At 42.5% G+C, this 72,089-nt stretch overlaps 1 protein-coding gene across 2 annotated transcripts; it reads right to left on the bottom strand.

Moving 5' to 3' along the window:
* Positions 1–16,614: 16,614 nt before the first annotated feature.
* On the bottom strand, positions 16,615–52,927 carry PIK3CG (phosphatidylinositol-4,5-bisphosphate 3-kinase catalytic subunit gamma). Of its 2 annotated transcripts, none has more exons than XM_086610170.1 (11): positions 52,863–52,927; positions 44,381–46,396; positions 40,013–40,078; positions 39,683–39,908; positions 35,594–35,697; positions 33,143–33,289; positions 30,607–30,697; positions 26,318–26,448; positions 25,590–25,701; positions 23,767–23,924; positions 16,615–18,561 (listed from the first exon to the last, which is right to left on the bottom strand). In XM_086610170.1, the coding sequence occupies exons 2-11, from the start codon at positions 46,382–46,384 to the stop codon at positions 18,280–18,282; spliced, it is 3,321 nt and encodes a 1,106-aa protein (XP_086466296.1). In that variant the 5' UTR covers positions 46,385–46,396; positions 52,863–52,927; the 3' UTR covers positions 16,615–18,279. The 2 variants fall into 2 exon arrangements, with proteins under 2 accessions (XP_086466296.1, XP_086466297.1); XM_086610171.1 differs by lacking the exon at positions 52,863–52,927 and adding an exon at positions 52,177–52,187.
* Positions 52,928–72,089: the final 19,162 nt, after the last annotated feature.

Here is a 72,089-nt window from a genome sequence, read left to right as displayed (position 1 = left end):
TGGAAACTCAATGGGACTACTTGGGTGAGGAGGAATTACTCACCCAGCAGAAATTACAAAATGAGGCTGAGCTCCTCTACTAAAATGGTAATAACTCAAACATGGAAAATATTATTCACTCTCTGATGAAACGGGACAAGCAGGAGTGTACAAATCTGTGATTTTTAAGAAGTGACCACAGCTGAAACCCCTGGAAATCTGTTTTGAAAACAGACGAGAACCTCCTGCTAAGTGGTTAGACTGGAGTGATGTCTTAATGATTGGGGTTTTTTTTAGAGTTCTTATATTTAACATAGATGAGCTACAGTGATTGCAGGCCTATTTGGAAGCCAAGTAAGTATTCATGTCAATATTAACAATGCCTTGGGCTAGACAGAAAGTTTGTATTAGATGACAGAAAACTATGTATTAACATAAATAAAAATCAGTGCATTTTTGGAGTTTGTTCTGTGGCCTTATAAAGAGTTTCCTTGGCACCGTAAGATGACCTTATCCTTGGAAAAAAAAAAAAGAATTATATGTCAGAAATATCTTTATTTCCTGACACAGTAGGACAGAAAAAAACTTTTATTCAAAGCAATCCAGCTTGTACATTTGAAACCTAAAGAGAATGGACATATCACGACACCACAATACTGATTGTCTGCCTCTTGAGATAAGGATGAGTGCCTAATAGCTGTTTTCCAGACAGAGAGCACTCAGCTAAGGATCAGGGTATGTGTCAAGGAGGTTTCAAAGGAGAACATTACTCACAGCTCAACAGTGATTAAAGAATATTGAAATAAGCCACAGAACTCTATCTCTTCTTTCACTACTGCAAGTGAGGGGGGGAGAAAAATCCCCCAAACCCATCAATCTTCTCTTCTCTGGCTCTTTTCTACCTGGAACACCACCTTTTCTGATTGTGAGCACCTGTATGCTGATATTCAACTTAAGTTTGCTAGAAGAGGCAGCACTCAATTTCCAGCATTCAAGGACAGTTCTGTTGGTGTGACCAGACTCTGCACAAGGACTCTGCCACACCTGGCCAGTTTCAAAGCCGTTTGTAGCAAAAGGTGTTTAACACAGAGGAGAGTCCATAATTCTGAATCCTTCAAGACATCACAGCTAATGTAATTGCATCTAGTAGTTCTCAGACTGCAAAAGGGCATCTAAACTTTTGAATTTCTGGTCCCATTGCCCTTTGCTCCTTTTGTGACATTTCTGATTTTCCTTCTGAAAGACCATGATTCCATGAATAATTAACTCACTTCCTAACTTGCTCCTTATCTATTGTTCGTGGCAGATACTCCCTAGATGTAGTTTGGAAATGAAAAAAATTCTCCAGCGCAAAGCTCTTTGCTTAGCACATCTTGGTGGTTCCCTCATGGAGAAGTTAATGGGCAATACAAAATCCTTTCTGTTATTCCAGTGCACTTGATTCTCCTTCTCATCAACCTTTTCAACTGGAGAAAATGGTTCTTTGAACATATCTAGTACAGCTCCTTACATGGGCAACTCCAGAGAGTCTTCCCCTTAAGCATGTATAGACCTACTTTTAATCACTGCTGATTTCCTCCCTTGCTTCTGGTTATCTCTGAGTGTATTTGTTGTATTTGGAATAACAGAGCAGTTGCCTCCTCCAGATCTCAGTGGTTTCCTTTGTTGTTCTAGGTCATGATCTTGGACGTAGATGTGTGCCTCTGGACCTTTGTGCCTGACCAGCTTTCACTGTTGGATGAAAGTCTAACATTTTATTTCTCTGAAGTATTTTTGTAAATAATCCGTTTCCAGTGTAAGACTGCAACTGATTAGTTTTCCTGGGAGAAAGATCACGGGTCTTGAAAAAATGGAAATGTCATGTTTTTGTGTTAGTTTAAAATTTGTTCTTGGACCTTGTTGATGACTAAACTACTAAAAACTGGACCAGTCTGAGTTTACAAAGATATAATCCATCAGAAGAGATTCACAAAGAGGTTGTTTGGTTTGGTTTGGTTTGGTTTGGTTTGGTTTGGTTTGGTTTGGTTTGGTTTTCCCCAGGATTAGCTCATTTTCTGAGCAAAGTAAACTCATATATTACATTAAATAGGTTTTCCACATTTTACTCTTTATTTACAGGCCTGTTCTTTAAAGGATAAGCCAATTTCCCCTCAAATGCAGTTCATTTCTCTGTGACCCACTCTGACTGCTGTGACAATCTGTTTGTCACAGAGCTTAGGACATACCAATTTATATATTAAAAGTATCTGGAGGTAGAGCAGTCTCATTTGTGGGTTTAGGACCTTAAAACATGGTGCAAAGATTCACCAGGTTACTCCCTGTTTTTTTAAAGGATGACATTGCTTTTTAACTTTGCACTTCAGCGAGTTCTCTTACAAGAGTGACTCTTACCTGAAAAAAAAATATGGCCCTGAAATGTCCTAATTATCCTCAACGTTACATGTATTATAACATGGTTGTGTGGGAATATATCAGGCTGGAGCTGGTAGTGGGCTGTTTGCCATTCTGGGGCGAATCGTTTCTGGCTCGGTACCATATGCCTGATGGTGGCATGTGTCTTCTCAGGAAGGACAAATTGCTCTCCTTCACGTTTGGCAAGCTCCTGCTGGCATGCTAAAGAGGCCTATATTTAGTACTGGCACTGTTTAGCCAACAAGCTGGGAAAATTGTCGTGATGATGCGACTAGAGGTTTACCGAGGCTGTTTTCCAAGGTCTGAAGAAGACATGCTTGGACTGGGCTTTGAATTTCTAGCTCTCAGTCTTGCTCTTCATATTTTCCCTGAGTACAGTACATCCTGCTCCCAAGCCCAGGCCTGCAGTGTTGAAGCTTGAACTAGAGCTCGTTTACTGTGATTTGGCATGGGTGGGATTCCTACAAAGCTGGCTATTTTGATATACAGCTTGGTACCCAAAACTTTGCTCTCCTTGCTCTGTTGAGCTCTGGCTGCAGCTGCCTCCTTTCCTGCTGCCCTGGTAACACGTGCAGTCCTGGCTACTTAAAGCACATATGCTCCCAGATGTGCTGAGAGCAGAGATCCAGAGAGCAGCAGCAATTGTTCTCATCAAAACCCTCTTTGCCTGCCATCTGCCATGGGCACGTGCTCTACATGCAATTCAAAAAGCTCCTGAGATCGAAGGCAGTGTGAGCCCGGATGCTCACTGTGGGAATTTCACCTCCTCTGTTCTTTCACCTTGTGAAAAAGCAACATCAGGAACTCCCAAAGAAGTGGAGCTATACCATGGGGTTATCTTATTTCTTGTTTATCTTATTTCCACCCCAAATTGGCCACAGGGACAACCACTGTTCAACAAGAGCATGCAAGGTTCCTTCTCCCAGAAGGCCATGTCTATGGGAATGGTGGTCTTGGATATCGACTGTATTTAAGTTACATTTTCAACTGGAAATTTAGTCTATATTTAACCTTTGCATATGTAGCAATATTAGCAAGAGCATGAAGGAAATCACCTCTTGAGGAAAAAAAAAGGCAAATATCCCAATGTAAACATGACTTTGTTGCCTTTTTTTATGCTGTGTGAAGGAATGGAGATCCATATGGAGCTGAACTAAACAGGCTTTTTCTTAACAAAACTTTTCAAATACGTGCCTTGCTCACAACTCAGCTCAAGCTGCATGAAAAAAAAAACACATTAAGGAGGACTCTGATTTCCTCTTCCTTGCTTAAAAAATCCATATAACTATTTGCCTGTGTCTTGCCACACATGCTCATACGCAAAGGAATTTTGGAGGTATTCTTAAAAACATTGTCAAAATGTACCATAATTCTTCGCTTGGGCATTTACGTCTTCTCTTCCATCTGAAGCAAGTATTGATTTTGGTTCTTGTAGCTATAGCCAAAACACGAATTAAATCGACTGTGCTTGGGTTGGCTGTATTGAAGTTTGCTCTTCTGTATGCTAAGCAGGAGGTTCCTGGGGCTTGATAATGTTGCTTGATAATGTTTAGGCAGGAAGTACCAACCGATTAATACCTGGCTCCGAGCCTGGTGTGTCCAGCAGGGGTTTGGGTTTTTTGACAGCGGCTGAATCTGCAAGAGGCCAGGTCTGTTAGAAAGGCATGGTAATAGCCTGTCCCACAGAGGGAGAAGGGTTTTGGGAAGGGAGTTGGCAGGGCTCATAGACAGAGCTTTAAACTAGGTATGAAAGAGGGTGGGGGTAAAATCAGGATCACTGAAAGGGAGCCAGAATGCAGTATGCCAGGGCTTGTGGGGGAGGAATGCACTAGCAAGATCACGCAGTCTTGTGAAGTAGCAAGGGATCAAGGTGTCATGCCAGGTTGAAGACAGAGCACAGGGGTTGTTGAGGGGTTGGTTACTGTAGAAACATCTGAGCATCATCAGGGGACTCCAGGTACCTCATCAGGGACCCAACTCAAATGCCTCTATATGAATGCCCACAGCTTGGACAATAAACAGGAGGAGCTGGAGATGCTTGTGAGCCTGCAGTGCTATGACCTGATCGGCATCACAGAGACATGGTGGAATGACTCCTGCGATTGGTGTGTTGGACTAGAGGGGTATAAACTGTTCAGGAAGGACAGGCAGGGGAGACGAGGAGGGGGTGTTGCCCTCTATGTCAATGAACGGCTAGAATGCATGGAGCTCCACCTGGCAAGCGATGACGAAAGAACCAAGTGCCTGTGGGCCAGGGCGAAAGGAAGGGTAGGAGACTTTACAGTGGGAGTGTGCTACAGACCACCCAATCAGGAGGACCAAGTGGATGAGGCCCTACATAGGCAGATAGGAGCTGCTGCTCATTCACAAGCCCTGGTCCTCATGAGGGATTTTAACCACCCTGATATCAGTTGGAAAAACAACATGGCGGGGAACAAGCAATCCAGGGGATTCCTGGAAGGCACTAACGATAACTTCCTTATCCAAGTGATAGAGGAACCAACGAGGAGAGGTGCCATGTTAGACCTCGTTCTTGTCAATAGGGAAGGGCTGATAGGTAATGTTGAACTCGTGGGTAGCCTTGGCTGCAGTGACCATGAGATGGTGGAGTTTGAGATCCTAAGGGCAACTAAGAGGGGGAAGCTCAGCAAGCTTGAAACCCTCGATTTCAGAAGAGCTGACTTTCGCCGCTTCAGGAACCTCCTTGGTAGTGTGCCATGGGATAAAGCCCTGGAAGGACTGGGAGCCCAAGATTGCTGGTTGACTTTCAAGGATCATCTCCTCCAAGTTCAAAGGCATTGCATCCCTAAAAGGAAGAAATCAGGCAAAAACACCAGGAGACCTATATGGATAAACAAAGAACTCCTGGCTAAAATCAATTACACAAAGTATGGAAGCAGGGACCGGTAACCTGGGATGAGTACAAGGAAGTTGCTCGTGTACTCAGAGACCAGGTTAGAAAAACTAAGGCCCTGACAGAGTCAAATCTGGCCATCGATATTAGAAATAACAGAAAAGGATTTTATAGGTATGTGAGAGAAAAAAGAAAAATGAGAGAGAATGTGGGGCCCCTCCAGAAAGATACGGGTGACCTGGTTGCTGAGGACATGGAGAAGGCTGAAATTTTCAACAACTTTTTTGCCTCAGTCTTCACTGGCAACCACTTGAACCACACCACCCAAATCACAGAGGATGTTGGCTGGGTCTGGGAGAGTGAAGAACCACCCAGGGTAGGAGTAGATCAAGTCCGGGAACACCTAGAGAACCTGAAGGTGTACAAGTCCATGGGACCTGATGAGATATATCCACGGGTCCTGAAGGAACTGGCGGCTGAAGTTGCTAGGCCACTAGCCATCATATTTGAGAGGTCCTGGCAGTCTGGTGAGGTTCCTACAGATTGGAAAAGGGCAAATGTAACCCCCATCCTTAAAAAAGGGACCAAGGACAACCCGGGAAACTACAGACCAGTCAGCCTTACCTCTGTGCCAGGTAAAATCATGGAACAGATTTTCCTGGTAGCTGTACTAAGGCACATAAAAAATAACCAAGTGGTTGGTGACGGACAACATGGCTTCACTAGGGGCAAGTCGTGCCTGACTAATTTAGTGGCCTTCTACGACAAAGCTACAGCGCTGGTTGACGTGGGTAAAGCAATGGATGTCGTTTTCCTGGACTTGTGCAAGGCGTTTGACACTGTCCCACATGACATCCTTGTGTCTAAAATGGACAGACACGGATTTGACAGATGGACCACTCGGTGGATAAAGAATTGGCTGGATGGTCGTACTCAAAGAGTTGTGGTCAATGGCACGATGTCTACATGGAGACCAGTGTCAAGCGGTGTCCCTCAGGGGTCTGTTCTGGGCCCAGTGCTGTTCAACATCTTTGTCAGCGACATGGATGATGACATTGAGTGTACCCTCAGTAAGTTTGCCGATGACACCAAGTTGTGTGATGCCATGGACTCACTTGAGGGAAGAGATGCCATACAGAGGGACCTTGATAAGCTTGAAAATTGGGCCAGTGCAAACTGCATGAGCTTCAACAAGTCAAAATGCAAGGTCCTTCACCTGGGTCGGGCCAATCCTAGGCACAAATACAAACTGGGCACAGAGTGGGTTGAGAGTAGCCCTGAAGAGAAGGATTTGGGGGTGTTTATAGATGAGAAACTCAACATGAGCCGGCAGTGTGCTCATGCGGCCCAGAAGGCCAACTGCATCCTGGAATGTATCAAGAGAAATGTGGTCAGCAGGTCAAGAGAGGTGATTCTCCCCCTCTACTCTGCTCTTGTGAGAACCCACCTCGAATACTGCGTCCAGTTCTGGTATCCCCACCGTAAGAGAGACATAGATTTGTTGGAGTGTGTTCAGAGGAGGGCCACAAAGATGATCCAGGGGCTGGAGCACCTCTGCTACGAGGACAGGTTGCGGGAGCTGGGATTGTTCAGCCTTGAAAAGAGAAGACTTCGGGGGGACCCAATAGCTGCCTTCCAATACCTGAAGGGACCCTACAGGAAGGCTGGGGAGGGACTTTTTACAAGAGTGTCCACTGATAGGACAAGGGGAAATGGGTTTAAGCTGAAGGAGAACAGATTTAGATTAGATTTTAGGAAGAAATTCTTCAGTACGAGGGTGGTAAGATTTTGGAATAAATTGCCCAGAGAAGTTGTGGATGCCCCCTCCCTGGAGGTGTTCAAGGCCAGGATGGGCAGAGCCTTGAGTAGCCTGGTCTAGTTGAGAGGCGTCCCTGCCCATGACAGGGAGGTTGGATTAGATGATCTCTGAGGTCCCTTCCAGCCTATGCCATTCTATGATTCTATGATAATGTTGCATGCATTTTCTCTTCATTTGCTTTTTCAGTATTGCTGGCAGCATATTGCACAACTACGAGCAAGTTTCCTTTTTCCCTGTATATCCCTTCTGTGTGCATAAAATCTATGCTATTCTACTGATTTAATTACTGTGAGGACAGATCATCTTCGGCTTCTTGTCCCAATACTGACATTTCTTGGGGAAGTTTTAAGTGATTTGACACTTTTTATCATAGTACAATTTCTAGCTTCTCTTCCAGTGAACAAATGTTGATTAATAACTCTTGGCATTAGGAACAACTCACAGCTTTTGCTTATTTTCAGTAGTTCAGTAAACGAGGGAAGGTCTTGACAACCTTCATTTGCTTTGATTAGTAGCTGATTGACTATTTTTGTATCTTTCTCAGCTTTCTGTCCATTGGGCCAAGAATAATATGGATAGCGGATTGTGCATGTCTGAAACGTCCACCCTGTACAGGTTTGTTAAATCCCTCAGATGATTGTTGTTGACTATTACTTGAATAAATTCACTGCAGATCCTTTATCTAGCAAACACTGCCACATGGTGACTCTTGAGTATGAACATTCTCCAAGTCATACACCATCTCTAGTCCACTTATCTGCCAGGAAGGTATTTGCTTTCATCTTCCAATGGAGCCCTTTTTCCGTGAGTAAAGTAGCATTAAGAAAAGTGCAAGCCAAAACCAATTGTTGGAGGGTCAGCACTGAAGAGTAAGCTAATGCACACTCCTGCGTTTACAGGAACAGTTCTGATCTTTTCCTTACAGGCTTCTTGGTCAGCATTAAGGAAAAGATGCTTCTATTAGGGTAAAACTGTCAACAAACTAAGTTACAGCAAGGGATTTTCAGCCCAACTCAGCCTTCAGGCCTTGCTGTCGTTTGGACTGGAAGTGGACTCTAGCCAAAAACTTGTCCTTTGGCATCTCTACTGCCAGCTGTCCTGTTTTTACAGGCCTTTTTAATGAAGAAAACCATTGAGCACAGACGAATTCCTGAACTAGATCCTGCTGCAAAATTTTGAGGCTAGTGGCAGATAGCACCTTCCTTTCATTTCTTACACTTACTCATATTCAGTTCAACGAGTCACTATGTGTTACAGTTAGGTGTTGGTAAAAGTGCCAGAAAAACATTTTGCAGGTTGGTTTCTTGATCAGGAAGCCAGGGCTTGAGTGGCACCAATACAGCCCGTGTGCAGGCACTGGATTCTTCCGCTGGGCTTGGTACTAGCATTAGTTGTCCTACACGCGCCCGTTCTGCACCAGATGGTCACTTCAGCATGGTATAAGGCTTTGTAAACCATAGATTTTAGGAAAAAGTACATAGCAAATCCACAAGAAACAACTTGCTCCCAGAGATTTATAGTGATGAAATGGGATACATAGATGTGAAAATGTATTGAAGATCAAAGTTTCTTGCATTGTACATCTCTTGTCTCACAGGCCAGGAGCTTCGTAGGGCTCTGTCACAGCCTGATTTGCTGTATTGTCAGCTCCCATGTTGTTCGATTGTGTTTGGAAAATTACCATAGCAATCAACTATCAGCAGGTAATGGTTTCCTCTGAGTTAAGAAAGAGCAGCCAGCAACTCCTGCTGGGCTCTGTTGGGTGCGTCAGGCATTGCAATCCAGCTCCTTCAGTTCTGGTTCTGATGTTTTGAACAAAGGAAACAGTCTCTAACTGTATTTGATCATTCTTGCTGGGGAAGTGCACAGCCCATCTTTCCCTGTCCGTACCATTCCGAGAGGTCTCCTGAGTATCTTTTTCAGAGCCATTGAGGTATCTTAGTTGTAATGACTAGGCATTCTGTTCCTGCAGTCCATATCTAGAGTTAACTTTGTTTCTTCCTTCCAAAAGTCTTTGGTAGCCAAGAATACTTTGTCATTCTGCAAGTTAACCAGATTTCCTAAATTCTCCTAAAGGACTGATTTTCCTAAAAGATTTATTGTCTTATTGGTCTAATTTTATCTTCGTTTCTAGTAGGCACTGAGCAGTTTGGGGGAATTACCTGTTTGTGTTTCTCCACGTTGCTTTTTTTTTTTTTTTTCCAGCCTTCTACCGTGGTATTTTTTGTTATGGACTTCTGTATGTTTTCATGCCATACTTCTATGTCTTTTAAATCATGATCTCTGTGGATTTGTGAAATTTCTGACATCTACAAATATTTTATTTCCCTGTTTGAACGGAAACGTTGCTATTTGGATGTTTCTGTCCTCCTCTGCACTCATGGAGCTTCTCTGTATAACAGTGCTATTCTCACTGGTGCCAGCAAGTTGTCTATTTCTTGTCATGTTTAAATTGTGTTTCAATGGTTGTGGTATCTTTTAAGTTTTCAGGAGGTCTTGTTGTGAACTATGTGATATCATAGAATCATAGAATGGTTTGGGTTGGAAGGGACCACAAAGATCATCTAGTTCCAACCTCCCTGCCATGGTCCTTGAACACTTCCAGGAATGGGGCATCCACAACTTCTGAATTTGAACAAATCCTGGCAGGTTGTTACCATCTGTGTTGTGGTTTCCATGTCTTTTTGACAGAATGTTGCTTTTAGTTGCTTTGCTGTAAATTGTTGTAAATAACACTCAGCTATTTATTGTACTTGCCTTCAATTCTGTTGTAAATTAGGACATTGCAGTTATGATAGAGACTCTTCCATGTACCTTTTTCATTGGCCTATCTCTTGTGAAGGTGATATAGTAAAGGGTGCTTTCTGAAGTATTGCTTTACGAGAAATACTCTAAGTGGCTAACTTGCTTCTCAGTGGATCCAGTTGCTGATGCCACTAGCTAGATTGATCACAGTTTTGGACAGGATACATACATGATACCAGCTGGGATAACTAGACTGTGGTGGCCCCACACTTGATCATCCTGGAGAAGGGCTGCATTTCTGTCACTACTGCACTAACTGCCTTAAGATTTTTCCACATTTCCAGTCAAATGTGTATTCACTATAAAGTTCCTTTTCCACTTTGAGCCCATTGGTAACAGCAGTCAGGAGGGTGAATATAGAGCATTAAACTTGGAACTCTTGGTCTTTCAGTGCTTTGCACCTTGAAGCATATGCGCACAGCTTTTCCTGATTTCTTTTGCTGTTATATTCCTTTTCTAAAGCAATTCACAGTCAGGAGAATTTTTAGCAAGTTTCTCCCAGTGCAGGTGTTGACAGCGTCTCTGCTTGCCTGTATTTTTGACACTTTGCTCTTTTGCTAACATTCAGCTGTGCATTTCCTGGCTTTGACAAGTGGACAGTCTGTTCCAGTTTTAGATTTTGAGGTCCAAGCAAGTGCAACAAGAGAATAGAAGTGAGGAATTGGGTTGAAGAACCTGAGCAGCAGCAGGGAATAATCATTCATATTATGGCTTTACCTACTGTTAAAAAAAAAAAAAAAAGAGCAAGTTTATATTTTATAAACTGTATTTATTCTCATTGAATAGTCCTGATAACACCAGTATTTAAGGACTGCGAGGATAAGTTTTGCATTAACTAAAGACCCCTCTGCATAGGTTGGGTTTTTCCCAGCATTTATGTGGGTGGCTGATGTCATAAAAATACTCCTCCACATAGAGATGTCTGCAGCTCATGCAAATCTTTATTGGGAAACACGAGGTAGAAGAAGAATGCTTTCTTTTCTTGGATGTTCATTGTTCTTTTTCCAGATGCACTTTGTAGGCCTGGTATAGAAAAGAATCATAGAATCATAGAATCATAGAATGGTTAGGGCTGGAAGGGACCTTCAAAAGTCATCTAGTCCAACCCCCCTGCAAGGAACAGGGATATCTCCAACTAGATCAGATTGCTCAGGGCCTTGTCCAACCTGGCCTTGAACGTCTCCAGGGATGGAGCATCCACCACCTCTCTGGGCAACCTGTTCCAGTGTTCTACCACTCTCATAGTAAAAATTTTTTCCTAATATCCAACCTGAACCTACCTCCCTCTATTTTAAAACCATTACCCCTTGTCCTATCATAACTGGCCCTCCTGAACAGCCTCTCCCCATCTTTCCTGTAGGCCCCCTTGAGGTACTGGAAGACCGCTATAAGGTCACCCCGGAGCCTCCTCTTCTCCAGGCTGAACAGCCCCAACTCTTTCAGCCTGTCCTCATAGGAAAGGTGCTCCAGCCCTCTTATCATCTTCGTGGCCCTCCTCTGGACCCTCTCCAACTGGTCCATGTCCTTCTTATGTTGGGGGCTCCAGAACTGGACGCAGTACTCCAAGTGAGGTCTCACAAGGGCAGAGTAGAGGGGGAGAATCACCTCCCTCGACCTGCTGGCCATGCTCCTCTTGATGCAGCCCAGGACGCGGTTGGCCTTCTGGGCCGCAAGAGCACATTGCCGGCTCATATTGAGCTTCTCGTCCACCAGTACTCCCAAGTCCTTCTCCTCAGGGCTGCTCTCAATCCAATCACCACCCAGTCTGTATTTATGCCTGGGATTGCCACGACCCAGATGTAGGACCTTGCATTTGGCCTGGTTAAACTTCATGAGGTTGGTACGGGCCCACCTCTCCAGCCTGTCAAGGTCCCTCTGGATGGCATCCCTCCCTTCCAGCGTGTCAACGGCACCACACAGCTTGGTGTCATCGGCGAACTGAAAAGAAGTATGGGGCCCTGTGGGAAAGAAGTATGGGGCCCTGTGGGAAAGCAGTCCAACAGAGAATTAAAAGGGAGCAGAGAATGAAGAGTGGTCAGCTTCTTGGCAGGGTGATGAAGGGTTAGCGGAGACACCATCGGAGCAGCCATGGAGAGGCGTGTATTTATGTGTGCATCCACAGCTGGCTTTTCAGAATAAGACAATTGTGTGAACACATGGGTACAGAGGAAGAGAAGGTAGTTTAATAAGTCAACACTCTAAAAATATACTTGATGAGTGAGGATTTTTTTTTAATCTCCAATTTGGGGTGAGAGTCTTGTGTTTCAGCCCCCCTGAAGACAGTTGGTTCCTTTCTTCTGGTGCTAACAACATTGTGAAAACAGTCCTCTTGCTCTTTTGTTTTTAAATCTTAATGCCATGCAATGTTGTCTATGTTTAGATGGCTTGTTGGAATACAGAACTCCAGAGGACAGAGTAAACTAAACAAGCTTTTATATAAGGATAAATAAGGATTTTTAAGCATACACTGAGCTCTGAAGAGCTCATGTTAGCATTTACAGAAGCAAGCAAGGGGAGTGTAAGAAAAAGAGAATGGTGGCAAAAAATGAGATTTTAGGAAAAAGTCTTCCAAGAGATGCATTCCTCAAATCCTTGAGAGGGACACTTAACTAAGATTGAGTTAAGGAACTACAGCTGTGCACAGCAGTTGCATGAAACCCGGGAAAGGGTCCCTCCAGCACCGTACCTTGTCTGCTGAGGTCAGGCCCTGCTGGTGGTGCTGGCTGTGCACTCAGAGCCCTCAGGGGGGTCAGCCGCCCCATTCCCTCCCCACACACAGGGTCGGGGCTCTGCAGTTCCTTTTTCAGAAAAGCTGAGAGATGGGGGCAGAATCTGTCATCAAATGGGTTTTGGTCTGGCCTTCAGCGCAATGTGCTTACCCTTGCCTCGAAGCCCCAGAGCACGCAGCTCATCCTGGCACTTAGACCCTGACTTCCACACCTGTATTTGCCAGGGCTGCTGCCACTGGGTCCTCGTTGCCCTGAGAAAGATGCAGCTGCACCCAATGGCCACCTACTCCCCATGAGGCTGGTGTCAGTCTTTGGTCTTGTTAGAAGCCACTCTTCACCCTTGCTTTGGTGTGTCGTTGCAAAGACAGATTCCCACAGATGGTCCTCTGAAGAATTAACATGTTTAGCTAATTAGCATCTCCCTAGAATGCAAAGTCTGTGGTGGCTGAAGAATAATTGCCTGCCTTTGATGAGGCACCACCTTGAATCGAAAGGTCCCTGCCTAGAGCGTTTCGGTTTCACACTGCTTTAAAGTTACTGAGATCTCTGGGTGTTTTTCTCTCTAGGCAGGCAGAATTACTGTCTTATAAGGTTTGGAAAATGTGTCACATTCTGTGGGAAAGAAGCAGGTTTGTAAAACAGAGATGCTGTCATGAACTTCATCAAAATGAAGGATAACTTGGGCTGGGGGGTGAGAATTTCCTGAGGAGACCTGTTTATCTCACTGAGATTCTTTTGTGCAGAGACATTTGACAGCTGAGCAGAAGAGCTGCCATCCTGCATCAGAGCCAGCGTCTGTCCAGGCTGATGTCCTGTCCCTGACAGGGGCCAGCTCCAAATGCTTCAGAGAAAATGCATTTCCATCACTATGGGAAATAATTTCCCCATGTGATGAGTTTAATGCCAACCCCAGACACCTGCTGATGGATTTGGGGAAGAAGCACAAGACCAATTGTTTCTTTGCTTTTGTTTTTTTTTTTAAATCTTGGGTGATAAACTCTGACCACACTGGAGCTTTGAAAGTGTGACCAACACTTGCAAACCGTCACTCCTAATGCTGAACACCAGAGAGATTGCACCAAAGTGTGGGATGTGCTCCTACTTACTAGATACAGCACTCCTGCCATGTGCAGGTCTCTTTTGTTAGCTAAAATTAACTGGTGTGTTTCTGGCACCGTGCTGCTGCTGTTTCCAAAGTGACAGCATCTTCTTTTGCATTCCCAGGATATCACCTGAGATATGGTACATCTTTTTCTAAGCACTGCCTTCCCCAGCCTCTGGAGGGTTCTTGCCATGTCAGGGGCTGCCTGCACCCTCCGAAATGACAAACCTCCATCCCTAGGGGTACAAAGGAAATAATTTTTCCTGTCGAGTGTCCACTTGCTCATTATCAACAGGCAGGACACCAGCCTCTCTCTTGCTGGGTATGAGAGACCCACTGATGCTCAAAAAGCCAGGAAAAGCCATGTCCTTCCAACCGTCTTCCTGCATCATACTAGCACCAGTCACCAATGCCTTTTTCCTAATGACGTCGTGATGTACGAACCTCACATGGTTATAACCATGTCATTTCTATCTTTGATTAGTTCTTATTATTAACGGCATACTGCAGATAAACTGCTTTCTCTTCTCCGGCATGAATCGTATTTTCTGTAAACGTGCCACAAAGTTTAAAAACATATTAGTACTCTCTCTGGCCAATTCTACCTCCAAAATGCAGAGTGGGGTGAGCATGGCAGGAACCTCGTCCTGCAGACTTCTGTCGAGGAGAACAGGCCATTTCAGGAGTGCTGTTTCCAACATACATTGTGTAAATCGGAATTAGAAGATTCGTGAAAGCACGTCAGTGTTCTTCAGACACTTCAGGGTTACTGGGATGCTCAAAGGGCACACCAGACCCTGCAGATGGTTTGGTATCCCAGATTTTAGTTTTAATAACTTATTATTTTCAGGATTACTTTACACAAACTGCATTAGAAAGTCACTGGCACAGTTTGTAATCTAGTAGTCCTTGGGACTACTCTCGCGGATTTGCAGAATGCTGCTAGTAAACAGTAAAAAAGGTTTATAATCAAAAACACCCTAAAAGAGTTATAATTTCCATCGATATTTCTCTCAAGTCAGTTCTTCTTATCCGTATTTCTGTATCATTGGTCACATTTTAGAGGAAATTCAGCTGATTAAGTGTTAAATAACGCTAAATATTCTGTTAATGATAAATACCTCTAACAAGTGCAACCACTGTATTCAATGAAGATCTAAATGTAATCACACTGTACACTGTAGCTCCCTTTCAACTTCTCTTCCTGTCCTGGAATGTAATTAGGCTGGAGCCTTGGGGACACACTCATGGCTAACCAACAGCTCGATGATCTTGCTGGAGCCAAAGTAGTCACAACCGAGTCTGAGGCACTGACTCTGTAAGAATAGATTCAAATTTTCACTGTTAGGTGCAGTAGTAACATGAATTTAGACTATCAAGAAAATATAATATACCTGAGCTGTCAAGAGAGGGCAGGGGGAGTCGGACCCAAGGGTCTCGCCTGACTTGGGAGCTGATAGACTGGTCTTTTGACCTCAAAACGTGACAACCTTAAAGTAAAAGTAGCCCTTAAAAATACTTTTGAAAAAATAGTCTCAAGGCTGAGAGGAGACAAGGATGATAATTGAGACCTAATCAGAAAATTTAATTTTCTCTCCCCACATGCTGTGTTAGAGCCTGTGAAAAACATGGTTAGTGACTAATTTACATCTCCTGGTTTACAGCCCTTATAAACCAGCTATTCTGAAGGGTTGGTGTGTTTACACACAGGAAGACATTAGGCACCAACTCGGGAAGTTGTGGTTCAGCCTCCTGCTGCAGCAGCGGCGACTGCGCGGAAGCTCCAGCTTTCAGGGAGGGCCACGTGTATGCAGCCGCTGCTCCAGAAAGGGGCGGCCGTACTCCGCACTGGGACGGGCCGACACGTACTGGTGCCCACCTCCTCACCTGAAAAGCAATTCCGCTCCACCTTGAAGCTGGACTGCCTCAAACCACATCTCTGCGTTGTTTTCCCTTGTGTCAGGGCTTGCCAGAAAACCAAGTCAGGTGTGGGCGGAGGTTTCCAGAGGCACACGAAAGCCAACAGATAGCCAGCCGTATGAATGCACAGCTATTTATAAATAAAGTGCCAGTAAGATGCCCAATAGCTCGTTCTGTAGGTAAAAAAGACATTTGGCAGCGACTTTTGATCTTCCAGAAGTCAGGCTGGCAAACACCCCACGCCTGGCGCAGAGGGAGGTGTTCAAAGGAAGACACAAGGCAGCGCAGCGCTGCCCAGGCAGCCCCGCCGTAGGCTTCCCGGGCAAGGAAAGCCGTGAAAAATTCTGCTAATTAGCTCAGCACCGAGGTGTTTCAGATGTCAGTAACAAACATTGTCTACAGTTCAATACAGCACATTGTAAATTGCTGACAAAAATGATCCATCTAAGTGCAGTGAAGGACTGAACAGCTTTCCTCTGGGTGCAGATCTCTTGTAGACCTTTTTCTGCCTATGGAGGCTCCTTCAGGAGTGCCATTTCCCTTGGAGCTGCAATTAGCGTTTATTTCCCCATGCTGGAGTTAAATTTAGCAGTAGATTTACTTATCTTTTAAAACTAGGAACTTAATAAAATCTTCAGATTTTTCTTTACAGAACAAGCCAGGAATGAATAAAGTGATCTTAGAAAGTCGCAATATTCGATTCACGTTTTATAATAATTGCAATTCTAATACTACAGACTATTAAAATTTAAGGTATCTGACATCATACAGAGTTATTAATATGGAACTAAACCAGCTCCTCTGAGTGGGACTTTGAATATGATTTCTTACTGAGATTACACAGTCTTTAAGTAACCGGGTAAAAATATTTATGTGTATTTTGGGCAAAAGAGCTTATTCATGAATGACAAATCAAGTGAATAGAACATGTCCATTTATTTCAGATCTCCAAAATACAAATCTAAAAATATTGTTTTACAGGCAATATTCACCATTAACTTTATATTTTAGTATGGTCTTAAGCCTATCTTGTACAGAATAATAATGTAACAGAACAACAAAATATTCTACATTTTAACTTTTAGATTTCCTTAACTAGAGTCTGCCATATACATCAAAAATAGTTGTGCACAGTAACCGATTAAACATCTACATTTCAATAATAGATTGGCTCTATCTCATAACTGAGACACCAATTACAGTACATTTATTAAAAATCCTTCAATACACTCAGTAGTAACACTGGTAGCAGTAGTTAAAAACAGTTCTGTGAAATGATCAAAGCAAATGATAACAGAATTTAAAAATTCAGTTAATCATTTATATGTAATGTAAAACCCATGTAAAACTACAATGAAAGAAGAAATTACACAGGCACAAGTGCAAAAAAGCAATATTGTAAGTCATTCTCTCTCTTTGGTAAAAATCAATTAGCAGGAAGTATACCATAATAATTCAAGTCAAAGACTAATTCATGCTAAATATTTTTTCCTTTTCTACCATAGGCAGACCTGATGATTTGTAGGCATCTCACAGTAGAGAAGTTAAAATTCTACTTAACACTGCCTATTTTCCTCTTTTAAGTTTAAATACTGAAATTAAAGATACAGGTTTTTTTTCTTTCATAAATAGCTTTTCAGTAGTATAATCTCTTAAGGAATTTAAAAATAAATAGCAAAATATACACAATTTCAAAGATTTAATTCCTTCTAGGTATATCCTGAAAATACATCACCAAAGAATAAATAACTTTGGGTTTCTCAAATATTTGGTAAAATGTCAATTACTCTTACATAAGGAGTTTTCTCTGAGGAATAAGGTAGTACCATTGCTTTTTCTACAAAGCTTTTACTATACAGGCGGAATTTTAGTAACTTTACAGTAAGAATATAATCTATAATATAATACGGACGTTCCCCATTAAAAAGTACAGTAGAAAACCTTTCAAAATTAAACCTTCAAAATTTCAGGTTCAAACCTGAGGAACTTCCAGGTAACTATGAAGTTCTCCTGGCAGGACAGTCAAGCTCAGTTGCGTATGTCAGAAGGCTACAAGAACGGTAAAGTAATCTCCTCTGGCAGTAGAGTCAAAGCTGGTTTTTACTGACAACATATTAAAAATCCTAAAAGGACTAAGTGTTGACAAAGGGATAAAAGAGAGGGACGTAGGTGAAGAACACTTGAGTGTAAGCCATCCTGAGAGAGAAGTGAATTGCCTACAGAGATTTCAGTATAACCATAGGTTTTAAATAGATTCTTCTGCTTTTGAAGAGCTTGACCCTCATGAACAAGGAAGGTCATGTCATAAGGGATTTCTATCTGAATATGCAGGTTATCATCTTACTCAAGCTCTTCCTTCATATTTATCTGAAATTATTAGTAAAGAAAACAAGAAAATGCAGACCACATCAGCAAAGCAACTAGTTAAAAGAATCCAGCAACTTGAAGTTTCATTAGACATTAAAAAAAGAAGAAAAAAATCTTCACTGCAGGAAGATCTTCTGGAGGGGCAGAGCAAAAGTCCTTGCCTTTTTAGAAGCTCCATTTAAGCTGCCAGCAAAGTAAAGGCAATTTTGACTGCTCATTTATTCAGAATGCATAAATAACATGTAGATTCACTAACCTCCTATTCATACCCACAGTTAATTTACACAAAACGTTAAGCAGAATGCTTTTCTACTCCTTGTTTGATTCCAAGCACAAGATGTAAAAACCAGTTAAATTGCACAGTCCAGCCCTTATCTCTGCAAACCTCTATCTGATCAAGAAAATGCTTTTTGGCATCTTCTTCACTTTTCCCTACTGTCAGTGCATCCCGGATATATTCAATATCCTCTTTGCTGGTTAATTGAGGCATTCCAGTCATTAGCATCATGGAGAATAGGATGATCAGCAGGTTTGTGTGATGTCGAAGAGCTAAATAAGCCTTCACACATACGTCCTACAAGAGAGAAGAATTTTTTGTTAATTGAGGAGGTGAGCTGAGAGGGAGGGTGCAGGAATTTCACAGGACTCTCATTAATCAACGCTGTTCAACCACTTGCGTACATCAGAGAGAGGAGACCAACAGAGCCGTTCACCTGAGCAGAAACGTGAAGTGAACTTCTGCATCCACCACTCGGTACCACTTCATTCATCACCACGCCTCGGAGCAACAAGTGCTGTTTTGGTGTACAAACTAAAGGCTCCTTTTAATAATATTATATTAATTACTAAAGCATAAATCCTTAGCTTCACCAAAATTTCAAATTAATTTTCCTGTCGTATAATCTCTTTCTGTGGCCGTTAAGAGACAGCAATAATTCATCGTCTGTCTTTCCAATTGAGATGTTCCTATTTAAAGACCATGGCTGGCAAGTGGTACTGCATAAGGCAGCACCTCCAGGGAACTGTTCCTCATTTTCTATATATGTCTATTAACTTTGCAGAGGACATGGCTTATGTAATGGAGAAAATTTTTCAGGCTTGGTGTTCTCAGAGATTTTTCCATTTGACAGCTCTAGTTGTCAGGCACACTGCCCTGCTGTAGGACTTCTATGTTTATGTACTGTCATATTGGATTCCATAGATTTTTTTTTTTTAATAGCTTTTGCACTTCCACGTATCAGTAATTTGTGCTTAACAACACAACCTTTAGAAGAATGAAATTTCTGCAGCTTGGAAAAACACACAATGCTTTTTAAAAGAATATTTAACGATAAGTGACTAATACATAAACTGAAATGATTATTTCTTATATTAAATTTATTACCAATTTACTCTTAGAAATAACATGTTAAGGAAGACAACACAATGAGGAAATCAATCATATATTAGAGAGTTAAATTGGGTCTGCAGTGCAGTAATATAAAAGATGAAAATATTTCCAAGAAGGTTGTTGCAATTAAAACCAAAGCTGAAGTAATGCTAAATTTTATCCAATTAAATATTCAATACTTTTCTACAGGTGTATATGAATTTATTAAAGAATTCTTAAGAAATCCAAATACTTTCTTGTAAAGTTCCACCAAACTTCATCAGCCCTCTAGAACAGTTTATTTTTGACAAAGTATATGGTTTTTTTCCTCTTTAGAAACACTAAGAAGTGCACAAATAATCTTAACATCTGTCACGGTTCACATCAGAAACACCAGGACAACCAACCAGACAGGTTAGGAAGATACTAAGGAAACAAGATGGTATGCTGAAGATCTGTCTGTAGGGTTTCTTTTTTCCTATTGCCTTGGCCATTAAATCTTTCACTCTGTTTCCAAATAAATTCCATCCTGAAATAAGATCAGACTTATCAACTCTAACATTGGTTTAGCCCTAGCGAAGCAGAAGATAAACTGCCATGGTCAAAGCACAATTTACAACAGAAAACAGCATCATCTTATCACAGGGATTAGTTTCTCTCCATGACACCAGAGGAAAAAAATTTAAAAAAAAAGAAATTCTACTTATGTATTATCAACTTCAAACAGGGAAATCTTGTCACAAGAGTTAGTGTGTGTTTTGTTCCCCTTGAAAGAGATGAAAGCTTTTCACAGTGCTATCACAGAAGGTTTCACATTTCTCGATGGATGATGCATCTCACTACTGCGGGTGTTTGAGATGGAAAAATAATTATGCAGTCAAGAACCTGGCATCCCTGCATCTCAAAGGCAGACCTTCCAGGAATTCAACACAGTTAAAAAAATCTGTATCTGCCTGTTACAGTTATTTATTCAGACAGGAACTGAATGGAGTTTTGAATAAACATCATCCCAGAAAACTAATTTTTACACTTCTGAGAGAGGCAGAAAGAACCAAAAATAACACATACGTACGTGTCAAGGATATATAGACTTTTAACCACGGGATTAAGAAGAAAGCTGCTAACTAATCTAAAGCCATAGGCAAAATCAGAGGAGCTGAGGAGAAACCAACATCCTGGTGACCAACAAACAACAAAGAATAATTATTTTGAGAGCTTGAAACTCTCCTAGATAGCAGCATCCTAAAGGTCAGGCATTTTCATAACCTAGTGTCCAAGCTCTGTTATATAGGCCATCCCTTCCCTGTACAGTATACCACAAATAATTATTCTTTAATGATGTACACTCTTCTGCTTTCTGTTGCCTTTATTTGACAATCAAACACATGAGATTTTGTAAACAAATGGTACAGAAGAATTTGATTAGTACTGAAAATACAGATCTCTATTATCAAGTCAGCAGAGTAATGAAAAAATAATGAATTAGATAAATTAAATATAATGACTAAAAATACATTCAAAATTTAATGCGAAAACTAGCAAAGACAATTTCAGGCAAAATAATAATAGGTAGGTGAACAAAGCTGAAAAGACTACAAAGATCTCAGATGAGTCTCTCCCAAGGGTTTCTACAACTAAGAAGTGATAAAGTTGCATGTACACAGGAGTGAGAGAGTTGCATGGGTTTCAGCCAAAGGCTGGAAAGGAAATGCCACTACATATGACACTTAGAGCAAAAGATACCTGGCCAGTACTAAAGCAGGTGAAAAATTCATCGATGGAACAGAAAAATACCTGTCTTCTCACATTAAGTCATGTTTCAACACATTTTTGTGATTAGGGCGAAAGACCATCAAGTACTGCTTCCTACTAAGCATTTCTGTGATGTCATCAACAACCTCTGGCCTCTAATTTTCATTAAGCCATCATAAGAAACGCAAACAAAAAGGGAAGCGAAACTTAGATTAAGAGCTAATAGGAATGAGCTTTATTGCTAGTTCCAGAAAAGCTGCCAGGCCACTGACAGCTTTAGAAGTTCACTAACAACGAACTATGCTACTTTGCAGTGAACTTCAGTTAAAATTATTTCTCTAATTAACCTCCTCTGACACCTGCAATATGAGCTACGGCTAACACATCTGTATGGACTGTATCCAACAGGTGACAGAAAACAAAATAACAATTTTTTTTTAAAAGTAGGTATTTTAAAATATTAAAAACACCAAAGACTGTAAAAAACAAAGGATTCTTCTGAAGTACAACTTATTTTAATGTAGTTGAAGCACAAGTTAATGAGAGATATTCTTAAAAATTAATGAGGGATAAATGCTGAGACTTTCCATTAATACACGAATGAGTCAGCAGGCACACTGAATGAATCCCTCAGTATTAGGGAACACGATGAAACCTGGCAGTTGAAAAGTAAAGCTGTAATTTTGTTTATTTTTGTACTCTGACCATATATCTAAAATATGTATTTTTTACAGCAAAATGTGTGATGCAGATCTTGCTCTGTGTTACTATTTTACTTGTATGGAAGTATTTTAACTTTCTTGTTACTGGTCTTTGAGACAGAAAAGCCTTTTAATGTACTACCAGAATAGCAGTCTATAAACAGTCCCTAACGCAGCAGAACTGTACATGAACTCACATTTTTTGGGTCAGTATTATTGTTATCTGTACCTAAATCACCCCACATAAAATGACCAGGTCACCTATCACAGTCACAGTTCACAACAGTAGAGCACATTAATCGCTTCTCATCTGGCTAGTTAATGACACTGGCAGAAATGACACTGGCTCTATCACGGCATTCCTAAAGTGTCTGTGTTAGAGGGATGGCAGCAGTATTTAGAAATTCGTACCAGAGTAACAAGACGTGTATTCAGGCAAACCCAGGAGCGTATGATGAAGGCATAGCTTACCAAAGAGAGGCTAAAACTACCATCACCTTCCATCGCTTTCGGTATTTAGGCTGCTGAAGTAAAGGTCAGATATTCTCTCAAAAGCTGGATGATCCATATATACGATCACGTTACCTCACTGCAGACACTAACAGGTTGCTAGTCTTCCTCTCCTCCAATAGCACAATTTCATGTTTCACATGTTTTCGACTATTTTCTGCTTCCATGACAGAGATCTTCTACGAAATTAGACAACTGAGAGTGGCGTTTCAGCCCCACGCTTGCACATGGCTTACAGCTGCAGGAACAGCATCTTTCCAGCAGGCAGCACAGCTCACAGCCTTCTCTGAGAGCGTGGGCTCAGCATCCCCCTCCCATAGCAAAACTCACTCTGCTCTTACACCTTTTGGGCTACAAGCCCCCTTCAAAACACCTGCGCTGTGACAAAGCTAGTCCTTGTGCAAAATAAAGACTCAAAAATCACACCTGGGTCTTTAGTTATTTTCAGAACTCTGGGCTCAAGGATAACAACTGCCCCGGTATTTGCTGTATAATCATGTGTATGTTCCAAGGGACATACCCACTATCCAACGATAAGAACCTTAATTAGGTACTCAGCTTAGAAATCCAGACTCCTTACCAGGACAGAGAGACTTGTTCATCCACAAAGAATCCAGAACATAAGTTAGGCTTTTGCTTTGACTGACACTCTGGAGGAGACTTTTTCTTTTGATATTATAGAGAATCTGCTTTCTAAATCAGGTACTTATTTAAAGTCCCTAAAGATGACCACAGGAATGACATCCCAGACATCCATTTACTTCTGCTCAGCCACACTATCAGCCATTTCATTAACCATACTAAACAGCACTTTGCTTCGCTCCCTCCTCATCCAGCTCCTACACAAGCTTGGAAAAATCACAACTGCTTTGGAGAGGCTCAATTTCAAATAGAAGCTGCAATAAGAAGAGATTTTTAACACCATTTTTTTCTTTCAGAGCGCCAAGTCCATCCACTTCACAAAACCAGAGGCTGACATAGCAGGTTTCTATTCGGATGCAGTAGTCCGAGCCCCGGAACACGAGGGCAGCATCAGGAGGGAACAGCACTGGCAAAGCCAGCCAAGGAATGCCTCGCACCTGCTCCTACTACGCAGAAAGTTCTACTTAGCGCCACGAGTCTCCTCTCATTGCACAAACACTGAAGCCCTCTACAAAGTATTTTCTATCAAGACAAGAAGCAAAACCAAAGACAGCCTATCTGGTCTACTGCTATCTGAAGCTTTTCAGTGTGGCTTTGTGGCTGTTTGAATTCTAGTTCCCATAATCCTACAGATAATTTCTGCTCTTAGTTGGGCCTAAAATATCCCGGAATGGTATTATGATTCAGTAAATTTTATTAACGTAATACCCAGGAGCCTAGACCTTTGAAAACTAAGGCACTAATGTTCATTTCAGAGGGCAAAACCCCATTGCTTAATTCATTTGCAGCTAGATATTCACTCTACCTGAAATTTATGGAAATGGAGACTCGTCTTCTTTCCAGAAGTCCCCATGACAAACAGAAAATCCGGAGTCAGCACAAAAGGAACTCTTTCTTTATTAATTCCAAGGAAGCTTTTATAATTCCCAAGAATATGGCCAAAGTCAATATGGAAAAGGTTACCTTCATAAAGAGAAGAAGAAGTCACAGTTAGGCTCAAATACAATAAACTGCCAACACTTACTTGTATTCACGATAATTCCCAAACCTCTTTTTTGGGGTATATATGATCACTCCTTAGTTCAGCAGAAAAAACTATCTACTCTCTTTTTTTTCTGAAATATATAATTCTGTTCTCTTGGCAAAGTTACTTTTATTTTATCTTTGGCAGTTGTTAAAAACCTGGCAGAACGGCTGTATTTTCTAAACGTACACTCACAGCTTTTCGAAAATCAACCAGGGAAAGTTTGTGCCTCAGATCCATGATAATCAGCTCCCAGCACATCGCTACATGGAAAAGGCTTTTGGATTATGTTTCAAATACCCATGGGATTCTGGCACTACCCAGCTCCTTGGGTAATGATATTGACTAGAACATGTGTCTTCCTCACAGACCTGCGTTACCCATTTCTAAACCACCCTGTACTGTGCAGAGTAAGTTTGCATTGTCACCCTTTGGATGACTTTGAGATTGTAGTAGGGTATCAGGTCCCAGAAAAGTGATTAAAAACTCCCCTTTTAAGGATTGCTACACCTACAGGACTGAACTGCACCACTGCTCTTCAGATGACTTTATGACTTTCACTGGCAGACAAGATGTAAGGATGGAAGAGTATGGTTACTTAAAAACATAGATTTGTTATAGCGGTACATTTTCTGCCAAGGGGCACTAACATTGCATTATCTTATATATAATGTTGAAATTAAAGCGTTTCTTTGTCTTCTTTTCCTCAAGGACTTCTGGTGAACTTTTTTACCGTAGTCTTCAATTAGCTTCAATTTCTGCCTTCAGGGTACTTCTCTCTAGCCTTCCAACTGGTAAAACTTTAACTATAATATGATTAATATTAAATATAGAGCCTTCTAACTAAGCCCAACAGTATTTTTTGTCTCTTAGCATTATGTAAAGACTAATTATGAAGCAAAAGGATCATGAAACTGGAATTGAGTTTCTTAGGCCAAATAAAACTCTTCCATATGTCCTGCTCATTCTGGGGTCCTTTCTGGGGCTTCCATAGGTAAATAAAATTAGGGATGAACCAATGTGCAGCTACAGAAATAACTTCCAAAGTTTGTAATATATATAAATTGTGGTTCTTTCAGGAGGATTGCCACCATTCCACAGACTTCAGTAGCAAAACCAATACACTCAATGTACACTTATTTTCTACAAAAGTATATAAATGAATTATATTTCTCAGAAGTTAAAATAGTGCAGTAACATCTGAATTCTGACACAGATGCAGTTCCACTGAATACTGTCAGAACCACATCCACACTCCGGACAGGTGAACAGCTGTCTGCTTTTTAAAGTTTTTTTGATTTTAGATCTTAGATCTAAACAAAAATAAAATTAGTTTTTCATTCCTCATTGTTTAGCTTGTAACAAACTTGTCCTTGGAAAGAATGGCATTATTAAATGATAAATATCTAGAGCATATATGAAGGTCAAAAAGGGTGACAATACATTTCAATGTCATAGGAGGACCTGAACTTGTAAGCAATACTGTCAGAACTGGATGTGCCTCTTCATTCATTGTTAAATGCATTCTGTACTGAAACAAAAGATAAAGCTAGAAGTATAGACAGTTTCAACTTCTTCCATGAAATTCTCAAAAAATAACTCACCTGTTTCTGTAATCATAATGTTGTCATTGTGCCTGTCTCCTATTCCAAGTACAAAGGTTGCCACACAGTATCCAGCACAAGAATAAACAAATCTTTCCACAGCTGCCTGAAACTAAAAATAGATCTTAGAGATATTAAATGCTTCAATGCTAGAAACTAAATTCAGTCATTTTCAAAGTCATATGCCTTTCGGTCGACATGTACCTATCAACAGTTAGACAAACTGTCTTATGAAATACACTGTTGCACAGCAGAGATTGAGATCACAGCCCTGCATTGCACTCACTGTACTGTGCGAGCAGGCTCTATCCCTTAGCACAAATGAAATCAGCATACAGCTGTTCATGCTTTCTGAAAAGCTGGCAGAAAGGTCTAGCAGATCAGTGGACCTACCTAAGCAAAGGAGTTCTGAGTACCCAAACCTGTATTTAAATCCTCTAAAAATCACACTGCCTTTCAGTGTTCTTAGATGTCCTTTCAGTCTGCTCCTCATGCATCACTTCTAAATACCACTGACAAAGGAGTCATTTCTAAAGTATCTTTTTCCTCAGGAGCTCAGCTGCCAGCTGGATGCTAAAGGCTCTTTCACAGACACCTGTGGCTGAGTACGGGGAAAATGAATGGATTTTTCAAACTCACCTAAGCAACACAAACAATCGTATGAGCTCTGTGCTTCTAAATTAGTAAGGTGTATTTGAAAAACCTGCTTAAAAATTCAAAAAACTCACCTTCTCTTCAATCATGCATCTCTCCTTGAGCCACTGGTTTAGTATTTCATCCTTAAATGCACCGGTGTTGCCCACTGTACTCTGTTGAATTTTGGCAATTGTTGTGGCATCTTTCACAATTTCGATCATTCCTACAGAAAAAAACGATGATGTTAGAAGAAGTTATTACAGTTATATCAAAGCATATTAAAAATATGCAAAATTAAATTTAAAACTGTGTTTTTAAATCAACTGCAGAACTTCATACGTTGTGAGCAGAAATTTGTTTTACAAGCAACAGTGGTTCTTGTTCATTCCCAGCTGAAACCAGCCAGAGCTCATAACTAGCCTGGCATCCTAAACTCCTCCACGAGAATGTGAAACCTTTTAAAATCTAAAGGATCACACGATGAGAGAGGACCCTCTGCATAAGGCTTTTCCTAAGAAAACGACCCACCTCCTGTCCTGATCCTCTGCAGAAGTCCAGGTACCATTCACCCTCCCACCAGCTTCTTTACAACTTCACAAATTTGAGGAGCTGAAGAGAAGCTGCAGCGCTGCAGCAGCCTGGGGATGCAAGCGTTGCCAGAGCTGTGGCAGAGGAACAGAGCTGGTCCTCCTGCAGTAAATCCAACTTAAGCTTATGTGTCATATGCACAGAACGGTTCAGAAATACCAGTACACAACGAGGTACAGCGGTGGGCTTGCTGGTGGAAAGCTCTGGCTGTTGGGGCCCAGAGGTCGGTCCCTAAACTGCACAGAACCTCACAAAGGCAAATCCGTACATGACAGCAACATGGTACAGAAACAAGGACTCGTACTGTTCACACTAACATGGCATGGGGCGAAGGGGAAGCTAGAGAGAAAAGCAGAAACCAAGGCTGCAACACAACTCTGCGCTGTAGCCAAGACAAGCAAACGCAGCCTGCCCTTGAACTGGGCATGCCTGTAGCAGGGAAGGTCAGATTTTTGTGGAACTTATTTGGTAACTGGAAATACTGTATTTTCTTCCTCTGGTTCAAGTTCAACAGCACCTTCGGTAAAAGCCTGGCTTTGGCTCCAGCTCAAAGACAACCAAGTAAAAAAAATATCCCTTTCTCCCAAAAGCGATTCAAAGCAGTTTCTGATTTGGTTTCAATTAGACCCTCTCTCTGAAGCGGACTAATTTCTACCTATGCACAGTCCTACCCTTTTGCAATTACTGAATTACGTGCAAATTTTTCAGTAACAGAGTAACAATGCAGTAATCTCTTCCTGCCCCTGCCTTCCACGCATGGCTGGATTCATGGCTGAATACCCCCTGGAGGTATTTCTTCTGTCTTGCCAGTGGCCTGGATTTGTTTGTAATAAAACTATTGTGGAGATATGACCTCCAAAATTCATTACCAACACTACTAAATTAAAGACCTCTGCATTTTGGTCTGTGCTTGTCAAGCTGTTGTTTTCCTCCTGGGAGTGAGCTCCAGATCACATTCCAGCTGTTGGAAAGGCTTCCCCTGCCTGTGCTCACAAACCTCTCTCTACCGGCCAACAGCTCCTTGGTTCCAGGGGAGCAGAGCTGTTGCAGGAGGCATCTTTTGCTTCCCCTCGCATTGAAAATTTCTCCCAGCACAGCTATGTCAATTAGCAGTGTGAAAAGTCCTCAGCTTTTTAAGCAGCTGCTAATGAAAACCCTTCGCTGATCATTCTCCGCTGCGCTGCCAAAGAGCGGTCTAAAACCTACAGAGAATGTTGCGCAGCTTATTCTGCCCAAGTAAATACTTTAAACATACTGTGGTAAAAAAAAGTTATCTGCTGGAGTAGCACAGCTCTACTAGCAAATCCTTCTAAATACAGACATGCCTTTGGGTAGGTATGGTTAGTCCTAGAGAGGGCTTCAGTAACCGGGACAGAGGATCTCCACTGGGCTGTATTCACCTGGGAGGAAGCACAGCAGTAAATGCACTACGCTCCGTGTTTCTGTGGATCCAAGGTATTAAAGCAGCTGACTTTGATATTAAGTGCCAGCTTGAACTTCTTAAATTTGGCAGCGATGCAGCATAGTAAGTAGTGATAATTGCCTCGCAGAGCCAGGAACATACGGTCATGTCAAAAGGAGAGAGAATAGGGTATGACCTTTTACCAGTGATACGTGGAAGAGAAAGTTCTTTCTATGGAGGTCTATTTGGCAGCAGCAGCACTGGAGAGGATGAACGTTTCCAAAATTGCCAACTGCATTGAATGCAGATGTCTTTTGATGATCCTTTTTGATCATCCTTTGAGGTCCCTTCCAATCCCTAACATTCTGTGATTCTTTGTATCTTCCACAGACTGAGAAAGCTCTACACAGGAGGCGATGCCAGCCCCAGGTGTAAGACACCTGGCTCTGTCCCTGTGCTCAGTGCAGGACGGGGTACTGTCCTTGTGTCAACTCACAGATACCGCCCCAAGTTCCACAGAAATATTAAGAGAGAGGGAAGAAGCAACTTGGAAGAACATCACAAATGAATGTTGTGAAACAACATTTGCACGCCGCTACTCTCTGGTTTTGTTCCAAACAAGCATAAGCTCTACATCAAAGTGTCCCACATTGGGTATTACTAATTTAGGCTGCAGGTATTCTCAGCAAACAGAGTCTTTATGTGATTAACCATGCCCTACTGTGGTGCTGAAAGGATGCTAAATGCTTACATCTCCCCCATGCGTGCAGGAAAATAAACAATTATCTCCTTGAGATAGAAGACTGGAGCATCGAGTCTTCAGGAAAGAATAATGAAGCCTGTAACCTGAATATGAGAATGCTACGATGACTGGCAGAATTCCTCCACCTCCCTCCATTATTTCAATATATTATATGGTCTTAAGAATATTTTAAACAAAATTAAATTAAATCTTAAAAATCTCTCTAAAAAATTAGGTTTGTTATACCTAAAGGAGAGGCAAAAACTCAACCCTTCTTGTATTTACAGTTAGTTAGTATTTTGATACAGACCGTTCCATTTCCTTTATTATGAGAATCCTATCAATACAATTTATTTAATTTTAAACCACTTATATTAAGAGAAAATAAACTACTTTGTGTCACACTACCAAGTATTTTATCAGTGAGTTTGGGTTTTCTGCATTGCTTGAAGCCAAAAGAAAGGATGACAAAAATTTTATGTGGCAATGTATTTTAGAGATATATATTAAAAAGAGTTCTTAATTTTACTAGGACTCAGTTCATTATTCCTCAATCTATAAAGCAAAATATATTGCTGAAAAAGAAGAGAACCAAAAAGCTGGAGATCATGGGAGACACATAGCAATGTTTATAATATCATTATTTTAGCAATCCATGCAGTTACTATCATACTGCCAGATACATCGATGACGGGAATTAACAAACTTGGTAATTTTTACACATTGTCAAGCTTTAAATAAATGACAGAGCTGCACTTGCTAATCTGTCTCACTGATGCACTGTTTATATCAGCCAAAGCATTTTTTTCAGCACAACAGCTTCACTTGGGCATGGCCAATTTTTCTGTACTGAGGAGGCTTTTCTCCAGCCAATCGTTCAAGAACTACTCAGCAAAATTGACTCTACAGTCAATTCTATATTATCTGGGTACTAGGAAACTGGGCAATGTGGATGTGCTCAGGTACATAATATATGCAAATCCAACCACAAAGAGTCAGTTTGGATCCATGAGGATGTATAAATTATACATCAGTTTGACATTTCTGGATGTAATTGGACTCCTGCAGAGCTGATCAGGTTGCTCTACACATCACCACACAGTTCTCCAGAAGCTTTGTAAGCAACTACTTGCTTTCTCCCATCACGAATTCTGGAAAATAGATCATCTGAGCCGCAGGATTAATGCCCTCTGAGAAATATTGCCTGAGCATTGTGTTGAGTAAAGCTGTTGCTTCTATGTAGTATAGGGTATGAAGCTTTAGGTCAGGAAAAAAACATAAATGTTTTGCTATTTTAACTCTTTTCTCTATTCGATCTTATCAACACATTAAAACACACCTTGAGTAAGTCACTCACTTTCATCGCTCTCTCATACCAAATATTATTATTACAGAGAAACTTGCAGCAGGACTCAAACAGTTGGACTTGCACAGGAATCACAAGGAGCTAAGCTAGTGCAGCAGTGGAAGTGCACCTACCAGAAGGGCAGAAACCATTGCTAAGATGCAACAGAAGGCTGCTCATAGAAAGTGTAATAAGTTGCTATTTATCTCAGGATCACAGTGCATACTAGAATAGTTCTCCTATACACAACTTCTGTAACTATGGTATTTTGAATTTCTTATCACAGGCAAGCGTGATGCCATACCTATTTTGTTCCCTGTAGAAATACAACCATACGGTAACAAACAGAGGTCCAAGGATTCTGCTTCCCAAATGGATTCCATAATTCGAAGAATCTAGTAAAAATAAATGTACATGCTAAGTTATTTCAAATTGTTTGGATGTTACTTATTACTCACACAAGTAACACTTTGCACGTTTCTGAGACGAGGCTAAGTCTACTTCTCTGTTTTACAGATTAAGAAATAAGTACAGAAAGTGTGCAGCCATTTAAAATTATCAGTTACAGAACCAGAGTTCATATTTCCCCTCTGTTCTATGCCCAAACAAGCTCTATTTACAAAATATTAATAAATATATTGTATGATTCGTGTATGAGCTGAGATTGAATACATTAGCAAGTATATCCATTTTTTCCCATAAATATCCCCAAAAGTGCTAACAAACCCATTTGTCAGAACAATCACTGAAATATTACTAGAGCAATGCTACCTACCAATTTCTTTTTCATTTGTAACCTCATCCATTGCATAAATAAATGATAAAAATGCTTCATGAGTAAAACAGGCCAACTTGTGCTGAATAAGATTCCTCCTCTAGAACATCGAAATGTGAAGTATGTATGGCACACGGCAGGAGGAAACAGGGTAACATGATGTACTGGGTCTGGCTGGGATGAAGCTCATTTTTCCCAAAGCAGCTCGTGCTGTGGTTTAGACTGGTGACCAAAGCAATGCTGGTAACACACCAATGTTCCAGCTATTGCTGAACACTGTTAGCAGAGCGTCAAGGCTGCTTCTCACTTTGCCCCACTGCGAACAGATCAGGGGGGCACAAGAGGTTGGGAGGGAACACAACTAGGCAGCTGACCCGAACCAACCAAAGAAACATTCCGTGCTGAAGAACGTCATGCTCAGCAATAAAACAGAGAGGAAGGAGGTTAGGTAGGTGTTATGGTTTGAAGTGGGGGGGGAGGTCCGGGTGGCAGAAGCTGCCCATCACACCGGACTCCCGTCCCCCTCGGGGCTTGAGCCAATCGGCGCCTCTGCGAATTGCCCTATTTACGTCGGACAAAGGAACCGGAAGTGTGTGCCTTTGCCCAGGAGCAAGGAGACGGGAGGGGGGCACGGCCCCCGCTCCCGGCCGGGCCGGCGGCCTGGCCTGGGCCGGGCCCGCTCCGTCGAGGATGGCGGCGGCGGAGCCGCTTGGGGAACTCGGGGAGAGCCCCGCTGCCGGGGCGCCCACCGGGCCGAGTTCACCCAGACAGGACTGAAATCTAAGAGAAACGGCCACACAGCTAAGAGGTCAGTGAAGATGGAACGGAACAACGTGTGCCGCGGCTGAGTCCCCCTTGGCAGCAGCCCCTTTACAAACAGTCCTCGGTGGAGCAAGCGGAAACCCACTCGCAGCCCGTGGATGACCCACGTCGGAAAGAGATGCCTAAGCCTGAGACTGTTCTGAATCATGGGCACAGGTAGAGACACTTTTACGCATTTTACGCATTTTACGCATTTACGCATTTAAAGTTTCTATGGAGACGCATTTAAGGTCGGCATGACGACCCACACCGGAGCACATTTAAAGTTTGTTGATGACCCACGCCAGAGTGAGTGGCTACAGCTCCTTAAAAGCCCAGGACTGGTAAAGCCTGCACTTGGGGCAAATCCGATGGGGTAAGGATTTGCCCCCCAGCGGGCAGGATTCACGCCTTCGCCGTGAGTAGGGGATCCACTGGATCAAGGGACAATGGTGTAAGGACTCCTGCTCCTTTAAGAGAAGCAGCAGTAACAACTTGGAATGAACTGACCTGCACTCCCCCATTCCCTGCCCCCCTGCGCCCGCTGGGGGGAGGAGGTAGAGCCGGGAAGAAGAAGCAAAAGTGTGGGGGGGTGGTGTTGTTTTTAAGACCTGGCCTTGTTTTCTTGTTATTCTCTCTAGTAACCGTTTTTGTGTGCTTTTCTCTTTGTAGGTAGCTGTTAATAAATAGTTTTGCATTAAGAAAAAGCCTCTTTTGCCCGGGACCGTGGTTGGTGGGTGCTCCTCTGTTCCTGTCTCGATCCTCAGCTCTTTTATTACATTTTTCTCTCCTCTCCATTTTACTGGACTAGGAGAGCTGCGTGGGTTTTGGTTGCCGGACTCGGCTCAACCCACGACAGTCGGTTAACCATCTTTTGCACAGGAACTGGCAACATGGGTCTACCCATGGGATGTGGTGAGTGAGTGCCTTTGCATCACTTGTTTTTCTCCCTTCTTCCACTTCTCCTTTGCTTACTAAACAATTTTTATCTCAGCTCACAAGTTTTCTTGCTTTTACTCTTCCTTTCCTCTTTCCACATCCCATCGGGGTTAATCCACAACACACTAACATAAAAAACAGTAGTACAAGAAAGAAGATCCAGTTTTGATGTCAGCCTTACCATACACTGTTTAAACAGCAAACAACAATCTCCTGTTTCATATGGACAGTAAAGATAAGGTATGCACACTTCTGAAAAGTCAAACGATTTTAAAATATTTTAAAATATTCATACTACTAAGTTTATACAGTTTAGCTATCATACCTGTAAAATAAGCATGTCCTGACGGAGGTCATCTCCATGTTTGAAGATTATGCCTATGGTTTCATTTGATAAAGCTGTTGGATCTGCACATTTAAACTCAAGCCAGAGGGGTTTCTTCTTAGATGCCATTACTTTACATTTTTCTATCTGTGAAAGGCACATTTATTGCTTGCTAGTCATTTTACTCCAACACAACCAAATTTTTTACACACCAGCTACAGAGTAGTTTATCAACTTCCTAAAAGTTACACCATAAGAAACACACTGAAAGCACATGTAAGGAACGGTCTTCAATTGCCACATAAAGCCTCACTGAACCTGCACATCTTTTGACACTGTCCGTGTCAAAGGAAAAAGCATGTCTTGACTCTGAAACTGGATTCAGGTTATAAATCTGCTTCAGAGAGAAAAAAACTTTTTCAACCAGGACTAAAGAGACTCTGACAAAACTGGCAAATATGGGCCCTCACAACAGCACTCTGGCAGGTGCTTTGCAAAACTGAAACATAATCATTGTCCAATGCAATTTACCACATCATTCACCCTTGTGGCTTTCCAGATCTCTTGATTCAATTCCCTTAGCAAATTGTTCAAATTCACAGGGAAAATGGCATTTGTGAAACTAATTTAACCTAATCATTCATAAAATAAAAATATAAATTTCTTATTTAATTACATTTTTAATCTTGAGAAATTCAGCACTGAAACTGACAAATTTGCATTATTTGAAATGTTTTCTCACCTAATTAGGTCTAATACAACCGTAGTATGTGATACTTTCTATTCTGGAATTCCTAGTTCATTGTTGAACATTACTATGTACAACAAAGACATCTAAAATACTAAAAGCAATTGCACATTAGTGTATGAGAGTTGAACGAATTGATGACATCCGAGAAAAGTATTTTGGAATATTCATGTTTCATAGATTGAGGTTCTGAGCTTGCAGTTTAAACAAAACAGTTTTTACCATCCTTATTTTTAAAAAGGAAAGAAGTTGTTAAATCTTAAAACCTACTAGCAGCACAGATTTTGATTCTAAATATTTGGTTTAGAGTAGTCAAATTTCAGGGTTTGAAAATTATGGACAAGTACCATTTGCTAGAATGAAGAAGAAAGGAAAGCTTACCAATATAGTCTATTATAGTAAATATTTTTGCTTGTATAGTTTTGATGAAAAAAAAAAAGGCTCAAACCCATCTATTTTTGGACATAGCTACTTCCCCTTGTAAACCTATTGCGTCCTTCATCTAGGAAGGTCCTGGTAGGGCTGAATACTTCCTAAGTGAAGCAAAACCAGAAAATCTAGACAGATCTTTTATTTTATGTTGAAATCCACTTTTTGTCAAGCAGTTGGTGATTTTTGTACACGAAAGACTAAAGAGGAGAAATATAAACAAGAAAATAGTATTTAAGAAGCCACGAATTCTGTATTTCTGAGAAAACAATGTTTGAATTGACTTCTGTACTGACGGTACCTCAGTAGTGCCCAGCTGGGAGGTGTTTAACTCTCAGCTGGAAGACAGACTAGCTCACAGCCTGTCTATCAAGGTACAGGTTTATTTAACAGAAACATGGCCAGACCTAGACAACTATTATCAGTTACCCAAACCAGTACTCTGCTATTTGGCAATTCCAGAGATTGGATGGTTTGTCTGTCCTCGGCTACGAGAAAAATCCAGGGATTCTTTTCTTTTAGGCTCCTTGCTGTACATCAAGTGAATCCACGGATCTTCGCTGTGCTTCTTTACTCCAACCTCACATTGCACAGTAAACGCATGAGCCACTTCCCTTTCACTACACATCTGCTGATTTATTGATCTCGTTTTTAACTCTGAGTCGACATAGGACACTGCAACCTCACCACAAAACTGGAGGCAGCAACACAGAAAACCCCAAGTATTTCTTTATGTATTTCAAAAAAAAATCTTAATGTATTTTCTAATAAAAGCAACAAATGCAACATAGAGATACTGAAAAATCAGAAATAGCTACAGTAGCCATTTTTGTTAATAAGATGAAGGTCTGGACCTAAACCTTAATGACAGATGTGAATCAGGGCAAGAGACAGAAAGTAACTGGAGGAGCAGAAACTTAGTATCTCAAGTCCCTGAAGTCACACAAAACAGTTTTATACAGGTATTCAATGTAAAAAAAAAAGTCAGCTATCTGGTTAAATCCTGGATTAAACTAACGGAAAAATCACCACTTCCATTTAATCATTAGGATTTTACAGGTTGTTGCATTTTTTTAGTGCATGGTGGGATGTCATTACATTTAGAAAAATGCTAATAGCTTTGGGAAAAAATAATGAGTCCATGAAAAGTCATCATATTCACAGTGCAATAAGACCTTTAGACATATTAGCAAAATTTTTTACCAAATGACACATACCTGCAAACAGGAGATTTTTTTTCAGAAAGGATTTGTAGAAACTCAGAATATACTTACCACTAGGGCTCCTGCTCTTAGCCCAGGATCATACGGAACTCTGAAACTTTCTGGAAGTTTGCTGCTCTGCAGTTTTTCAAGCTTTTGTCTCAGCTGTGCAATAACTGCAATTACAAGTAAGAAAACACAAATCAAAAGTTGGAATGCAAAAAAGTTAGAGGTAATCAAACTTGTTAAGCACCATGATTTAGCTAAAAACCTTCTCAATTTAGCTGCTTTTTAAATTGCTTTCCTCAAGGATCTCCTGATTTGAGGAATGGAGGAAGACTCTTTAACTTGCACTGTTAACGGTCAGGGCTGTTTCAGATACCTAAAGGTAAAGTCTTCAAGCACCTCACAAGTCATGTGCCCTCTACACAGTGTCAGAAGCACTGCACAGTGCTTGGTGTGCTTCTGAGGACTCAGGAGACTACATTAAAATGTCACCTTTCATTTAAAAGAAATAAACAACCAAAAAAAACCACAGTACAACACCCCAAAACCTATTCTTCCCTTATAACTGCCAAGGAAACGTTGAACTACCTACCCCAAAGGCTCAGAAGGAGAAGGCATTTAAAAGCACCTTGTATTTTGCAGTATTATTTTGACCTCATTGCTCTTGCAGACAGACTCATGGCTTTCAAATTCTTGGAGTGAATTATACTGTAATCACAAGGACTCCAACTATAGAGATATCAAATTTCCTATCCTCCTAAAACTAGTTTCATAGTGCAGCCTTGTTAATCTTGCATTCCAGTAAGGAGAAAATTTGCTGTATATTTATATGAACAAGAATTTTAATGTTCATCTATAAATGGAATCTTTTAATTCATAAAATCTCCAGCTGCTGAATCTTCAGCTTAGAACAGTATGCATTATACTACATACGATGCACTTTGTTCATCTCAGCTAGCAGGTGTCAGCAGCGCAAGTGATACACTCTGGGTACTACCATGTTAAGGCAGAGACCTGAACGCTGCTCTAAAGGAAACTGCAGCTACACAGCAGAGGCTGCATATACATGTTCAAGTAATTCTGGAGAAAAAAATTAAAGAGCAAAAAAAAATGTAATGAGAAAGCTAGACATGGACCTGGACACTTAATATACAAAATCATAAAATCATACCATCATAGAATGGTTTGGGCTGGAAGTCACCTTTAAAGGTCATCTAGTCCAACCTCCCTGCAATGTGCAGAGACATCTTTGGCTACATCAGGTTGCTCAGAGTCCCGTCCAACCTGACTTTGAATGTTTTCAGGGATGGGGCATCTACCACCTGTTCCAGTGGAAACCTGTTCCAGTGTTTCATCACTCTAATCGTAAAAAATTTCTTCCTTATATCTAGTTTCAATCTAGCGTCTTTTAGTTTAAAACTGTCACCCCAGGTCGTATCACTACATGCCCTGCTAAAACGTTCGTCCCCATCTTTCTTATAAGCTCCCTTTAAGTACTGGAAGGCTGCTAGAAGGTCTCCCCGGAGCCTTCTCTTCTCCAGGCTGAACAACCCCAACTCTCTCAGCCTGTCCTCATAGGAGAGGTGCTCCAGCCCTCGGATCATCTTTGTGGCCCTCCTCTGGACCCACTCCAACAGCTCCATGTCCTTCTTATGTTGAGAGCCCCAGAGCTGAACACAGTACTGCAGGTGGGGTCTCATGACAGCAGAGTAGAGGGGCAGAATCCCCACCCTTGACCTGCTGGCCATACTTCTTTGGATGCAGCCCAGGATATGGTTGGCTTTCTGGGCTGCAAGCGCACATTGCTGGCTTATGTTCAGAAAATTAAAACATTTCAAAAGTTGCTTTCAAATTAAGAAAGTCAAGCCACAAGAATAACCTGAGAACTCACAGAACACAAACGTTACACCTATCCTAAAGGCTTTTAGAAAACAACTATCTAGCAGTGCGAGGTGTCCAATACGGTATCTCTTCTGGTAAAAAATAAATAAATCTGAGAGTAAGATACAGGAGCTATTAAGTCCTAATAAGGACTTTATAATCAGAAACCTTTTAAAAAAAATCAAACTCAAAAGAAAACAAAGAAAAAAAAATTCCTAGGTTGTAGTAACCTGGGTCATGAAACAGCTTTCTAAAACGTAACTTTTGATTTCCTAGACAAATCTAGCTTGATTTCAAGTCTCCTCGTTGTAATAGAACGTAATTTGAAAACTGTATGCCAACCAATTGAAACTACTAAAGATTAGGAATTACCTGATTTTAAACGCAAGTGAAGGTGCTTGCTAAAACAATTTCAAGTTCATCTGGCTTAAGAACAAAACGGTATGCATTTTAAGAGAAGAAACAGCTGTATAAACAGATTCTTGGGAGACAAATCATCTAACAGAGTGGTGATGAAAGCAGATAATCCTATGCGAGCTGTAATATTATGATCTTAAGAATGTATTTGTTTATTATTACTCGCTATGTTCAAATATAAGCAAAGAGATTACACCAAAAGTGAAAGAAACAGCTTGACAGCATGACTGCTACTGGACTAGCATGGACCTAACAGGAAGGAATGTATTCTTTAAAAAAAAAATCACAAATACTGGAGGAAGAAAAATACATACAAGAACTAGATGAGGCTGCATGCCAGAATGAAACGAAACAGTCCGAACCATTCAGACTGAAAATATAAACGGCTATGAACATTCAAAATGATGGGGAAAAAAAGAAGCAACAAACTACAGAAGAAATTTTAGGATATACATTTTAAAAAATATAAGAAGTAGAGGGTGCCTGTAAGAAAATCATATCCTCAATAATCTGAGAATAAATTAAATTAGATATAGCATTAGTAGGACACTCCACAGTTTCAGGAAGCCTTATTCAGTGAAAATGTCAATTATATAAGTCATCTTTCAATGTTCTGCTGTACATTACATACAAAGATTCTTTAACTTCAAAAACCTGGTGGGTGTTAACATGATTGCTTTCTCTTGAAACTTTGCTTCTTTGCCCACATACCCTTCAAAGATAATGTATTATGGAAACCACTGCTGTTACAGACATGTACATCTGCGAGGCTGTAAAGTTTCTTTCCAAAACATGGGACTCTGACCACATATATTTAGATTACAGAGCCTCTTGAGATTAATTTTAGAAAGTTATTTAGAAAGAGTATTTTACACAGAGGTTCAGTAAGTCCCCTAACTCATAGTATGTGGTAATGTAACTGATATTACATTATATATTGAAGAACAAATGCATATTTCCTTCAAACTTCTTTTGAAACACCACCACAGCCACTTCTGCACAACCAGAGTGGAACAGCTTTCCCAGTCAAGGACTTCGTGGCCTAAACATACCAGGCTGAACACAGGAAGATCTGGTCTCTCTACAGCTTTCAGAATTTGGATATTGTCATATATCTCCTCGCACTTACTCCCAACACCAAGCAACTACCGGGAATGATGACAAACAAGCTTTTAAGGAAGTCTGGGAGGGGGGAAGGCAGGCAAAACCCAAAGGCAAACAGGCATTGCATAACCTTACTGTGGCTTCCAGCAGTGCTTACAGGAACTAGAAATAACAATACCACATCGGTGTCTCACAGGATTCCTGTTCAGCACATTGCAAAGCCCCAAAGATGTTCTCTGTATATTCACTGCTGATCCACCAGCTACTTTCGTTGGCCTAGCAGAGGCTGTACTGGACTCCTCCCCGGTCTTCTTGCCAAGAGTCTTCTAGGGACTGCTTAGGGTAAGGCTGTCTTTCTTGGCAAGTGTCGCTTTTTCTCTTTGTTTCCAGTTAACACTTATGTCCTGGGATTGTTTCTTTTTTCAGCACTGGCATTCAGCTAAGGGTACAAAAACTTAACTTTCCCAGTTGCACGGTGTGAGGGCCAAGAAGATAAGTCAAAGCATGGGAATGTAGTGGGTGTCTATAATATTGACATTCTTCCCTTCTTGGGGTGGAACAAGCACACAAATGTATTATTGGTTCAAGCACTCTCAACTTACACTGGCACTTTACAAGAAGTAATAATGGTGCCCTTTCAGAGTAATATATCCATTAATTTTCTAAACAAACAGTACATTTTGCTGAATAAATTTTCCCACTCAAAGAGAAAAAACAGTATTACTACAAATGAAGAAATGTCTTAGTAAATACCTTGAGAAGTGACATCATACTTTTCTGCAGAAACTGATTTTATCTCCATTGTGACTTTATGCAGCAATTCAATTACTTGAACCTGCTTCATGAAATCGTGTAGCATTGCTTTTCCACAGCCCCTAAGATAGGCTTCTAGGATGACCGCAAACCTCTGCTGGTAATGCATGGACTGGGCAATCTCACTTCTTAAGAACCAAAACAAGAAGTGACCGATTCTTTTGTTCTAGAGGTAAAGAAAAACATTACAATCAGCACGCGTTGCCTGACAAAGGGTTTTCATAATGCCAGTAGCTCTAGCATAAGTTGGCTGTATTTTGAAGTACTTACTCTCAAACCCCGTTTTAGCAGAAATCTGGCTAATGCACTGTCATGATACGGCTCAAATTTCACAGCCTGAGAAATACAAACAGAGAAGACACATTATTAACATATTTAAGATCTCGTTGCACTTACACTTTACTGATGACATCTAGAGACCACACTGCTGCAGGAGTAGAAAATGTGTAATAAAGCAGGTCTTTCAAGGAAACAGTTGAAGAAAACAAAGCAACGCTTCTCTGTGTTTGATTCAAGAAGTACTTTTCCTTTGCAACAGGTTCTTTTCAGGTATGTTATTAATGTGATGAAGCAACACAGGGAGCAGTTAACCAGCGAGACTGATGAGAGCACACGAAGGCATGTGAACAACGCAACATCATTCCCAGGCCACAACAAAAACCAGCAAGATCAGAAAACAGTCTGCAGTCTGACTGATGTTGAGAAAGCTTGAAAAGATTATTGCCAAATTAAATGATGTAATTGAAATAATTCTTTAGTGAAAACTTTCAATAATAAAGCACTGGTTTTTGACAACATCTGCCACTTCTGGCCTGGGGCACCAAGGCTCACTGCTGGGTTCCCCAGCAAGCACAGGATACAGGGGCAGCTTTTCGGAGCACCTCATCTCAGGCATTCTGGCCTTTAGCCCGTAAATGAATGATAAAGTAGAATAAAGGCTCTGATGCACAACCCATATTGATGGAGTACAATTAACAGAAAGACTTCACCAGAGCTTTTTTTTTTTTGACTCTGTGAGCACAGATGTATTTTTTCTCTTCCAACAGCCGCTCACCTCCACCCAAGTCCACACATATTTCCAAGCTACTGCCAAAGAAGGGTGTAAACAAAAAGTCAACATCTTTTTTGAAGTGTCAGGATTATAATTTTTTTGCTGTTATTCTCTCCCCCATCCCAATAACCAAGTGAACTGGTCTACCAGAAAACTATCACACTTCCAGGTACTGGATTGTGCCGGGGAACTTGTCGACTTCAAATGTTTTTTCCAGCAGCTTCTTTCCTGTTCCTTGAGGGACTCGAGTTTATAGGAGGTTTGTATTAAGATTAATGGAGGGAAAAAAGGTATGCATGTATATCCCATAGCAAGAAAAGAGAAATAAGCAGCATACAACCTCTGGAATGGAGTCGCAAAATCCCTGTCATGAATTGAGGGAGGTGGTGAATGGCTTCAGGTTCTGGAAACAGAGCGCCAGGATGCGGCATGTAGGGAGATTAAGGGAAAACAAAGGGATGTGCAGAGAGCTGGGCGCATGTGTTATGCTCAGCTTTCAGAAGCAACAAAGTATGCAAACCTCTAGTGATAGTTATTCAACAGAATATAATGGCTCTTTCAAGATCACTGTGGTCTGCAGCTCGCAAAGAAGCAACCAAGCCATCAGCAGAGGTCTACTAAATTCATCAAACAAATCATAGGGTTTTATAAACTCTTAAGAGTACTGCAGCACACAGTTGTATTTTTTTATTAATAAAATATCTTCACTATTTCTGATATGTAAATTGTCCTGTGGGTTTATTCAAAGAAAAAAAAAAATAATTGAGCTTTTTCAGTCCACCTTCTAGAATGAAGCAACTTATAAAAATGTTATGAAGACTTGTTCTTTCCAGCTGCTGGCTAAGAGACCGGCAAGAAAGCCAAGCACCAGACTTGTACCTCTACTGTATCGTAATTCTGCTAGAACTGTCCTGACTGTCTCTGCAATACTGTTTTATATCCCCAAGTAACACCATCTTATTTAGGAAAGATAATGATAACTCATGAACATAAACTTATTTTAAAATATCCTTTTACTTTGTGTATGAGATTATGAGGTATGACTTTTTTTTAATACAAATTAATTTTCACTGCAGTAAGGCACCCAAAAGAAGTAATTATTACATAAATTCAAAAGGATTTGCTTACAGTTCCAAGAAATATCATTGAAAACCTCATTCTGGTATATATTTTACTGAATGTTCTCAGTGCATATCCCCAAAAAACGACTTAATAATGAAATACAGCCAAACAACCAGCCATTGCTTCAAAACAAAACCTCCTTATATTAAGGTTGCAAATATATTTTAACATAAAGAATATTAGAAAAAAATATGATAAGCATCTATATTATGCTTATGTTTTAGAAGTAATTATTTTTAAAAGTCAATCTCATTTTTCTGTTTTCTTCACAGAGACAAATATCAATATTTGAATAGCACCAACAGAAGCTAAAACAAAAAAAAAAAAAACATAAAAAAGTCTACTGGCACTTCGTCAGGTCTCTGCACATACTTTTCCCTTGTCAATTCAGCATAAAAGCTTTACTCACTGCCACATACAAGCAGTACAGTAGCTGGTGTTTGTTTCACAACGGATTTTGCTGCATTTTAACTATCCTGTCCATGTTTTGTCAACTGCACAGAGAACAGAACTTTACAGGAGGCTCAGCAGGTTTATTTATGACATGGCTGCTTCTATTTGGGATAAACCTGGGGAGAAATAAAATGTTTGTTTCGTTTCTAACTCTACTGGGAGGTAAAATGGGAATATCCTGTGCACAGTAAAACAAGCCATAAAGTAAGCTTTCATGAAGGCATGCAAGTGAAAAGTGACAACCGTTCGCAGGAGAGACATCTCGGATGTGTCCATTAGAGCAAAGGAAGAGCTGACATTCATTCTCTGGAAAAATGTGGATCTTCAAATACACTGTGGTGCCAACACTTTGCTGCAGGATGCCGATGGCCTGTGTTTTGTTGTTAGCCAAGGAAGGAAAGACAAGGAAGCAGCAGAGAGGTAAAAGTTGGGTTCTAGTATTTTTTTTCTTTTGGGGGATGGCAATCTTTTAATTTCTTACCACATTTCTTATTAAAAATGACACAGTGAAGTTAAGCCACTATGATTTATGCTACAGTAATTTACTGTTAGAGAGATTTATTCTTTTTAAAACTCTCCAGATTTGTACTTCCTGAAAACGAATAATTTCAAAAAGAAATAAAACCCACCATATTTCTCCCATTCTCTCAGGCACTTTGATATCAACCAACCACCATCCCAAACCTCTAATCTGGATACAAAAACGAATAAAATTGCTGAGCCACAGGTAGACAGCAACAGCTCACAAGCCAAGCACATATATAGCAGCAGCTACGTGGGAGGCCCAATGAGGCAACCGTAGCAGCTGATTCGGCTAATGCAGAAGTGCATAAATTCTGCCTGGGGAGCCTGATCTTCAGACAAGCAAAGACAAGGCTAAAAAGGCCTTGTTTAAAGCACTACTGATCCGCAGCAAGATATGAAATACTGACTTCATTTTCCTGGGAACCTGGGCTCTCTCTGAACCCGCAGAAATTAAAGCCCCATCCCGCAGATTCCCAGGCTGCAGCAGTTCCTTTTTTTTATTTATTTTTTGTAATTTTCAATGCCAATTCTGTCCTCTAATTCTCTGAAAAAACGTATTTCCTACTCTGCAGGGGGACAGTGCTTCCGCACGAACCAGAGCCCCATCAGGTGTGGGAAGCCCGCAGAGATGCCTTGCTCCAGGGGACGTGTTTACCAGGAAGAACCACAGGGTTACAACCCTCATCAGCCATCCAACAGGACTTTGCCACCGATGGGCTGCCCGGCTCCGGCACCGCGTTGCGAAAAAACCAAACAAACCAATTTTCTTGTATAACTGATAGAAACTTTCCTGACGTTTCATGTGGTAAATCCGCACACGAAGCGCTTCAAGTCGATACAGCGGTGATTCATTGCCATTAAAAACATAGATTTCCACCTAACTTCCTAGGACTCTGTAATAAGATTAATTCATTCCAGCAACCCTTTACTTACTTTTTGAAAATTTTTGGAAGCTTCTAAACAAATTTGGTCCCCTTAACAGTACAGGACTGAAGTCATTGCCACGTACTATGTAACTACACTGTTACTCTTGACCTAAAATCCAATCCCAGACTTTTTCTTCCTTGCCCATGTCAACATCTGCCTTTGCTGTCTATGCTCTTTCTAAACTACTGACAAAGCCAGTCAACGATTCTTCAGTGCTATGTGATTCAGACCTGATACAAACAGGATAAGAGACAGCACAGGTAGGATGTGCTCCCATGGCAGCTGTGCTAGTGTTGACTATCTCCAGAAAAACATACTACTGTAAACACAAGATGCAAATTGTAAGACACAAGGCAACAACAACATAAAAACAACAACACAGGGAAAAGGCGAATGTAGAAAGTGTGTTTTGGGTTAATTTGGTTACTACCACTGCTTTGACTAAACACTGAAGGCTTCAAAACCAGAGATTACGAACTAAACCTCCTAAAACGGGAAAGATGTTGGGGTAATGCAAATATTCCCGGAAGGCCGAGTGCAAGAATGCAAATACACCTTACCTGCACAAGCTGTAAAAGATAATGAAGAACATCATCATCTTCTAAACTTTCCAGTTTTTGAACTGCCATTGCTCGGACATTTTCATCCGAAAAGTTACAGTCCAGAAGTTGCATTGTGAGTCCAACATCTAAAGTGCTTTGATCCCAAACCTCCTTTTTAGCTAGCAACTGGTATGTTTTGGCCACTATTTCTTGTTGTCCCCATTTCACAGAGCTAAGCAGCTTAGGATACGCCTTGGGGTGCTTTATGCTTTCATATCTAAAGTGCCACAACAGTTCTTTGTCTTCAGGAGAAAGTGGATTAAGTGGGTCAGTTGCTATGATCTCTTCAAGTTGCTTGCGAAGCTGGTTGGGCATTTCAGCTCGTGTCCTGTCCCCTTGGGGATCTGATGTTATCCTGTGCTTGGGCAAGGCAATTGGGTGACAATATTTGTCCAGCACAATAGAGATGGCCATTGAGTTTTCTTTATCCGGGTTAGTTGCTGACGTGAGTTTGTCTGCATTGATACTTCCTTGTTCTTCCCCCTTGCCTGGAATTTTCCACATGTGGAGCACATACTCCCCACTTCGTAGCAGGAAACGGTGATCTATCAACAGAAGATTTACGTAATAGAGAAGCTGAGTTTTGCATTTTGAATCAGAGTTGGGCGATTCATGTGACTGAAGGTTCGTCTTTGTGGACAGTCCCTGTGCTTTCCCACAGTATATCTGAAGATTCAGGAGTGCTCCTTTAGGTAAATCCTTGATTTTGATATCAAACTCCAACCAAATATTCCACAGAACCTCCTCAGTAAAAGGCTTCGATGAAGTCCTCCTCTGGGACAGGAGCTGTTGCCCGTGTTGAATGTTAGCCTCCACAAACACAGTGAGATCAGTATTTCTTGGTAAAATTGGGATATCGATGCCAATTATTTTCACTCTAAATTTCCTATTACAATCCCACAAAGAGATAGTGAAGACTCTCTCATGATCTTTTCCATCTATTGTCAACTGTTCATGATACCCTGTAACTCCTGTACAGTCATCCACCAAGGGCCACTCTTCCTTCTGAACCTCATCCTCATTTGGGTCAGGGGGATTGTCTAAGACAAGGTGGATTTCTTCCCCATTCTTAAGGCACTGTCTTATCCAGTGAAAATCTTTGATTGGTGTCTCTCCAGTAATGTACTCATCTCTGCCACAAATCCTGAGAACAAAATCCAGTTCACTATGATCTTCAGGAATGTCCATCAAAGACTTTTTCTTTGCCATTTTTGTGAAAAAGCTGTGGAGAATCACATCTGGAGTGTCATCTATTGACACTTTAATTTTCTGGCTAGTTGTTCCTCTATGTATGATTATGAAAATGTTATTATTAGTGATCTTTTTAAATAAATATTCCGGAAGTGGCTTAGATGTAGTCCATGGGTGCATTGCATACAATTTAGGATCTCTACAGGCTACTTCTATCATTCGTGGAGTAACTAATCTGCGACGGGTAAATTCTAGCTCATCATCATGCACGTTGCTTACATCAGTGACATCATAGCCAATTAAATTGTTAAGCTGCCGCTGAAATTCCTGAACTTCTTCTGATGGCTTTTGTTTCTGGACAACATAGATCTTGCCTACCTTTTTCTGTAACACTTTCCAGTACAGTATGCAGTCCAACGTCTGTAATACTTGATGTTTATCATAAATTTCATACCATTGCCCCTTCTTCTGATACTGCAGAATAAATTGATCCGGGGTGAATGTGTGGTAGAAGTCTGTGGTTTGACTCATCTCTATTGCACGCATCCAAATCTGTGCTTTCATTTGCTCAACCGTACAGTTGCCAGCTATTTCGAGTAACATCATTTCTGGTACTTTAGTATGTTTATTGCTTGTAGGTAAAATGAATTCAATGGATATCAGTTCCATTGACGACAAAGTACTTGATGTACAGTGAGGTTTCATTCTTCTTCTCCTTCGTTTGTTTTCCTCTCTCATAACAACTGGCTGTTCATAATCCCCCAACTCCATGCCAGAAGAAATCTAGCAAAATATACAAATATTTGATTACTTTCTCATTTACGTTTTTCTTTACTCTTATTTTCTAACTTTTCTTAATTAAAATCACAGGCTGGTCAAAATCTTGCTAAGTATACACTTTTTATATTTCCCCTTCCTCTTAATTTCTCGTCATAAATACTTGATTTACATAAACCACCTCAGATGTAATCTATTCAATTCAAAATCAAATATAGAAAAAAAAAAACACCCGATTATTAAATAATTAAAACAGACCTTTTAAACAGCCTTCTCAGATTTCACTGAGGATAAGCAGTCTGACCATACTGATTTGATTCATGCTTCTATTTGATCAAGCACTGATTCTTCTGCTGCCACATCTGTTTTGATGCTGTTGATATTAACATAAATGGATTTTCATGGAAATCAAAAGACACGTTACTGTGTACGAGCAGAACGTTATCTTACTGACCTCCAAGAATGACAGAAAGTAACAAAACAAGCAATTTATTTGCAGACTGGACAGAGTTGAGCTTATTCCCATTTTCCTCTGCATCTCTTTTTAGTGATGAGGAATAAGGACTTAGACCACGAAAAGCCCTTAGAATTCAAAAGTCAGGGACTACTTCTGAAGACAGATATTTAATGTGCATCTAAATTCAAGCCTAGTATCCTTACATGTGCTTCTTTTAAATAAATCGATTCACCTGACTGAAACATCCATCCACTTTAAACACCTGCAGTATAAACTATTAGCTTGTTACAGAAGAAAAAACTCTTAAGATGATGCTGATTTATTATCGTATACATCAAATCACACCTAAAACACCTCTAAACCAACTCTGAACATGAGTAGCTTACCTTATCAGCTTTCAGTAAACAGAAAATATTGTTGCTCACAGTTAATCTCCATAGAACAATATAAAAACGGACATTATTTGCCGAGAGCTTGGAAGAGGAAGGCAGCACTGATTGAGCGTGCTTACACAAGCTAAGTTACAGCGACATAGTGAACACCAGACAACGCTTTTTACACATAAAATCTTCCTCTAATGCTGGAAAAACTAAACCCAATGTAGCGATGCCTTAGGAGACAATAAAACAAGAAGATAAAAACATAACAGGCTAAATAAAACACCACAGCATGCTAACTAGAATTCTTTTTTCAAGTTCCGGAAAGCAATGCCTGTGGACCCATCACCTCTATAATTGACAAAGCACAAGGAAATAATTACCTGCTTATAAAATAAAGGCTGAATTGCTGAAGACGATTCATTTGTTTAATTTCTGAGGTTCCTATTTTTTTAAAGGAAGACCATTCACACAAAAAATTTCTTTGTTTAAGCTGTTCTGCTTTTCTTGCTCGCCCTCATATCCAGATGCAAAGGAAGTGCTGCACTTACCAGGAAGGAAGTTTTAACCAAGTTGATCATACATATGACTGCTCGTTTTAAAAAAAAGTCAGAATGCTTTTCCTGTTACAACAGCACAAATACACTAATAGTACACGAATTTAATTTTAACACACATGCATAGAAGACATGCTTAAAGCGTTTTAAAAATAGCTAAGAATAATCTGGGCAATAAATCTAATGAATCCAAATAAAACATTTTAAAAACAATGTATTTTGGAGAGCCCAACTACTTTATAAAAGAGTTAAATAAAAATACAGGATAGAAGACAACTAAATCTGTAATGTTTCCTTATTTTTATTTGCATGGTGATAGCCCTTTGAGGACTCTCAGCTTAAATTCATTAGAGTTTTTTACGCCAGTCTCTGTACAGGTGTTACGCGGAGATGAGACCTGCCAAGGATCCTGTGTGGTAACCTCATCAAAAGAACTGCCAGGCAATCTTCTTCCTAGTATTTTTAACTCATCCATTTATGATTACAAACACACAGAGAATTCCACTAGAAATGATGACTTAAGATTCAGGAAGAATGTAAACCATGGACTTTCAACCCTAATTCTTGTGGTTAACTACAACATGAAGAGCTGTTCCTTTACTAAAAAAATTCTCCACAGGAAAAGATTTGGGAAAACATGTACGAATCAGAAAGACAAGACTGAAAAACCTCTAATTTCATCCTTTTTCGTTACAACTTTTCCAGTGAAATACTGACCACTTTGAAGAGCAATAAGCAGTACACATCCTACAGCAGCACATACGCTACGAAAATGACAACTCTTGAGAAGGAGAAAAAAATACGAAACAACTGAAAGGACTTGTTGCAACAGTGAAGCGGTGGGGTCTTTTTCGTGGTTTTTTTTTTTTTAACATATGCACACTTCCTATCTTGTAAGACACCTTCCTTATTAAAAAGGGGGAAAACCAAAAAGCTCTCTCTGTGTTGACAAAAAAATCTGATAGTCTCTTACCTGCCTCCAACGTGCCACTCACAATCTCCAAAATTAACACTTTGCCAAGGTTAAAAAAAGAAAATACCCTCCACCATACACAGAGCTCTTCTTTCTCAGAGCATAATTTTGCTTAGCAGTTAAGACTAAGTTTTTTTTTAGAGGTTATTTTTCTCAGGAAGTGAGTGTGGAGAAAACACACTCTGTCCCAGCTCCCTCTACCTTTTAGAGCCAGTACTTGAAATTTCTCAAGGAAGTGAAGACGCCCTGAACATTTTGTTGCTGCCATGAAATCTACCCATCTCGGCCAAGACATCTCCAACACTACTCCTTGGTGCACATGCAGCCTCTCAGCATTCACCAGCCACAGACTCTGGGAGATCTCAGCACTACACACTGCCTTCCTCTCCAGTCCTCCTCTCAGCTGAAAAAGCACTCAGGTGCTGCAAAACTTGAGCACCTGTAACCTGAACAGCAGTGCCCAGGATGACGGAGGAGAAGGAAGCAGTCAGTTTCGCATAAAAAGGAAAAGGAGCTGGAGGTGTAGGAAAAGAAAATGAGCAATGTTGAAGGGGAAAATGTGTTTTGCAAAACCTATGGTTTGAAATTCACTGACTCTAGAGAGCTTGACTTTGTGATGCTTTGCAGAGTTTGCGTTTTGAAGCATGATTTCTAAAAGGTGTAATACAGTCTCATAGTCTTCTTCATTTAAACATAAGAGCTTCTTCCCAGTAAGGGTAACAGAACACTGGAACAGGCTGCCCAGAGAGGTTGTGGAGTCTCCTTCTCTGGAGATGTTCAAAACCCGTCTGGACGCGTTCTTGTGTGATCTAATCTAGGTGGTCCTGCTCTGGCAGGGGGATTGGACTAGATGATCCTTTGAGGTCCCTTCCAATCCCCAGCATTCCGTGATTCTGTGATTTTGTGATAAGCATCTAGCAGTTAGGGGTCTTTTCATGTCAACAGGCTACGTATGTTTTTTGCAAATGTCCCTCATTCTAAAAGTCATTGTGCTGACCCTAGTAAGTAAACCTGGACTCATCACAGTTTCACTGGGTTTTGCCAGACCTAAGGAAGCATGCTGGTTCAAAACGTCCTCATCTTGCACTTCACAATTAATTTTTCAAACACAATACTCCATCTCCTGCTAAGCTACTCTAGCACTACTCCATTGATCAAGACCACCAAGAAAATCAAAAGCAGCATCTCTCCCTCATGCAGCAGAGAACCACCCTCTACACTGCCCAACTAATGTAACTGTTTTGACACTTTCATCCACTTATAAAGACTGGTAGAGTAATGTTGTGAAAGGCTCAAATATTCCCTCACAAACTGCATCAGATACAACGCAAAATGCGGGATACTTGTGTAACTGCCCATACAAGACTGTCTCTTCTCCCACATTCATTTGGGCTGTGACCTGCCATGTCTAGTCCAGTCCAGTCCCATCCAGACATCCAATTCCATCTCCAGTTCAGCTCTGACTCCTTTTCATCAACTTCAGGAGCCAATTCTTGTAGTGATGACTGTCTCTAATCTGCCTCTGCAATGACAGACACACAAAAGTATCCCCATTCTTAGGGTGATGCCAAATCGCACCTATTTCCTGCTAATCCATGTGTAGGCATGGCAAACCCAGACTTCCTCATGCATATGCATCAAAATACTTGGATGTTTATAACTGAAAATCATTTAAAATAACTTTCTAAAACCTTTGTCATGCCTAAGCATTACTGACAATACTGACATTTCTATATGCTTACTGCAACAACACCATCAAAACCCCCCAAAAGTCACTATTTTTTATTATTAATTCTAATTTAATTCTAATCCCGTATTTCCCTGTAGTAGGAGAACTTTCCTACCGCTAGCCCACGAATCCTGATGGGGTACAATGCAGAGGGAGGTGGGCCCATAAAAGATAACTATGAAAAGCAAACAGGCTCGCCTTTGTCTCCAGTCATGTTCCTATCTCATCACTCAGGTCAGCAAACTGACCATAACAACAACAACAACAACAACAAGAAAATTTGGTTAATTTTCAGCTGGATCAGTTCCTTAATCTGAGTCATCACTTGCAGGAGTGGTAGGGAAGGGAACAGAAGGGAAGGGAATGAAGCCAGAGCAGTTTAGGATAGCCAAGACTGAAACTTAATTCACAGCAGGATTAGGAGATAAATTAACGAGTAAACTTGTTAAAGGATTTGAGAACACTGGTGGAAAGGTGCCTTAAAAAGACAATATGATATTATCATGAATTACTTCATATATTCTGCTACAAAAAAATCAAGACATCTGTCAAACACCACTGCTTTGTTAGAGTTTTACTTGTTCTTCATCAGTTATGCTTATTCTATGCTAGTTTCTGCTTCTGGTTTAATCTACCATGCGGAAACCTTATTTTTAAATTATTCTTTTCACTTTAGTGTCAGCTCCTTCCCATACAACATAACGTGCAAGGAAACAGACACTCTCCATCAGAGTAAGAATCATTATGCAAATATAATAATAATCTATTTACATTCACACTTTCAGATAAATGAAAAAACCCACCTATGACATGACCCAAAGTTTTCCAAGCGGCATACTACATCTACTTGCCAGCATCGTCCCGTAGCAGAAGACCGCTTTGCATTTGCTGGGTAGGAGCACAGTACATCTTCCCTACATCTACGATGACCCAGTGCTGAACTACGCAGGCAAGATACAGCACTAACATGTCACGCATGAACACAACAGAACAACCCACTTTGCTCTGTTCTTTTGTCAAATCCTCTAGCAACTACTAGCTGCCACGGGAATTAAATCAGCACAGCTTGCCATTAGCAAGTAAACCTCACGGATAACATAGTCACGTTCTTCATCGAAAAGTGTACTCATCAGCAGATACAGCTGAACATCTCCGCCAGGAGGGTGCACAGTGAATCTGACTGCTATTATGGCTGTAGTATTTTCCGGACCCTCTTGCCTTCACTACAGACCTACGCGTATTTTGGTTTCTACACGAGGCATCTATTTGGGGGTGCTTCTACAACAAACAGTAACTTCTATCTGGTTCCAAAAATTCAGGTAAGAGTTTTGGCAAAGTTCTAATGAACTGGAGTTATCAAGTGATGGTGATCTACCTTTAAGCCAACACTTCATGGAGTTTGAAAACATGGAGATGGCAGGTATGGCTCCTGCAGGGACACACTTGCTATCTGGATACGGCCTGTCCTTTCGACTTGTGCCCGGTTCTTCAAATACCGATTTTTAGCAGCAGGATATAATCTCCACCAACAACTAACTCCTTAATGCTCTCAGCTATTATTGCAAACAATTTGTGGTGGGGGAAGGTTTTATGGTCTACATGCACCAAACAGACAGGAGAGGTTATTATTTGTCGGATGGGGAAATACAGTTATTTATTGCTTAAAAGCTATGCTGTAGCACAGCTGACTCACAGATCTCCGGACCAGCGGGAACAGCTACCACTGCCTAGTGTGATCCTTCACCTCGCGCTGTTTTATTCAACACAGTAACAGCTTCCTCAGCGGGTTTTGCATCAAACCTGTAACTCGCCTGGGCCAGGACGCGAGCCGGGACGAAGGCCGTGAGGAGCAAAGGGCCGGGCAGGGTGCGGGGGCTCAGCCCTTGCCCGGTGGCTGCAGAGCTGGCTCCGGCCGGTCACCCGTGCCCGGCTGCACGGGGGAGCGGAGCGAAGCGCTTCGCCTGCGCCAGACGCGGGCGGCGCGGCGGGGAGCCGCGGGCCAGGCGGCAGCGGGCCGGGGCCGCCTCCCTCACTCGGCGCACCGGCCGGGCCCCACGGCCGCGCCCGCCCTGCCTGCCCGCCGCCCCGAGATGGCGGCCGGGGCCGCGCCGCCTCGCAGCGCCCGGGGGAGCGGCCGCGGAGTCGTCGCCGGAGGAGGGCGAACCTCGTCGCGCCCATCCCGGCGCGACAGCCGGGGGCCGCGGCCACCCCGCCGCGGGCGGGTCTGCCCACCGCCACCGTGGGGAGCCGCGCCGCGCCGCCACGGCCCTGCGCCCCGCCGCCACCTGCGAGCCTCGGCCTCGGGCCGGGCCGCGCAGCGCCAGCCTGGGGTAGCGTCCGCCGGCGACCCCCGCCGGCCCCCGGGACGGAGCTACTCACCGCAGCGGAGCGGCCGCGGCCGCGACCCCGGCTCCGGCTCCAGACAGGTGTTTTCCTCAGCAGGAAGCGGACCGGGCCGGGGGCCGGAGGGGAGGCTCCATGGCCGGCGGTAGGCAGCTCCGGAGCCGCCGCCAATCACATGCCGGGCAAAGAGGGAACCGGCTGTGGGGCCTCCCCGCCCCGCTCGGCCGCCGCCGCCTGGCCCCGCCGCGGCCCCGGGGCGCCCGGCCCCGGCCCCCGCCGCTGCGCGCGGCGCTCGCCGCGGCCCGCCGAGCCGGCTGCCGGGGCCGGGCCCCTTCCCCCGAGCGAGGCGGGGGCCCGGGGAAGGGGCCGGCGCTGGACCGGGACGCCCCGCGGGTGTGCGGAGCGCGGTGCCCGGCCGTGCCGCCTGGAGGCAGCGGGCAGCCCTGACCCGCGCCGGAACGAGCTGGCCCCGAGCGCTGCCGGGCCCGTCCGCAGGCTGCTGCCGGTAGCCGCTGCTGGCGGCCCGTCCAGCCCCGTGTGCTACGGCGAGGACAAAGTTTGTCTAATCTGTCCTCAACAACCGCTGGTGATGGCGACCCGCTCTAGCGCGCAGTGGCCTTCTCCGTGGAAAGATTTTCGTATTGTCTTACTGAACGTCTACTCCTACAGGTTTAGCGTCTTATTTGTCTTATTCCTTTTTTTTTTTTTTTTTGCAGGTACTTCTTGTTCAAAGGTGCTGTATTCTTGTTTTCCTGCTGTTTTCCCGTCTCCAGGCTGGGCAGTCCTCGCTCTCTCCTTTTAGGTCATGTTCCTTAGACCTCTTGTGATTCCTGTAGCTTGCCTCCGGGCTCTTGCCAAATGGGCCACGTTGTTTTTGGAAGGCGCTGCGCAAAACTGGACATAGTAGTACTCCAGCTAAGGCCTTGCCAAGGCTGCCCACAGCAGGAAGATTAATTCATCAGCCTTACGGTGCCAGGACTCCAAATGCAGCTCAGGCAGAATCATTCACTTCCAATTCAAACAAACAAACAACTCCCCTTCACCACTCTTTCCCCACCCTGGCTGCTGGCTGTTTGGCTCCGAACAGAGCTGAGTGTTTGTATCTCCACAGCTCTTTTTTCGAATGAACAGCAAAACTCTCTGATTGTGCTGAGACCTTGATTTCGACCATGATCTTGTAATGAGATTCACAGGTGAACCCTGCACAGCACAGAGCCCGTACACTTACCCTGAAAGCCATGCTTACATAAGGTTACATCTTCAGGGAGTGCTTTACAAGACCAGAGACTGCCACAAAAACTATAAAAATGAAGTTGATTTTTCCAGGTACACATTATTGTTAGAGAAGTTACTTCCATAGAAAGGAAGGAAATCAGAAGGAAATAACTAGTATGTTACTCATACAGATGCTATTACAAAAAGTTGTTGCCATTATAGCAGTGGATTTCTTTTGACTTAAAAAACTTGTTTGCATAACAGCATTAAGAATCATACTACCAGCCTGAAGCAGAAAGTAATTGAGAAACTATTGTTATAAACATGGAGTTTCAAAATGAATATACGATACACTGAGCTGTGGCTGTAAGAAATCATAACTCTGTACTGGCCTCAAGTTCCCCTTTTTATAAAGATGAAAGCAAAGTAAAAACCTATTAACAACCTTCATGTGATGCATGTGCAGCATAGGGGAAACACAGTGAAGACTCACTCACATCGTGCTTGGTTTTGCCTGATACAGTACGTAACATAGAATCATAGAATGGTTAGGGTTGGAAGGGACCTTAAAGATCATCTAGTTCCAACCCCCCTGCCATGGGCAGGGAAACCCTTCACTACACCACGTTGCCCAAAGCCTCATCCAACCTGGCCTTGAACACTTCCAGGGATGGGGCATCCAGAACTTCTCTGGGCAACCTGTTCCACTGCCTCACCACCCTCAATGAAAAAATTTCTTCCTTATATCTAATCTAAATCTCCCCTCCTTCAGTTTAAATCCATTGCCCCTTGTCCTATCACTACATGCCCTTGTAAAAAGTCCCTCTCCAGCTTTCCTGTAGCCCCTTTAGGTACTGGAAAGCTGCTATAAGATCACCCTGGAGCCTTCTCTTCTCCAGGCTGAACAGCCCCAACTCTCTCAGCCTGTCTTCACAGGAGAGGTGTTCCAGCCCTCGAATCATCTTCGTGGCCCTCCTCTGGACTCTTTCCAGTAGCTCCATGTCCTTCTTATGTTGGGGACTCCAGAGCTGAACACAGTATTCTAGGTGGGGTCATCAGTCAAAGAACTTCAGCTTTGCACAACACATGTATTGTTGAATGTTTTAAAAGATATTAAAAAACCTTATCAAAATAGGGAGCCTTTTTTTGTTGTTGTTGGCTGGATCCCCAGATAGATCACTCCAGGAACACAAGTGTAGCCAGTTCGGCAACTAATCCTGTTAAAATCTGTGGACTTTATTTGGGGATGAACGAGCATACGGAGATTTGAGCAGCTGACTAAAAAGACTGTGATTTGTCAAAAGACAATTATAGAGGGAATAATTTACAGCCGGAGCAAATGATATGTTTCATGTTGACTTCAGCCAGAAGTGTGTAAAATATTGTTCAAATAGCTGTAAGTCAGCATAATGTTATGTGCAATGAAAGAATAAATTATTGTATGTATTATATTTGAGAAAAGGAGGTAAAATGAAAATCTTTGTCTTTTCAGGATTTAGTAAGTTAATAAAATATTAAATTTTTCCAGTTAATCTTCCACTCATCTATATACAGCACAATTTTCTTTATTGCCTTTTGTGGCAAATTAAGTAATACAAACTTTCCTATTGCCAAGGTTGCTCTCCTTATACATTCTTTGGAAATACACATTTTAACATTATTTTTATTCCTGTTGATTTCCAAATGTGACTTACACCCTTTCCCATAAATTATCTTTGGTCTTGTCTTTTTTTTTTTCTTTTTCAGTCAGCAACAGTCTGTACAATAAATTGAAATGCACATTTTATCATATAAGAAATGGAACTTTAAAACACTCAGGAATACCATAGCTTAATGAAAGAAGGTGAAGAACACAATTTGGTATTTAAATGAAGCTGATTTAATCAAAATTAGTCATGCAAAGAAGCAGTCGTTTTGCTAATATAATCTTGTGGGGTGCAGTCAAAATGCAATTATTTCCTTTATCTTTCAGCTGTAATAAAAATATGACAAGGCATTGCTGTCATGATCTTAAATGGGAGTTTTGGAGGTTGGAAAAATGTAAGATGGTATCTTTTGTGTCCTCTGCATAGTCAAACATCAGTTTTTATGTTGTCTCATGGAGAACTGCTATAAAGAATAACAGCCACATTAAATGCTCAGCAACAACTTTATGTACTAACATATGTTGGAACTGGATGTAAATGTTTTGTTGTCATTGACAGACTGGGTTCATTGCAAATTAGGAAATAGTATCTAATAGTTTGGATTGGTTTTTATTTTCTCTATTGCCAGCAGAGAAAAAAATTAAATGCGGAAGCTTTGTAGGTCTTGTACCAACGCAGGCAGAGCCTGGTAGCCTAATCCCAGCAATAGCTACGTTCAGTTTTGTAATTGCTTCCTTATGTAAAGAAAATTGAAAAAAAAACCAAAAACCACAACATCATGGGATACATTGTGTCTCCTGATGGAATGGTAGGTAGCTTTTTCCTTTCTTGCAGAATTGATAAGCTGGAATTTTCTAATTGGGTTGTAGGCACTTTATGATGCATTCAGTGCAGGGTTTAAAATAAATTGACAAAATCCCTTTATTTTACAGCTCTGCTCTGAAAACTGATCATGTAAATATGCAATCAGTTGTGTTAACATCATTGCAGTTGCTTTGTCCATATGCACGATCATATGGTAACTTTGGTATCAAAATGAGTTTTTCTTCTTGCTATAACTTGCTAACAAGCAGAGGAGGAGTGAGCTAGATTTTAATTTGGCTTTTGCATCATGTTCTAGGTATGGTGACTGCTCATGTAATGGACATAACTGATAGCTAAGCATTGCCTGCAGATCTGTCCTATGTTCACAGCTCTATTTCATGGCAAACGGCAGCCCATCTCCTTTTATGACGGTTCTGGGTCATTGCTTGGGGAAGGCCCTGGGGGAGCGGTGGAGAGAGGGAGAACCAGAAGATGAGCAAATTAAGGCTGGGCTCTTGCAGCATCCCTCTGAAGGGATGCCAGTGGGCAGTTAAATCCTATGTAAGATGTTTCCTATGTGAGCTTGGGTTCCCAGGGAGAGGCATCCAGGGGAATCTTTTAAGATCTGCTGGGCATGAAAGTAGCCTTGTGGCCTGATCCTGAATGATCTCTGTGAACCACTCTAGGCAGAGCAGAGTCGGGACAGCCCAAATAAGGAAAAGAGGAGTCTCACCTGTCTCTAGTCCCTTCTCCAAGAAATACTTGCTCTTTCCTTTTCTCCTGCTAGGTTGGTGCTCCTGGTGATCAAGATTCTGCACAAAATCCCTCACTTCAAACATCTAAAGCTTTCAAAACAGGAAACAGCAGGTGTTCTGAAACCTTCTGAGATACATCTGCTGAAGGCTTTGTCTCCCATTTTACTGATTTAGGCTCTTCTACTTTAGAATGGGTATTTAAAGCACAGGAGTGGGAGTGCAAGCTGTTTCCTCCATATCACATACACATCAGCTGAGATGTAAAACTCAGGTAATAACTCTGACTGGCTTGAATACCCATTTTGGTCTGTTCATCTGAGTACAAGTTTGTCAGAGAGAGATGTACTCCTCATGGTAGCAGAGTGTGTATATGCAGATCTTTAAGACCACTGGTTATTCATAAGGGATGGGGAAACTCAGGAGTGTTTGTGGCTGCTGTCAGAGGTCTCAGTAGTAGGTGGTAATGTAATATTGCATCATGTTGTGGTGTTGGGACTTAACAGAGGAAATGAAAGAGGTCAGAAATAGAAATGTAAAGAAGAGGAGTTCACACTTCCTACAAGGCCTCTAGTCTTAACAGCATTATATTAAGTACTCCTAAATATAAGATACGGATAGGATTTCCTCAGTCTCTGAAAATTTCTGACACCAAAAATAATGAGTCTAATTTGCTGCCCAGAGACTGATTTCCCTACGAGGTTTCTCTAGACAAGCTCTCAAGATGTTGCCGTGTTATCTTCCTGTCCTGATACTTACTACTCTCAATCTTTGAAAATTTGCTCAGCTGTATACTTATTTGTTGTCTATGAGGATGTAAATATATTTGCATAGTATAGGAGTTATGTAAGGGTAGACTTTTATCACACCATTTCTCTATTTTGTTGTTGTAAATGAGTAATGTAAAATGTTTTCCCTTTAAACTGCCTCAGTGCCTCTCTTTGTATATCGAAGTAACAGACCCTTTACACACAAGAGTATTTCTTACCAGAGTTCCAGGCACCCTGCAGGCTAATTGATCTGCTGTCATAGTACTCGTAGCACTAAAAAGACATTCAAGTAGGAATATATTTGCTCCAGAGTTTAGGTGAATACAAAATCAGCTACAAAGAAAGCTCTTTCCCAGCCTGTTCTTTCCTGGAAACATACCATTAACCTTCTCCAACAGCTTTAACAGGTGGCCTTAACAGACTACCCAGATGATGACCACATTTGGGTTTATTTGGACTGAATAAGAGGATTCCATTCCGAAGGACTGAATCCGTCGTATGGAGAGCCTGCAGGCAGATCTCTTTCTTTCAAGAGGAGGCTGGGGATCCTGTCTGGGTGATGGGGATCCCCTTGGGGCGCCGGGGTTGCGTCTGTGACAGCACTTCATCATCGTGGTGGCTTTGCTAAATAAACACCTGTTCTCACACTGGAACACAGAGCTTCTTTCTTTACGGACAAATCGAAGCCTCGACAGACAGACAGCACAACCACGATGAGTAAAAAGCCATATTCAGACCTGAAACTTTTTATACTTGCTTCCTAGAAATGAAAAGCTAAGAACAGCTGGGACCCAGTAGGATGGGAAGTGTCAACCCTTACACATGAAATGAGGGAAGCATTATGCTGTGGATATTAGTGCTTCGCCACGTGGCAGTCTGGTCTGTATAGATGGTCCTCCAATGACTATGTCTGCTAGGGCTGGCTAAAGACAAACATGGGAGCATCACCCAGATACAACAGGTGGTTGTCTGGTGCCATGTGCCATGCGTTTTAGGGTTCCATGAGTTCCCATCACAAATATTACATTACCAATAAAATGCATGTCCCCGTACATTCCTGCCTGCAGCGGAAAGCCAGGCTCTCCAGCAAACTTCTGTGAAGCCTCTTCTTTGGTCTTTTCCTTTTTTGCAGCACAAACCCTGAGCTGTTCAGCAGGGGAGGACATGGTACCTCATCTCAGTTTGGGTGGGACTGTCCTGGTCCCTGGTGGCAGGCAGTAGCTGCTGCACAGTGCTGGTCAGAGCCTGCTCTTCACTTGCTCGCATGCCCAGGAAAGTAAGCTGTGCCCAATTCTCCCTCGCTCTGCAGTTCTGCACCCCAAAGCCCAAGGGGAAGGTAGCGATGTCTGTCTCTGCACCGTGACTCAGCTGGAGTCACGCCACCTCAGGTATCAGCTAGATAAGTGTGATAGAAACTTTTTATGTCTTTTACTTTCACAGTTAAAATGTGGCAGATGGCCAGATCGTGCTTTCTGGAGCGTGTAGGACACAGCGATCCCAAGCACGTTGGTCAGACAGATGTACCTCCAGGCTTTGTTAGGCCAGCTTGCCTGCAATGCGGCTATGTGGCTGAGAACAGGCAGGGCATGGAGTTGGATCTTTTCAGAGTTGTTTGCCTGCTTATCTATCAGCTACTGAGGAGACATAGATCACAATGTTCATCTCTTGAACAATATTCAGAGTCTCTCTGATGCATTTCAGAAGCTACAGGAAATCTTCCTAAATTCACATGATGAGGCAGACATGCAGGAGCCTGGTGTTTCATCCCAGCAGGGAGCAATTGTTCTTCCCTGGGAAGCTGATGTTCTTTCCCAGTATTTTTCCCATGTGCCTCCAAGAACAAAATGCTTTGGCTGAGATGGCGTAATTTTCCTCCTTGAAGAGGGTGACCTAGTACTGGATAGACCAGATGCTGCAGTCTTTTCAAAGTACATCAGTACCCCAAAAGTGTCAGTAGGTTGACAAGAATAAGGATATAGACATGAGGAACATATGGCAGGATACCAGGAGGTATTCCCTCTTTGGACTCAGGTGATCTAAAATACTTCAAATTATCCTTAGACTGTTCCTGGATTCCATTAAAGAGAAGAAAATAGATGCGTGGAAGGTGATTACCTGCTATGCCCAGAGAAGGAGGACTAGGAGGACACTTTCTTCTAGGGAAGGACATTTCATCAGGAATGCTCTCCCTCCATGGAGGAGTGATTGATACTAGAGATGTGTAACAAACCCAAATGAATGTGTGACTTTGAAGGCAGCATTCTGAAAATCCCTCAGGAAGAGGTGATTCCCCTAATGAGCCACAGAAGGCCACTTAGGAGAGTTTTAAGCACAGAAGTTGCTGGTATTGGGATAGCGGGTACTGCAGGGCCCGCCCCTGAGGAGTGGTTGCAGATGTGGTGGGAAGTGGTTCCTTAAGGATGAGAATGGTGAGTACTGGATCAGTGTCACAGAGCTGGCCCTGAGGAAGGGTGACCTGCTGGCAAAAGGCTGCATGGTCCCTTGGGCGTCAGTGCCTGTACAGAGGATGAGGCTTCTCAGACTTCCATCCTATCAAAAAGTGAACCTCAGAAGAGTGTAATGACTTTTGTATCTTGACAGGCTGAGCAGTGGAGGTGGCAACCATACTTTGGCTTGTCCTTTTCCTTATTTTTGCCTCTGTTTCGAGTAATTGGCACCACAATAGTTTTAGATGAAAGGGATCTTTGAACAGGTGTTGCTGGGAGTTCTGGAGTTGAGGGTTTGAATCTAGAAGGTTGCTAATGAAGAGAAGCAGCCCGGAAGACCATGGCTTCACTGTGACATGCTCAATAGATGGGATGCTTGTGTTAATAGCTTAGGAAAGAACAGTGTTGGCTGTTGGTTTAACTCTCTGAATATCGCTTGGATAAACAGCAAGACACTCACGGCACTGTCTGTCTGCTAAGAGGGAAGGCATGTCACAAACTGATTGAGCTGAATCCCAGATTTAGCTTGCAAGACGTTGCCACCACTCCAGTACCAGTGAGGGGAGTACCATAAAGTAACCTGACTGAAAGTTATGGCAGATAAAATGCGTGGAGGCCAGTGGACTGTACAAGCCATCCTTAATTAACAAAAACATTATTTGAGTAATGCATGGTGAACGCCTAGGAAAAAAAAAATGTAGGGTTCTATTTAATCAAGGCATGAAAAATGCAGAGCCAAGAATTCTGGAGGTCCAGAAAAGATCTGATTTTGTGCACACAGGGTGCATGTGTAATGGTGGCAGTGTCTGTGTTGGCAGGCATTTCAAAGGGACTTGGCACTACCCCGTTATCCAGCCTTAATTCCATGAAAGAAGGAGTACAAAAAGCAAGGATTCTATTTGCTAGTGATTGGGGAAAAAAAACAGCTGCTTGAATCTGAATTAGTCTGATAATCCCATTTAAACAAATTATGTATGCTGAAACACTGTGGATTTCTGAGATAAGCAAATCCGTCACAGGTCCTGCAGTCAGAGAGAAGGGAAGGTCTCAGGTTTGATGCGCTTGGGAAGATGCACATACAATTTCTGGCACTGTAACTTGCCAGGAAATTGAACACAAGTCCGGGTTCAGCCCACGGAGGAGGATTTAAATCAGCCTTTGGAGGTGTATGCCTGTCTGTGATGACTACATTAGCTGGCATGAATGAACCTAGGCCTTTCAGCTGCGCCGCTGACCGCAAACTCTCCCTGTGACTTCACTGTGCATGAGCTTTGGTACCTGAACTCTCTGACATGCCACCCCATCCAAAGACATGCCCCTCGCCCTCCATTTTCAGCCTAGGCAATTGTCGTGGGTTAGGTTGAACCCCCCCACACAGCCGGTCACTCCCCCTCCCCCACCCCCAGGAATGAGGGAGAGAATTAAAGGATAAACGGGAAACCCGTGGGTTGAGATAAGAACAATTTAATACAGATGATTTAATACACAGTGTAGATGCTCACCACCCCCTCGTATGCGAAGCCCGTCTTGTCCCGAAGCTGCAATCCCGGACGAATGCGAGGCCCCGAAATAGAGAGGGGCAGAGAGGGAGAGATAGTACTCCGAGAGTGGGAGTACTGGGAGAGAGGGAAAAAGAAAGAAAAACAATAAGAGCAAAAGCGCAGCAAGCGCAAAAGAGCAAAAGCGGCAAAAGAGCCAAAGTGCAAAAGCCCTTCTGTCCGGCTGACCCTCACTTTTATACTGGGCGTGACGCTGCATGATATGGAATACTAATTGGCCAGTTTGGCCCTCAATTGTAAGTTCCACCACAAATCACAAGGGGAATCATGTCCCCCTTGTCCCAACTATGCTCCCCCCTTATCCCGCCGTGCTTCTGCACTCCGGCACACTGAAAAGTCCTTGGAGTTTCACGTCCAACCACAAACATCAGCTTGCTATCAGCATTCTTCTCAGAGCGAGCCTCTGAGTAAAATCGAAACACGGAGCTCTTCTAGCTGCTAAAAAGAACAGCTAACCCGGTCCCAGCTAAAACCAGGACAGCAATTTAGCGGATAACCAGGGCACGCCTCTTGTGTTCACCCACTGCGGCGGGGTCCTGACCCTTCCCCAAACACCCGTGCGCTGCTTTGACGTCATAACTAACGGCAACAGTGGCCTGGCCAAAGGTTGCAAAACGAAGTCACTCCTACACACTTTTGCTCTCCACAGCCGCTCTTTGCATTCGCTCGCTCGCTACAACTGCCGCCGCCCGCCTGCGTCACCGGCCGCGGGTGTGACGTCACCACCCGCCCGGCCCGCGCCAGCATTGCGTCATACCGCCGGGACAGAGGCGACCCTGGTGCTGTGGTGACACCTGCTGGGCCGGCAGGAGCATCACCGCGGCGGCGGCGGCGGCGGCGGCGGCTCCGCCGCCCCGCCGGCTCCCGGCCGGGCGACCGGGCGCTCCCGCCTTCCAGCTCCAGGAGCGGGGCGCACGGGGTTCCGTCCTTGCCCCGGTACCCGGACCTGTGCGGTCGGGGCAGGGCCTCGCTGCCTGGGTGCCACCGGGAGCGGAGTGGCAGCGCATCCCTGCTGCGACAAGGAAGGTCTCCGCCTCGAGGAGCCCGAGGTGCTGTGGTGATGGCGGTGAGGGAAGGCGGCTCAGGGGAAAGCGGTACCTTCTATCCAGGAGTTTTAAAGAGCGTGTCGTCTTCCTTCTTATTTTCTTTTCCCTTAGAAATAAAACTGGAAAACGAAGAAGTTTTTCGAGGGGACTTCGGAGCCGATGGATCTGGTTCTTCTTCACACATCCAGTGTGATTGCAAGGAAGGTCTTTGGCTTTCTGTCTCCGCCTGTCTCTCGGTCATCCATGGGATATGGAGGATAATGTTGCTGACTAAAGTCACCCACGGGGCTCTTGTATGTTTTTGATCATTAAGGGCTGAAGTAATTTAGGAACCTTAGAGTATGGAAATGCAAAGTATTTATGTGTTTATGGAAGAGAGAGAGTTGGTGACATGATTTTAGCACATCTGCGCTACAACTACATGTGACATCCGAAATGAACATTGGCAGAGCTTTCACATCCCACCAAGTCACCACGTAGACTGTGTCACATAAGCATCTAAATCCAGTTCTGGACATGACTTGGCAGAGAGGAGCAGAACATGAAAGAGAGTGACTTCTGTTGCTGAGGACAGGCTCCGTGCGAGAGCTCAGTCTGTCAGATGTGTGTGTGTCACCGCGTTTTGAGCCAAGGCTTCGCCAGAGCTGAGCAGACAGCTTGGGCTGAGGAGCTTACACGTGGACCTGGGGTCTCCAACAACTTTCCAACTTGCTTCTGCCAAGGGTTACAGCTGGGGGTGGCCAGCAGAACTCACTTATCCAAGGGCACCACACAGACCAGTGACACCACTGGCATCTTAAGGCCACTGTCATACGGGTCCGTCTCTCATACAAGGTCAGTCTGAAATCAGCACTGAAGAACGTGCGTTGTTTGACAGGGTGGCTGCTGGTCCTGGGGTTGGTTCTGGCTGCTGTAATTCCCTGGCAGCATGAATCTTGACTCTATTTCCATCTTTTTAATCTTTCTATTTTCTGCAGACTGTTCCCCTACCTTACAGGCACACCCAGGAGCACAAGCAACTCCTGTGCTTTTGTTGAACCTTTCCATCAGCCCTGTGCTCTCCCGTCTCTCAGCTGCACATTGGCTAAATTCGAGGAACTTACATACTTTATTATGCCACCTGAATCAGATAACCACCCCAAGCATGAAGCATTGTGTGACTGATATTAGAAATAGTGAGCCTGCTGTGTGTGATGCCGGACATCAACTCAAAGGTGGTAAAATCCTGCTCCCCCGCCCCCCCCAGCCTAACCTTTTTCCTCAAACCGTCTGCTTTTATGCAGACACCTTCTCTCCGCAGCTTCTCAGGTAAGTATCCTTGAAACAGCAGTGGATAACCTTTCCTGGGCATGCACCTTGTGTTCACCTACTGCAATGGGACCCTGACCCTTCCCCAGGCATCAGTGCCCTGCTATGACGCCGTAAATATCTTTGCAGCCCAGAAAGCTAACCATATCCTGGGCTGCATCCAAAGAAGTATGGCCAGCAGTTAAAGGGAGGTGATTCTGCCCCTCTACTCTGCTCTCGTGAGACCCCACCTGCAGTACTGCGTTCAGCTCTGGGGCCCCCAACACAAGAAGGACATGATGCTGTTAGAATGGGTCCAGAGGAGGGCCACGAAGATGAACCAAGGGCTAGAGCACCTCTCCTATGAAGACAGGCTGAGAGAGTTGGGGCTGTTCAGCTTGGAGAAGAGAACGCTCAAGGGAGACCTTCTAGCAGCCTTCCAGTACCTAAAGCGGGCCTACAAGAAAGCTGGAGAGGGACTTTGTGCAAGGGTGTGCAGTTATAGGACAAGGGGCAATGGCTTTAAACTGAAAGAGGGGAGATTTAGATTAGATATAAGGAAGAATTTTTTTACTATGAGGCTGGTGAAACACTGGACCAGGTTGCCCAGAGAAGTTGTGGATGCCCCATCCCTGGAGGTGTTCAAGGCCAGGTTGGATGAGGCTTTGAGCAACCTTATCTAGTGGAAGGTGTCCCTGTGCATGGCAGGGGGGTTGGAACTAAATGATCTTTAGGTACCTTCCAACCCAAACCATTCTATGATTCTATGTTTATATGACTATATGATTCTATGATATGAAACCTCTGAAAGGAAAGCTACTGTCACTCCAGTGATTAGACACAATGGGATATCTATGGCACAATATTATTTCCCAGAATATCATCATGGAGGATGGTAAAACTCTGCACCCTCACAGCACCACCAGGTCTGATGGAGAGCTGATAGGCCAGCTTCTGTTCAAGCTCATAAGATAACAGTTCTCCCTAACACAGGAAAGCAGAGTACAGGACAAAATTATTATTAAATTCAGATGTAAAAATCCTAGTGAAGATATTAGCAAAAAGGATACAGCAAATATTACCAAGTTCAGTAAGAGAAGCCAAATGGTTATGAAACATAAATACTTTTCCAGTAACATAAGGGGATCAAGTTATGCCGTATTCAGAAGAAAAGAGAAAGAAAAGTATACCAGTGGAAGTGCATGCTGGCTTATGGGAAATGATACTTAAAAAAGGAGAAGTCACAATTTCTGGAGAACAATATGAAGTTGAATGGTATGCAGTCAGCAATATTAATCAGTTTCAACGCTAGGCTTTTATGGAGCAAATTGAATGTTTTAAGAAACCTCTAGCTTTAAGTTGAAAGATGGAAATTAAAAACGTTAGACCTCCATTAATAAGTTTTAAATACATTTAAAATAATATCAAACCCCTGCAAAAGCCTCCTTGGATTAATAAGTTTTCCTCAAAATCGGTATGGGTAGGTAGAAGCCTGAACTGACCCTTTGGAGTTGGTGATGACACAGCCCTCCCTGCCTCCCTGTCCTCAGTCACTGGCCATGGGAGAGGGACTATATTTGTTAAGTTGCAGGTGGGCTTGGCCCTTCACTGGTTTGGAAGAAACCCCAAATACCAGTGGGGGCACAACAACTTATTTCCAACAGGGAGAGCTGGAACTCACTGGGAACCTCAGTGCAAGGGACTGGTGGGAGGTGTGGCTCTTGAGCACTCACCTGGTGGATATAAGCTGAAGAAAAGCCTGCTGTAAAGTTTGTTTTCTCCAAGAGAAAAGAAAGAGAGAGAGAGGAGAGAAGCGAAGCTGGTTGCTTCCCTCTAGAAAGAGAAAATATCTGCCATTTGGCTTGGTTGGGTTGGAGTGGATGTTGCTTGCTGACATGTTCAGCCAAGGACTTTCCACATGGGCATGCTCCTGCCTTCAGTCCGTTCTGGCCAGACCTGGGGGGCAGCACAGGCAGGTGAGCTGTTCTGTGTCAGGGAATAGGTCCCACTGTGCTCAGTCACTCTGCAGTGACCGGAGAGCGTACGGCTGCGCCAAAGGAAGGACAGTTCTGCCTACAACAGTAACGAAGCCAATGCCATCTGTATTGCTGCTGCACGCCATGAGCTCCAAAGTACCTATCAGGAGAAGGGAGAACCTCACGGAGATGAGGTTAAGGCATCAGTGATATACAACAGGCAGTTAGGAGGTAAATGACTCATACAGGCTGGGCAGGCATGGTAACACAAACAGGGAATGTCTTGTGCTCACAGCCTCATGGTAACGAATGGTGAGAATCCAGATGAGGATATTTTAGACCACAGAGGAGGAATGTAGTGCTGTGCAATGAAGAGGGCACAATCCCATTCCTTTTCAGTCAGTTGTCTTACTAGTGTTTGCCTGATGTTTGTTTTATAATACTTTAAGATGGGTTGCTGTTTTATGGTTTGGATTCAATGCCTTGCATTTTTTGCAAGTGCTCATACAGCTGCGTGTCACCAAGTCCATTCGTTAAGAAATCCAGTGTTAATAAAATAACCTTGGAATTTTTGCAGGCAGACAGCTAGCCAGCTGTAAAAAGCCAGCTACAAATGCGTATGCTGAACTCAAAACTGGATAGCACTGTTTGGCAGTAACTGCAGCACAGTATCCTAAGGGTGGCCTTAGTTTTACAGCAACACTCGGCGTAGGGAGGTTTACTGTGCGCAAGTGGATGGCCCAGGACACATCTGCCTGTCTTGGCACACAGAATGCCCCATCCTAGGATTTTCCAGTGTTTCCCACAGGTAACCAGAGCGAATATCTGTGCAGTACCTGGCCCTGGCTGGCCTCCATTCTGTCAAAAAATCTTTAGGGAAGTGACGGGCATCTCTTCAGAGTGGCATCTCCCGTTCTCCCTTTGCTTTTTGCTGATCATGATGTCCATTTATCTTGGGTAAAGTGTGATGACTGTCTCATTACTGGCCTTTAATATTTTTCGTTTTCGTAGTGGATCCAGAAGAATTCCCTTGTGTCACCTCAGTACAGCTGATGCTTAGGAAATGGAAGGGTATGTTGTACATGAGTGCCTGGAAAAATACAAGAATGCCATCCTGGGGCATGTACACTTGTACACTGCCTACCTTAGCCTATTTTAAACACAAATTAGCATCTGAAACTAGAAGGCCACATATTTTTCTTTAATTGAAGAGTTATGCGTTTTCCATGGGCATTTCAGCATCTAACTTAGATGCCTAAAATAAGTACGTGATTACATCATTCACTTGCTGCATTAGGACAAGACAAGTTGGATATTTTTATCAGCCTTCTGGGTTTCTGTTTCCTCTTGCTAAACTACCTTGTTCAGCAGGTACCACCTTGTAACATATTTCCAGTTAAAACTGGTTATGGTAAGATCTCCTTTTATTCTTTTTCCCCTCTTCTAGTTATAGACTTGGCCTGCTTATGGGTTACAGCAATCATGACAGATGCATTTTGCCAATATTTGTTCCTTTTAAAATAAATATATGCAAAGTTTGTAAACGAAAATGACAAGTTTCCTTATAGGGTTTAGTTTTCGCGTGCTAGAGGGGAACCCTGGGGCCCTGTTCCTGCCATGCTTCCCACCCTCAATTTAGGTCCACCCCATTGCAGTATCCTTCAGAACTATAATTTTATCTAGGCCTGTAACGTTAATTATTATTTTCAACATCATCAGTACAGCAACTGTCACTTATGTACCTGGAGGAGGATCAGCATATCCAGGCTATCCTCTGGGCTTAACACTGAGGAGACAACCAGGCTTCTCACTAGCACATCCAGACCAAGGCCTGATCCTGTGGTATGATTTCATTTAGTAGTTCTTGGTAGATTATTTTCAGCCACAAATTTGTCTAATGGTTCTTTGTATCATGTAAGCTTTTGAAATCCATGGCATCTTTCAGTTAGTTCCACAGCTTAATTATGCACTGAATAGAAAAGTATCTCTCGTTTGCCACCTGAGAATTTGATTTTATGCCTTCTAGGTCTCATATTATGAGAGACGGCACATACCATTCCCTGTTTGTCTTTCCCATGTACTGTATTTTCTTCCATAAACCTATGTTTCACAGGCTAAAAGTCCAAGCACTCATCCTTGTACAGAAACCATCCCATTGCTTCTTCACCATGTTAAATTTCATCCTCATAACTTTTCTAGGTCTGTTATACTAAAACTATTGATAAGACCTGTACATTGTATTCAGAGGAGTGAACCACAGATTTATAGTCACATACTGAGATTTTCTATTTTGGTCTCCTGCCCTTTACTAATAATGGCTTTTCACTGAAATAGTGTATCACCTGGACTCATTTGCCCCTTGGAGAGTGGAAGATGTTTGATCCATGGCTTTCTAAGTCTCGTGCTACCCAAAGATTTAGAAAGAGTTGTGACAATAGATGCCATAGAAGAGGTACTATCAACACGCAGTCCAGCACTACACCAAAGCAAACTAATTCAAACACAAGCATAGAAAGGATTTGCCCCACACTGGCTGGCTATGATTAATCTTATTTCAGGAACTTTGCTTGCACGCTATGCAAATACATACCTAGCAAAGGAATGATAGTAGTGTGTACTGCTGCCTGCCTGAAGTTACTGGCATGGTGCTTTCCAAGCAGTTGCCATTTCAGTGCACGGAAGGCCACAGCCATTTAGAGGCATCACATCTTTTGCACAGTACTTGTGAAGCTAGGGAGAATGTTTTCACCAACAGCAACAACAAACATTCCTTCCAAAAAGGAATGATTGAACCTCATGTTTCTGGTTAACGCCTTTGGCCCTGTGCTGTGCACTGGATACATTTAGGCCATGAATTTGTGATACTAGTAATACGGTCTATTCATAAAATTAAGTTCTTCTGGACTATTGCCCTTAACCTTTCTGTAGGCCTCCTTTGAACGCTTTATATTTTCCTTGCAATTCTTTCCAGACTAATCCAAACACCAGCTACTGGTTTCCAGACTGTGTCCATTGCACAGGAGACCCACATTGCTCCTGAGCAGGTGATGTTGTGAATGCTAAAAGTTCACATGGGTTAGGGGAAGCCTGAGCACACAAGCCACCACTTGCCACCACCTGTGATAAGAGGATCTTCTCTCCCTCAGCATCCTGCACAAACAGGGAAATGGAGGCACGAACAAGTAGACTAGAGCTTTCTCCTTGCACCCTAACAATCCTTGCATAGAGAGAGAAAAGAGGGGCACCACCACAGCACTACACAATTTCAACCTTGCAGCTGAAGTTAAGCACTTCTGTTACCACTGCTGTCTGAACCTCCACTAATACCACCACCTAACCGTGTTAAGTGCCAAGAGCCAAGAGGTGTGCTCTGATACAATGCAACTCACTCTTCTCCTGTAGACGAGTGGAAAGGAATAACATGGTTTGTTGACAGGTGAAAAAAAATGGGAAAAAGGGACAAAGAAGAAAATAAAAACAGATGGAGAGCAGGAGGAACTGCATGCAAAAGAAGTATTATAGAGAGGAAATGAAACGTGACTGGGTTTTGTTTGTGCTAAAAAATGAGGCAATAAGTGGAGAGAAGGGAGAAACAGTAGCTGAGAAGGATAGTGATACACACAAGAAGATAAGGCTGCCCTTGATAGCACTTGGGGCCACAGAAGAAAATTTGGGAATGGTAAGAGCTATTTCTTCAGGTGATGATTGTGGGTTATGCTATATTAAGGTATTAGGTGCAGCAGTAGTCATGGAGTCCTCGACTTTTCCCAAACATAATGGGAGATGAAATTTCAGAAGATGATGGCAGCAGTAGTGACAATTTTCACACTGTTGATGCTGATGGTGGTGGCACTGAGGGCTGCAGCTCCAGTGGTGCTGGTTCTGCTTCTTCTTGTTTCTGCCTCTCTTTACTTGGGTGTTAGAGGAGAGGAAAATACAGAGAAAGACAGCTAGCAGCAGAGCTTCTTGTTCAGCAAGTGTGCCTGGCCTACAGAGCAAATCAAAGTGGGTGAAGCCAGTTCTTTTCCATAGCTGCCCACTGTCACAGATGGACCTTCAGACTATCCCAGTATACCACTGTCAGAGCCCTCAGTGCCTTCCGCGGCTCCGAGGAGCTCAGCTGGCTGAGTCACGCTCAGCTTCTTCATTGGTAAGAGCTGCTCTGAAGGAAATGAAGAGAGCGAGCCTGCCCTTCCTTTCCTTAGGAGCTGATTTTAAGTTAATGCTTCTAAGTTAATGCTCGTTCTGTCCTGGATCCACTGACTTGACTTGCTGGCTTGGCCTCAGACCTTCATCACAACAGATTTCCCAGCTGATCGGTGGCCTGAGGCTGACTTTGATCACTGCCTCCAGACCTCCTCCTGATCCAGAATCGCTGACTCCACTTCTTGATGCCTCATCAGCAAGGCAGTGCTCCTGCCTGCCTCGCTGTCACCACTGGCCTGGCCTCCACGCCTTCCCTGATGGAGCAGCCTGCCCATGCTGCTTCCTGGCATCGCTCATGCCTTTTTACAGAGCTCTGCATTTCAAATGCAGAAACTCTTAGACATGGTGAAGTATATTTTCATGCCAATTGAGCTTGGGCAGGAAAGAGGGTTTTTATCCTGAAGATATATTAAAATATAAAACACATCTAAAGTATTTCGAAAATGTTTTATCTTGTAGCAGACCTCAGGATTTCAAGGGAATTATTTTGGTGATAAATCCAAAGTAAGCAACAGTTCAGGGTGTACAACGTTTTTCTGGGAGACCATGGCTCATTTTTTTCTACCAGTGCATAATTAGTCAGCTCCACAAAATGGAGTCATGCCAATGAGCTGTACTTAAGGAAGCCTACACTATATTAGCAATAGCTCGAGAGAACTGGGTTGAAAAGTGATAATGGGAGAGTTAGAAGTCAAACATGGATGTGCCAGATAACCAGTAGTTCTAGTCTGTACTAGGAGCTGTACATCCAAATGGTTTCCCAGTGAAAATTCTTTACCTAGCTTTTCTAGGTTCTTTCATCTTTAATACCAGCACATGACATACAGCTGAAAATAATGCCTTTTTTACTGGCCATAACTGAATGGTGCATCTCTGGATCAGAACCTGGAGATGGTGTTCCATGGAAGTAACCAGGGATTTGAACACAAATATGAAGTGAAGAGTGACTTCTAGGAAAGCTAATGTACTGGAAGATAGTCCAAGAGGAGGAACTGGAGAAGACTGCGTAGGAGCTGAACTGATTTAGCAATGACCAATTTGGTTTTGCTACACATCTCTCCACTTCTGCTCTGGGTACCACATAACTGATGGAGGTTAATTTAAAGAAGATACTGGCTGAAGGAAACGATCAGTTTTGACTGAAAATATATTTATACCTGTGACAGAATTAACTACACTTTAATGAGGACTCTCATGTAACTAGTCATAACATTTTTCTAAAGTCAGTGGAGATAAATGGATGAAATGCTCATATCCACCCTGACACCTAGCTCACATCAGACACTTTAGCAATTTAAAATGTGCCTGATTTAGTTTGCCATCAGATGAGACAGTCCCTTGCCATCTACTGTCTTTCTCTGCTCATTTTCTAATCACTTTCTAATCCTTCCACTTTTCTATAATTGGTCAACTCTCCATCTTCATAGAATCATAGAATCCTAGAATGGTTAGGGCTGGAAGGGACCTTCAAAGGTCATCTAGTCCAACCCCCCTGCAAGGAACAGGGATATCTCCAACTAGATCAGGTTGCTCAGGGCCTCATCCAACCTGGCCT

The sequence above is a fragment of the Tauraco erythrolophus genome, chromosome 4 (assembly GCF_009769465.1).
Source record: "Tauraco erythrolophus isolate bTauEry1 chromosome 4, bTauEry1.pri, whole genome shotgun sequence".
NCBI lineage: Eukaryota > Metazoa > Chordata > Aves > Musophagiformes > Musophagidae > Tauraco > Tauraco erythrolophus.
The sequence above is the reverse complement of the archived record's forward strand: the minus strand, read 5'-3'. Positions and strand labels throughout refer to the sequence as shown.

Coding starts and splice junctions, on each gene's coding strand:
- PIK3CG (XM_086610170.1), bottom strand. CDS start 46,384: ATGGAGTTGGGGGATTATGAACAGCCAGTTGTTATGAGAGAGGAAAAC. Junction 26,449..30,606: donor TTCTACAGGGAACAAAATAG/GTATGGCATCAC, acceptor TTTTTTCTGTAG/GAATGATCGAAATTGTGAAA. Junction 23,925..25,589: donor CATTATGATTACAGAAACAG/GTGAGTTATTTT, acceptor CTCTTTATGAAG/GTAACCTTTTCCATATTGAC.